This window comes from Coturnix japonica, chromosome 1, assembly GCF_054131305.1.
Source record: "Coturnix japonica strain WE chromosome 1, WE-NBRP24, whole genome shotgun sequence".
Lineage (NCBI taxonomy): Eukaryota > Metazoa > Chordata > Aves > Galliformes > Phasianidae > Coturnix > Coturnix japonica.
The window spans coordinates 127,610,040-127,663,113 of record NC_140663.1 but is presented as its reverse complement, the minus strand read 5'-3'; the positions used below and the strand labels follow the sequence as shown (position 1 = coordinate 127,663,113).

Genomic DNA, 53,074 nt, shown 5'->3' with positions numbered 1-53,074 from the left:
TTAAAAAAAAAAGCACCGTTAAGATAACAGTGCTCCTTTTGGCAGTTCTGCCTCTCTGAAAGAAACTGTTGCTCCATTGCCACCTGACAGAACTTTCCCTTTCTGGGTCTAACCAGAACAATGCCTCTAATTAGTCCTTCTCCCAAGAAACTCCATGCGTTCTCATAAGAAGACCAATAATGTAAAAGGTCTTTTTCTTAGTAAATTGCTAAAAAAAAACAAGGGACAAAAAACATTAAAAATGACAGTTTCTAGAAGCTCTCATCTAGTTCATCTTCCCTGGCAAATTAATCCATCTTGTTTGTATATTACCTTTCCCATTATGATGCTTTATTGAATTGCTAATTTACTCATAATTCTAGGCTGTTTGGATCCATTTTGGCTTGCCAAAGTTATACTTAGAGCCAAATAATATACCTATTAAACTTGGAAAAATACTCTTTTTCAAAGGTAACAACCCTTAGGCCAATTCAAATTGGTTTATCTACACTAGTGTGCATACACTCTGTATCCCTAAAGCAAAAGCAGAGGTGGAGCTTGCACACTAATTGTGTAATGGGATTTAGGACTTCTATACAGTCACATGATGTCCATTTGGTCCTGTTCTCAACACTGAATACTTAGAGGGATGAATGGTAGCATTTAAAGAGGTTACCACCTGCAGCTAATTGGTCCTCTGCCTTTTCTTTTTCCCTCGATCGAGATTATAACCTTCTCAGGAGAATGTCAGCCAAAAAAAAAAAAAAAAAAACCAAAAAAAACGTGAATGATCCGCAGATATTTTGTAGCAGTCAAATATCTTGCTGTAAATTTTTAATAGAGGTGAGATTAAAATAACCTGTCAGGTTTTGGACTTGATACACCAACATGTGGACTTGCATTTGATCCACACAACTCTTAGCTGGGAGGTGGGTTGTTTATTTTTTTGGCTGAGCAGTTGTAGCACAGGTCATCATACTGTTTATAATGGACCTTTTTTTGCAAAGAGTGTAATATTCTGATAATATCCAAGATTCTCAGAGACCTTTCAGGGGAGGTACCTGTCTGTTTTACCCCATTACCTCCTTTAATCTTTCTTAAATATAACTGGCTTAGTTGACATAACCTGCCAGTGCTTGGCTACAAATGATGGAAATATCTGATACCATGAACAAACCTGGAAGAAGATGGACTTCCACAGCATCTACTGAGGAGCAAGGGTGATCAACGCTGGTCAAGAACAGAGCATTTCCCAGTTGCAGTTCTCTGTTCCCATCTCACTGTGAATGATGTTGCCAATGGCTATAAATTAAAGACCCCGGTATCAGTGCTAGTTTATTCTGACAGGTCAAAAAACTTTGATTTTATGGCTGTTTTTCAAGAAATCTAGCTCTTTGCGCAGTGGACTTAGTAAACATGAAAGAGAGGAGAAAGCTGGACCAAAATAGTTGACTGGGAGCAGGAAAGATTACAGTCATGTCAGTTTAAGACACTCTTTCTCCTGAGTCAGAGTCCTGTGTGAGCCTAAGTCAAATCCCCTGATTGTGGCAGTGCTACCACATAAGATTTCTAGCTACATCCCCTTACTGGATCTGCTAAGCAAAGGTTAAAATAAAGAAAATAAACTGTAGTTAGAAATTAAACAGAAGCGTACTTTTACAAATCAAAGGTAAATCAGTTTAACATCTGAAATGTTCAGGTCTGCTTCAGTGAGAAGAACTCTCTGAACATGTGCTTAAAAACAGTCACTACCTCGTATGTAACTTTTCTACTTCCATGTGCTTCATGTTGCTGGAAGTTCTTTAAAAAAATGCTTCAGAACGTTCATGGATATTGGCTTGTCACTCAGTTATTTCAGACATATGCAGAGAATTGCATGTATAAAACCTGCTCAAGCTGGCGAGGTGAGGAGGAAACTGAAAAAGAGGTGTGAAAAGTGGGACAGAAGGATTGTAGTGACTTTAGTAAGCACTCACTCACTAACTATTTTCTATGAAGTACAAAGGGATAATGAGCTAATTTTTGGTGGCTAGGGGTCACCTAAACTTCAGTGGGTTTCCCATATTCACGTGATTCTGTCCTCCATATGCAAAACTGAGAGATCTTGAAATATTTGTAAATAAGTGTTATTTACAAAGACAGTCTGGCTGTAGATGTGATGAATCCAAGCCGATTTAGCCTTAGCTCAGTGCAGTGTTATTTTCCAAGCTCCTCTCTTCACATGCAAGAATCATGCATTTAGAGCAGGCTGCCTGAGGTCATAGACAGGATTTAACAAGTGCAAGCCTGCTTAAGGAGGCTGATTTGAACTGAGTGGATACAGAGCCTTATTTATGACACAAACATAATCTGAATGAAATTGGTTTATGTCTTGTTCATGTTTAAGAGTACTGTGCTACCCTTATGCAATATTTGCATTGGAAAATAAGAGATTTGCATGGGAGTGAATCACTAAAATTATTCACAAGGCATTACGAGGCTTTACAGAGGATCTTTCATAAGTGAATCAGGGATGGGTACTGTCACTGATTTCCAAATAAAATTCTGGTACTCTATGTGAAATATTCCTTTTAGTAAAAGGGCTGTGGTGTTGGACTAAATATATACAATATCTTGGCCTTTACATAATAACTTTTGCTCTAGAAATCTTGCAGCCTATCTCTCTACATCACAGCGTCAGTGCAGGCATTGAATGTGGGGAGACGATTTAAGCAGAATGAGAAAGCAGGATTCGGAGCACATAAGGTCATCTCCTGAATAGTAGGATTTTCTGCTAGCAGCTGGCACTGCTGAATCTGACCAGTGACTGGAAGGCACTGTGCCAGGAGCTGGGACTTGAAAAGATCTTCAGGCTGGAGAGCACAAAACTGAAATGGAGAGGAGACGATAGGCTTTTTTTCTAGTTTTAAAGATAGGTCAGGGAGGCGAGTAAGGCAATGCTTGATGGAGCTGGCACTTCTGTGTTTGTCTATGGGGGAAAGCTACACTGGGGTAAATATAATTAGTTTTGATGCCGATATAGTCACCATAGCACCTGTCTGTATTTTGTACCTTCCTGGTATAAGATGGCATTTTCATTTTTAACTTGTCATTAATATCTTAGAGATCAATAAAAAAATCATTTTTACACTGTCATAGATGTACTTATCAGATAGTGTGCCGTGGTTAAAAATTAGAGCCAAATCCACATCAAGAAGGATTTGCTAGTGTAGTCTGTCTGGTGAGTGGATGCCCTCATAAGATACAGAGAGCCTGTATCAGTGAGAAAAGTGCTACACTTATGCAATTACACCACAATAAAAGTGCAAAACAGCCTGTAAACATCCGTGCCATAAGTGGGTTTTCCCATTGGCTAGTATGGAAAAGATAAAAGAGAAAGCACCTCAGATGTCGCTTGTGTAACTGCCAGAGTTGCTTGTTGTGCTAGCCTCTGTCTCTTCAAAGTCACAATTCATACTGCTACTGTAAAGAGCAATTCTATATACAGCCACCAGCAGCCACACCACTGCCGTGTTATGTCCATACTGTGGCTACTAATCATATTCTAATGCATAGTTAGCACAAAGAAGAGCACAGGTAACATATGATTTTGCAGAGATAACCTAGTGAAACAGGGTCTGTTGATTTGGATTTCCATTCATCACTGAAAAGATTAACTAATTTCTTTTTTTCTTAACATCAGAGAAACCAATGTGCGTCAGCCCTCCTGTGGTAAAACCACAGTCCAGATAAGGTGCTTTAATTTTGCACTGAGGTGAATTTTCCAAGGTCAGTCCCAGGCCAGAGGACAGAGCTGACCTTGCTGAGCAAACCTGTGGTAAAATTAAAGTACCCAGCACTTGGTTGTGTTACTAGTTTGTCATATCTGACATCCATTTGTGACTTTAAAACAAAAGTATCATGTACTTTTTAGGAGCAAAGACTCAGCCTTTATCATCTGCTTTTACTCTTCAGAAGCAATTCTGCTGTCCATTCACCATGGAATACAGAGCACACAATTTATCAAAAGGACCTAAATTCTACATGCAGTTGAATTAACCCTGGACATCTGTATCTATGATAAGTCATGTGAAACAGGCAGCAATGTGTCCAGAGGGTTTCATTATCCTTGGGTGATGCAATCTGTGTTAGGGCTGATCATGTCTATACCAGGTTTTGGAATCACTGTGTCTTCACCACTATTACTAAACTGCTATTTTGTTGATTCTGCCACTTATTACTTTGCCTTCCTGTTGTTTTTGTGTTTTGTTTTGTTGTTTTGGTTTTTTTTGTTTTGTTTTGTTTTGTTTTGTTTTTTCCAATGCTGATTGTGAAAGATGCCACCAAAAGATAGTGGAGGATATCCCACATTTTCTTTCATTTCATCGTGATGATAGAAGGCATCTACATTTGAAAAGGTATGATTGGTACCAGGCAGAAACCACATGGAACTACTAGGCTGCTCCTAGTGCTATTTGTATATCTTTAGGGACAGGGACATGTATGTGGATGAAACTGAGCAGAGACATCTGACTAAACTAAAGCATGAAATGGTAAGGCTCAATAGTGATGCAGAGCAGGGACAGCCAGCAGAGTTTGGGGGTATTAACTTTCAGGAACCTTAAATGGAGAAACTGCCTTACAACTGTAAGAGTGGAATATGTCATAAGAATTTCTCCTGGCACAGTGAAATACCATCATCCATTTCCATCTGTAGTCTCACCATTCTCATTTGGTAACCATTTCTGAAGAGAGAAATTCACAGAAAAAGAAATGGTCTGGATTGTTGTGAAGGAGCCATGTGCAACAGCTAAGAAACTGTTTACCTTGTAAGTTGGGAATGCACAGGCATTTATTGATAAATCTAAATGTTTGGAGGTAGCTCATTATGTTTAGGTAATTAATGTGACCAGTATGGCTGTTCTCACTTCATATCATACCTATCAGAAGGCAGGATTCTTCTACAATGTAGTGAAGACAGATGATCACCACAGAAGACTTGCTAATATTAGAATAATGTGATAGATAGGTACAAGAAACCTACATTTTTAGAAACACTAGGGTACTTAATGCTTCTTCTCTTTTTTTCATTTAAGGGGAAATATAAAAGTTGATAGTGCTGTGATTATTCTTGTCCATCTGGAAAGATTTAGTACACACATAGTCCCATCTCTCCCCCATTAACGAAGCCTTTCACTGGATTCACTTTCAACTGAAGAAAGGGTCAGAAACACTTGATCCTGGGTTGGCACTGTTTGCCTCATATGAGAATTATTTCTTCCATATTATGCAGATTTGTTTTAGAGCAAAGTGAACAGGAGAACTCTGAGACATTTTGAGTAGTAGAGAAAGTAGCGATAGTGCACTTCTGCTGTCAGAAGCGCAACAGCCAGAGATGCACTACAACTGAAATACTAAATGAGAGCAGAATTTTGAACAAAATGAATCTCCTGTTAGGACAGGAGACAGAAAAAAAAAAAAAAAAAAAGAAAAAAAAAAAAGAAAATGTATACAGAAAAGATTTTAATAAATCACACAGGGAATTTATTGAATTCTGTAAAGGTTTATGTAGTAATGTTACAAAAATAATTGCAGAAATTATAAGGTATTTAGGGCAAGAAAGCAGGGATAAATATTCTATGGAACTATAGAAAGAATCCATCTCCGTGGGTAAAAGAATGAGCTTATATGGTCTCACATAAAATGTATTTTATCTGTTGCTTTGCAACATGGAATGAGAAAGGACAAACTTGTACCTGCAAATTGGTGTAAAAAGTCTCTACACAGATTTATGGGCTGCCTGGGTCCATAGCCAGGCAGCTTCTGGAGATCCCCTAGGAGGAGACCCCACAGCCGTTGAGCAGTCTGTGCTGGTGCTCCATCACTAAATAGTGCAGAACTTTTGGTGTTCAGAGGGAGCCTGAGTTTGTTTTTTTTTTTCTTGTCCTGACACTGAGCAACACTGAGAAGAGCCTTGATCCATTTTCTTTGCATTTTCCATTTGGGTATTTATAGACATTTATGACATTCTCCTCACTAGAGAGGTACTCCAATCCCAGACTATCTTGGTTATCCTTCTTTGGACCTTTTCTATTACATCCATGTCTCTCCCATACTGGGGACACAGGGCTGGACACATCGCTCCAGCCTTACAGAGGAAGGATTACTTCTCTTAACCTGCTGGCAATCCTTTGCCTAATGCAGCTCAGAATAACATTGGCCTTCTCAGAAGCAAGGGCATGCTGCTTACTCATGTCCAAAGTGGTGTCCCCACCTGGTGCCCCATGTCCTCTTCTGCAAAGCTGTTTTTTAGCTGGGTGGCCTCAGCATGTCCTGGTGCCTGGGCTTGTTTCTCCCTAATTGTGGGACTCTGCGCTTCCTCTTGTTGAACTTTGTAAAGTTGCTGTCAGCTCACTGTAGTAGATGCATTGTTACAAAAAGGCTGACAGACACAGAAAATGGTGTTCTGCCTTTGAAAAAAAATAAAAATAAAAATAAAATGTGTTTATATTTACCTTGTTTACCTTCTTCCCATCTCCTGCAAAAGCTCTTTCTGTAGGTCACAGACATTTTCTTCTACTCTCTCTTCTTAACCATGCTAAATTTAACTTTCTTTCCATTTCTCCTTTTTATCACTCTCCTGAGTTGTGTACACAATACCAGTGAGCACGACATCCCTTGATTTCCTTTCCTTCTTGCGTAGATTGGGCAGGTGTTCATCCAGTGTAGGCACCTGCGGCCACATTTGCTGCAATATGGCATGGGTGGGAAAGATAAAAAGGAACAGATAGCCATTGCCCAAGGAATAGCCTCTGTGCTAAGAATGATAAAATACCGTTCATTGCTTAATTGCTCAATATCCATTCCAAAATCGAGTATTATCTTTACCTGAAGATTTCTTTTCTAATACCCTTAGGTCAGTTTAAGGTCAACTGTTAAACAAACATGAATCCACAGTCACCAAAGGTGAAAATATGCTAAAAATCTCTGTAGTTATTTAAATGCTTGTGTAGTCAAGAGTTGGGTGATTTACCTTTTGAAGTTCAGTCCAAAGCTGAAGCATAATGAAAATGAGCCAGGAAAAATAATTCCATTATTTATTTGTTTGTTTATTTATTTATTTATTTATTTATTTTCTATCCTGTACTTGCCATTAAAATAAACTTGAGTACTAATCATGAGGCCATGCAGGATAGGTATGAATCTGAAGTAAATGGCAGAATGGGAGATAGAGGCATCAGTGATGAAGAACAGTTTGGCAGACTTCATGTGAGGGTTATTTTACATTTACAGGAAGTGAGACTGTGGTATTGCACACTGAAGTATGTTAGTTTTTGTATCCGAGGCTACAGGTGCTAGTGATGTTAGACACTAGCCATTCAAGGAAGATGATTTTTGTATGGAGGCAATATGTTTAACAGAATAAGAGGTGGATGGGCATCTTGAAATCCATCAGGATATGTAAATACAATAGCTGCTTTTAATTTGTGGTGAAGGCTACACACAGCCAACTCAGAAATACGTTATTTGGGTCAAAGAACCAGAATTGACCAGAAAACCATACTGCTTGTGATAACCCCTCAATTGTTCCTAAATAAAGTAGGAACACCAAGGCAAAGTTAATCCTGATAGTCACATAGCTGTGCAAACGTCTTTCTGGAGACTGCACGTAAAACGGACATACACATGCATTTGGAAACCTTTGACAATGCATCTATTGTGTCAGAATGCTGTGAATTACATATAGGGGAGCATCCTTATGAGAAATACTCTTGCATTAATTCTAAAATTAATTAGTTCTTGCCATACTCAGTAAAAGAGTCAGTGTGGCCATAAGCAAGTGAGGACAAGAAGACTGCAGTTTATCTAATATTAAAAGAACTGTGAGTCAGCTGCTAGCCATATACATGGAAGAATTCTGTATCCTATAACTGCCGCAACAAATTCAATTCCTCTTGAGATCTACAGGGCTCAGACAGGTGGGGAGGCCTTGGCGTAATGCCATGTGCTTCAGAGGTACTCAATCACTTGGCAAAATTGTGTAATTTGTAGCAAATGATACTCTTCTCATGGACTGTTGTTTCCTTCAAGTCCCTGGTTGGTAGAGACACACACGCAACAAGAGCCTTTGATGTTGTGCATGATAAAATCTTTGGGGGATTTGCTAAAGGCCCGTATGACAGGTTTTTCCATTCACAGTGATAGGTAGTGAGAAAGTATTAGCTAGTACACAGGCTTTGTTGTCATAGCTTATACAAGCAGAAGGGAACTGGTCAACACTGCAAATGTCTTCAATTAGCAAAGGAAACAAATAAATAACATCAACAATAGGAAAGGCATTTTCTAACATAAGATTCTTACTTACATAGACTTTATTTGCAATGTATTGTTATTTCTAGAGTTCTTCTACCTGATGAATCAGTAACTTTGTTCAAATTACAAGCTTAATGAGAATATTGATGATTATCAAAATCATGTTGGTGAGACCAGGAGTGAATTTTAAAACCTGGGTTACAAAATAAATGAAATCCAACAGTTTATTCCAAGGATTTCCTGCCTCTTTCATTACTAGAACAGAATTGTCAAATGCTAAAGTAATTCTTCACCCATTGGCCAAAGCCATTTAAAGTGATCTGTGCACCTATCTCACTATTTATACTTTATTCGGCATGCTGAAGTCTTTTGCTATATTGATTGATAGGCTAATAAAATAGATATTTGAAACCAGGTTCAACATGTACCTTCAGATAGATCTTTAACAAGTTAGACATAACCTGATCATTTACTTGTAAATGGGAAAAAAAACCAACAAACTACCTTAAACTTTAAATTTTGAATATACTTTAGAGCCTTAGAAACTTAAAAAAAAAAATAAAAAAATTTCAAGTGTAGTAAAAGTAACATTTGGGTAAAGAAAAGAAAAACAGAACAAATTTAAGTTAATTAATAGTTACTGGAATTTGAGAATGCTTTATTGACTGGATTAGTGTGACAGACAGTAACCTTAAAGTTTGGTAATATCTACTCCTATAATTATTACTTATTGCAAATTTTAAGCAAATTTTAAAATTTTAAGCTTTTTCATCTAACTTTCATTTTACTTTCATTTAACTTTCATTTAACTTTCATTTTAAGCTTTTTCATCTAATTTAACTAAAAATAATTAGGTACTCCTAGAGTCATGGTCTAGATTGTTATTTTTGTTAAGAGAAGCAATGACTTTTTTAAAAAAAAAAAAATCTTGAAAATTCTCAGGCTCAGATGCTTCTTTGCTTTTTCCTCATAATTGTATAACCATCACTTTTTGTTCAGTAGTATGAATTGACCAGGCATAGATCACTGCAGTGCAAAGAACTGGATTGGGACTAATCACTCTGGTCCCCCTTTATTTTCTATGGGGAAAAAAAAAAAAAAAAAAAAAAAAAAAAGGCACTGTAAGGCATGATTCATTCCATTATAATGTAAGCAGCTAAAATAGTTCAGATTCAAGGAGCTCTAAAATGTCTGGTTTTCACTATGGACAGAGGCATGGTCACCCTAGGGAATGGACAAGCTTAGATCTTGATATCTGTGTTACCAAGTAAGGTGAGATCATTTCCATTCCATCTAGTTTCTGTAAGCAAGATATCTATAAAGAAAGAAATACTGTCTCTAAAATACCATCTATTTTGATATATTTTTAGACGATGGTAAAGAGCATCTATTAAATTCTTTAATTGGCAGGAGTGGATAACTTATTTAAAGCTTCTAAAAGGAAGCTTGTACTGGTGCTTTCTGGCAAAAAGCCTTGGCATTCCGTGGAAACCAAAGGGGCCCGGAAATATCCAATGCTGCACTGATATTTCAAAAGTGTAAACAGGGTAATTGTAGATGAGCTAACTTGACCTTGGTTCTGTGCAGAAGAATGGAACAGCTGATACGGGACTCTGTCCATAAGGAAATAAGAAATGGAAACATAATTACTGTCAGTCAACATGATTTTATGCAAAACAGGTTAAGTTAAACAAATTGCATAGTATTTTTCTGAGATCAGAATTTCCATTGTTTGGTCTATTTTATAAAGTTAAGTATGCTGATAAAATAATGGCTTTCACTCACCTGTGCAACACTGATACCTCATTACATTTTGATTAAGTTATTAACATCAGAAGAAAATCAAGAAAATATTTATTAAATGAGATCAAACTGTATAACTTGGAAATTTAATATGTAATTGTTAACTAAAACCTACCAAGTTTCACCAGTGCAGTGTTAAGAGAACTTTTCTTCACAGAATCACAGAATCACAGAAATGTAGGGGTTGGAAGGGACCTCTAGAGATCATCGAGTCCAACCCCCCTGCCAAAGCAGGTTCCCTACACCACGTCACACAGGTTGGCGTCCAGGCCGATCTTGAATGTCTCCAGAGAAGGAGACTCCACCACCTCCGTGGGCAGCCTGTTCCAGTGCTCCGTCACCCTCATTGTAAAGAAGTTCTTCCGCACATTCACGTGGAACTTCCTACGCTGAAGTTTCAGCCCATTACCCCTAGTCCTGTCCCCACGCACTACTGAAAAGAGACCAGCCTTGCCACTATGGCCCCCACACCTCAGGTATTTATAAACCTGGATCAAATCCCCTCTCAGCCTTTTTTTCTCAAGGCTAAACAGATCCATCTTCTTGTCCAAGATTGTATCCAATGATTTTACCTATGGCATGGAGAGAAAGAAATATATATTACAAACAAACAAAATACAAAATAAAAAACTAACTCTAGAAATATTTCTAATTTATGCAAACAACAAAAAGGAAAAGAGAAATGTTGAGGATAGATGATGAGCAGGAAGTGATCCAGATGATTTCTGGCTAAGCAGAAACAATATGGACGTTAGTATTGCCAATTGAAGGCTACATATTTTGGGAGAAGGATATTTAGATGACACTTGCAGGCCTGAGGAGTGTAACTGCTCTAAGAAAATGGGAGACAATAGTTGATAGTTTTGTGGGGGTTTTTTTGGTAAAAAATGACACTAAGTTGGCTGATGTGATCCATTGCATTACTCTGGATGGGGTCAGAGATGGCCTTCTCATGGGATGACAAAAGCAAATTAAGGTCTCCATAGAGATAGGCATAAACAATGAAAGGCGTAAACAATGGAAGCTACCACTTAGCAAACACATTTTACTCCACTTTGTAGTATGCAGACAGAGTAATTCAGAGTATCAGTACTTCCTGATTTTACTCTTTGCCTGCCTGATATCACTCAAGAATTTGAACTTCACAATTGCGTGGTCACTACATCCCAGGCAGTCTCCAATCCTGATATCACCAATCAGTTAATTCATGGTGGTGAGCAACAGGTCCAGCACTGCATTCTCCCCCTGATGGGGCTGTCCATTACCTGGCTGAGGAAGTTATCCTTGTTATATTCCAGGAGTCTCCGGGATCACCTACAGTGCACTGTGCTACTTTTCCAGCAGATATCAATGTGGTTGAAGACCCCCAGTAAGATGACAGCCTGTGATCACAACGTCTCTGTACCTGGAGGAAGAAAGTTTTATCAACATGTTCTGCTTGATTGGATGGCCTATAGTAGATGTCAACCATAAAGCTCCCTTTGTTGCTTTGTTCTCTATCTCTCACCCACAGGCTTTTGACCTGCTTCTCAGGGACAGCTCTTCACACATTAATCCTTCCTTGATGTTGAAGGAAAGATGTCTCCTCCTGCCTTGCTTGTCTCTTCTGAGCAGCCTGTAGCCATCAACAATCACATTTTGGTCATAGGAATCACCCCACCAGGTTTCAGTGATGGCAACTACATCATGTTTTTCCTGTATCACAGTTGTTCCCCACTCTTCGTGCCTGTTTCCTCGAGTTGCATGCATTAGTGTAAAGACACTTAGCTGGGCAGCTGGTCTTGTCACCCCCTGAGAGGATAACTCCTTAATTCCTTTGAATTACCATTAGATTCACTGTTGCCTTCATCATCACAAGATGTAGCAGGTTGCAGGCCCCCACTAAGAGCTTGTTCCTCTAGCTTAGCTATACTATCCTGCACTGTCATGGACAGGCTCTATATCACCTTCTTCTCCTTTCAAACCTAGTTTAAGGTCCTGTCAATGAGCCTAGACAGCTCCTGAACCAGAATTCTTTTCCCCTTGTAACTGATGGCATCAGCCTCTCAGCCATGTCTTTATCAGATAAGTTTTCCTTGTCCTCTCAGTATCCCTCCCTTCCACTGAAGGGACAAAGGAAAATACCACCTGTATTCCCTCCTGCTCCATCTAACAACTGCCCCAGTCCCCTAAAGCCTCTTATGATAGCCCTCAAGCTTCTCTCATTAACTTCATTGCTGCAAGCCTGAACCATCAGTAAAGAGTCTTACCAAGTAATCTTTTTGTATTCCTCAGTGCCAGTGGATAACAGAGTAGTAATGTCAGCTAACATGATAGAAAATCAGACTGAGGCATCAGATCATGGTATGAGGCAATGACCCTCATGCTGACCTGCAATGGGAGCATATACCCCATATACCAGTGAATGCAAGGTATCTGGTCAGTCATTGCAATTAGGTTCTGCAGCTTTTCCTCTGTGAACTGACAAGTGATCCTATCTCTATCTAATCAGTAAAATAAGGTGTGGGGTTTTGTTTGTTTGTTTGTTTGTTTGTTTGTTTTAATCTGCTGCATCTAGTACATCAGCTCATGGAGCAGAGGAGCCTGCAGCAAAAATACGTGAGATGTGAACCAAATGGAGAGAAGGGTCAGGTGGGAGCAAGTGGATACCAGTGCTGGGAGACAGAATGAGTTAAAAATCACCTTAGCTAATAACCACTGATATTTGTATTGAATATGAAGATCCATATAGATGAAAATGGGTAAAAAAAAGGACAGAGTATCTCTGATTAAAGTGCTAATGAGCAGTAGCAGGTATACCATCCCTGCCCCTCAGCATCTTCACCGCCATACTAAGGATACTTTGGGCTTCTGTTTTTAATCCCCCATCCAAATATCTGTGGATACATCCAAAGTCTGTAATTCTGCCCTTTCTAAAAAAACAAAACAAAACAAAACAAAACAAAAAACAATGATCTAACAGCTGGTGTCTTCCTTCTCTACTATCAACAACAGACAGTCTGTGCGGGAGGAGAGGAAAAAATCAGATGTCTTAATTTGGCTCCCCTCTGACTTCCCTTGCTGGCTAAACATCTGCCCTACAGCTGACACACAGCACTCCAAGAGCAATGAGCAACTTTAAAGCACAGATGTCTTCCAGTTCTCAGATTCTCAGTGAAATTATTAAAATTTGTCCCCATAGTGTCTAAAACATTTCCTGAAGTTTTTAGTTTTGTTTCCAATAAATTCTAAAGGGGTCATATGTTATCCAGACAGGCAAGGAAATAAACACATATATTCATCTTAGCTATTGAAAATATCTGGGACATTAGTTCTCTAGAGTTCCTTTACAGAAAGTAGAGAGAGTTCTAACATCACTTCTGGAATCACAGAGTACAGCTGCAGCATTCGTGTCAAATACCCCAGGTCTATGTAAGTGCTAAAAATTGTATTTTCCTGTGCTTATTTATGATGAGGAGCAGATATTAATTTTCTGAAGCTAACTTGAGAGAAAATATTGTCAGTTCAGTGGGCTTGTTTTCCAAAAGAAGGGAATCATAGAATCATTAAGGTGGGAAAAGACCTCTCAGATCACCCAGTCCAACCACCAGCCCATTCCTATCATGCCCACTGACCACATCCCTCAGTGCCACATCTACATAGTTCTTGAACACCTCCAGGGATGGTGACTGCACCACTTCCCTGAGCAGCCTGTGCCACTGTAGCACCACCATCCCTTCTGAGAAGAAATTGTTCCTAATATCCAACCTGAACCTCCTCTGAAGCAATTGTTGAGTATTCCTGAGACTCACGGAAACAGTTCACAGTGAATACTCTGTAATATTTTTTAAATTATTGAAGTCGGGCTGGAGAAAATAACTTTGTTTAAAGTAACAGGTTAAGTTGATATAAGTGTGCAGAATGGTTACAAAGTTGAACCTGCAAATGGAAAGAGCAAATCAAAATTAACTATAAACAGACTTCAGAAGTGTGAAAATCAAGAAAGCCTTTTTAACCAGCTGAAAGTTAAAAAGTAGCTAAATCATCAAGCTATTAAATTGGGTTATTTCATTATTATCACTCTAAAGGATTAGTAATGTAAGGACGTTCGAGTGTGAATGTTTTGAGCTTCCTGATATTTCTTTAAATACATCCAAGGCAGAATGGTGGCAGACAAATGTTGTTTTTAAATTCCATTATCCTGCAGCAATATCTAGATCCCTTGCCATAGGCATTTTTCAGCAAATGTTCAATTAACAACCTGACAGCCATTCACTGACTTTAAAACTATCTGATCTTTGCACAATCAATACCGTATATCTGTGTAATTTATACCACTGTGATACAGTTACATGTTTTGCACATTTACTGTTCTTACGTGTTTCTAAGCAAAGTGAAAAAAAGGTCATATTGTTACAAAGGGGGACGCCATCCCAGGGAAGAGTTGCAGAGACTGTGGGGCAGATACATTTGCTGGGAAAGATAAAAGAAAGGCCGAGAAGGAGAGTCATCCAAGGATCTTTCGTCAGATGCGAGTCAGCTGGGACAAAAGCAGTTTTTGTTAGCAAACAACCCCAGAACACTTTGTACCAGAAAAGAAAGGCTCTTTCAGAGCGCTAGAAGGTGTAAGAAAAAGATACATAGGGGGCTGCACTTCCGAAGGTTCTGCCAGGTCTTTGCAATGCTCCAGCTGCAGGAAGAGATTGCTTTGATTTGCTAGCACTGAGCCTTTGCTACCTGATCCACATCCATTGCAGCTGCAGTTTATGCAACATCTGTGTTTGAAGTCATTCACCTTTTAACAATCTACTTTCATAGCCTCAAAAGGTTTTACAAGTCAACAACTCCTTAACCAAAAATGGCTGCAGTTTCCTTCAGAACTAAGTGAATTTTTGAGCTCAGATGTGTCCTGAACTTCAAATTTGCAGCCTACTTCTCCTTTTGAGATGATCTGAATGGACTAAAGTGTGGCCCAGTGGACATTTCCTATTCCTTGTGGGTTTGGAGGAAAAAAAGTCTTCTCTACATATCAGTGAGACAACAGGGAGAAAAACCGCTTGACTAACCTGATCTCCTTCTATGATCTAGTGACTTGTCTGGTGGATGAGGGAAAAGCTGTTGATGTAGTCTACCTAGACTTCAGCAAAGCCTTTGACACTGTCTCCCACAGTGTCTCCCCACTTCTCTTGCAGAAACTGGCAGCCCATGGCTTGGACAGGTTCACCCTTGGCTGGGTAAGGAACTGGCTGGAGGCCCAGGCTCAGAGAGTGGTGGTGAATGGAGCTAAATCCAACTGGTGACCGGTCATGAGTGGTTCCCCAAGGGTTGGTGCTGGGGTCTGTCCTCTTCAATATCTTTATTGATGACCTGGATGAGATCATTGAGTGCACCCTCAGTAAGTTTGCAGATGACACCAAGTTGGCTAGAAGTACTGATCTGCCTGGGGGTAGTGAGGTCCTACAGAGGGATATGGAAAGACTGGATAGCTGATCTGAAGCCAATGGGATGAGATTCAACAAGGCCAAATGTGGGGTGCTGCACTTTGGCCACAATGACCCCAGACAATGCTGCAGTCTTGGGGCAGAGTGGCTGTGTAGAGGAAATGGACCTGGGGGTATTGATTCATGATCAGCTGAACATGAGCCAGCAGTGTGCCCAGGTGGCCAAAAAGGCCAGTGGCATTCTTGTATCAGAAACAGTGTTGCCAGCAGGAACAGAGAGGTGATTGTCCCCCTGTGCTCAGCTCTGGTGAGGCCGCATCTCGAGTACTGTGTCCAGTTTTGGGACATTGAGTCCCTGGAGCATGTTCAAAGAAGGGCAACAAAGCTGGTGAGGGGTCTGGAGTACAGGCCTTATGAGGAGAGGCTGAGAGAGCTGGGATTGTTAAGTCTGGAGGAGGCTCAGGAGAGACCTCATTGCTCTCTATAACATCCTGAAGGGAGGTTGTTCTGAGCTGGGGGTCAGCCTCTTCTCTAGTATAAATGGTGATAGGACTAGAGAGAATGGCTTCAAGCTATGCCAGGGGAGGTTCAGGCTGGACATTAGGAAATACCACTTCTCTGGAAGAGTGGTCATGCAGTGGAAAGGGCTGCCCAGGGAGATGGTGGAGTCACTAACCCTGGAGATGTTCAAGAAACATTTGGACGTTGTGTTGAGGGACATGGTTTAGTGAGAACTATTGGTGATGGATGGATGGTTGGAATGGATGATTTTGTAGGTCTTTTCTAACCTTGGTGATTCTGTGATTCTGTGAAAATAACAAAGTGGGGAAAAAGGCAAGAAACAGAAGTGAATGGGAATGGAGTACCTAGAAATATTCTCTTGTTGTATGATTAAATACAAGACATGAAATTAAAAACACGTCCATTTGCCATGATTACCTCATGCTCTACTGTTATTAATGCCATCTAATGTTCCTTTGCAAAATCAGCAGTTTAACTGAAAGCACACTCTTTGCTTGTATTTGATTTTGTGGTCTCCCACATCAGTAATGAAAACGTAATGCTCGCATGAATATTTTATTATCATTAAGTGACCGTTTTGTTCTGTGTCTACGAATAGCAGACCACGTGTGGCATCCTCTTTTCCTATTTTTTTTTTTCCTTTTTGTCTTTTTGTGGAAATTACTTGATCGTAATTATCCTGGCAAGTCACTATTATTTAGATACATGAACATGGTGGTGCTTGTTAAGAGTGATCTTGGCAATGCGCCCTCCGCTTCTTCTGCCCCACCAACCAGTCCATAGTGAGTGTAGTAGCCATACCACCAAGCCCACTGACTGTGGGAAGGCTTTATTCAGCTTCTAGTGTAGATGCAGGAAACTGGATAAATACCAAACGTCACCAGTTCTCTATTTCTTTTGTCTGTATGCTTTATCGTTCTGAAGTGAATAGTTACATCTAAACTGCACAGCTGAAAAAATACGGAACAGCATGTTAAAGAAGACATTCCACCTCTTCCTTCAGCATACGTACTGCCTTGCCTGCCTTCCCCATATGGCCATAAATGTGTGAAGCTGGCATTTTTGGGTTCTTCTTTAAACCCTGAAAATACCTGCAGTGTCCCCCTGTGAGGCCATTGACAGGCTGAAGCCTCTCTGCCAGCCAGACTGTATACGAGGCTGCAGAACTGCCTTTCCCATTTGACTCCCCACATCGGCAACCTTCCTCAACTCATTGTATACGTACAATATATACATTAAGCAAAACAGAAGGAGGCCCACCATTAATTACTCATCTACACAATGTCTAACACAATGGGAGCCTGAGGCTCCAGCAAGTTTCCCAGACGCTGTCTAAATAATGCAGATAGATGATAACCCTCTCTGAAAGCAATCAGTCCATCCTGAGAGAAAGCTTTCCTCATATTATTCACATAAAACTCCCATTGAAGGAGCATGCTAAAAAAAGTGCCAAGGTTTTCCTCTGTAGTGCCCATATTTCTGGGGCTTGTATGTGCATGGGTTGAGTGAATGTTTTGCATGGGTAAGAATTGCACTGATGGCATATTCCAAACACTAAGGGACAATTAATAGTTGTGATAATTAATAGTTTTACATTCCTTGTTACGCTTTATCAAATAGGTAGGCAGAACAAGTAGAGACACACAAAAAGACAGAGTGAAGGTTGTTTTTCCCCTTTCATCAGTAACAATCCCGGGGCTATTTATAAGGTGTATATATCATAGAAATCCAATAAAACAGGACTGGAAGTAAACATGAGATCATGCAGGTATCACACTGCCCTGAGTCAGGACGACTGTACTTGTGTCAGTCCTGATAAATATTTGCCTAGCTTCAAATGCTCCAGTGATGGGGCCTCTATAAAAATCCCTTGACACTCTGCCCCAGGACTGCATAACCCCTGCTGTTAGAATTATCCCAGCATCAAGATAAAAAACTGAGGATGCTGGGCTCCCTTCTGAAGTTCAAACAAACAAACAAAATAACAAAATATGTTTTTTATGAGGAGGGGGGATAAAAATAAAAGAGGAAAAAAGAATTACTACCTAAAGCAGAGCTGAAACAAAGAGAGACAGTCAATGGAGCAGTAGGGTAGAGGGAAGCGCTGAATGCTGGGGATTGTTTGGCTGAGGAACAGCTTCCAAAGGCAGTAAGAGGCAAACAGATGGATGCTGGAGGGACCTGCTGGGGAAGGGGGCAAGCAAATGGGCTTTCACACAGGAGCCGCTTGGGAAGAAATAGACTGAAAAAGCAGATCAGGAAAAAAAAAAAAAAAAAAAAAAAAAAAAGAAAAGAGAAAGAAAAAGCAATAAAAGAGAGAAAGAAAACAAACCCCAATTTCTGCTGGAATCCTGTTGTGCTTGGGCGAAAAGGCCTTGGTGAAATTTCACTGTAAATATTGCATCAAAGAAATCCTGAATTCTAACATCAGCATCTTTTTTTGAAGAGAAAGGCCCTGGCAGACCCTAGACCTCGGGTATCCCTACAGCTCAGAGCAGGACGGAACAAAATCTCTTCAAAAATGAAAATGTAAAAGGGCACCGTTTCCAAGGAGCGCTACGTATTTGTTTACGTGCTGCCTCGTCTAACAGCAGCACAGGCTCCAACCACCGCCGGATGGGGGCAGCACCGGCGCGCCACCGTAGGGAGCACGCTTAGGGATGCGGGAGCGCGCCTCAGCCCGTTTCGCATGCGCGCTCCCGGGCAGCGGGACCGCGCCCGAGGCCCCGTCCTGCTCCGGGATGAGCAGCCTCCCCAGGTGTGTGCCCGCAGCAGTGTCTTGGTGTACCTGAGTGCATCACCTCTGTGCTCAGACTGCATGGGCTTGACCTGCTGCTGTCCCCAGAACGCTCTCTCCCAACGGGTCCCGGTGTGTTGCGTTCTGAACGCCCCACTGGGAGCATAAATTGTGAGCTAGATAGGAAAATACCCAACTCTGTGATCGCATGAACTGGGAACTGAGCGTGTGCCAGATTTCCCTGTGCATTTCCCCGGTCCGAGCAAACATCACTTTTGTTGTGTTTGTGGCAGTCTGGGGAATGAGAAGATCATACCCCTTTGAGCTGCTCCCACTACAAAGGCATAACACACACCTGCAGCAGACACTAGCCAAGAAGCAGTATCAACAAGCAGGTCCCTAAAACTATATGAAGGATGGATGCTCATTCCCCACCCTAGTACCACAGACCCTGCTTCTGGGCAGGAGCTGTCACGGCCCATTAGCGCTCAAAGGAGCTGAGAAAGGTTAGGGAGGAAGACGCTGCCGAGAGTTCATGTCCTCATACAGTAAGGTTATGAAATGTATAACCAGAATGACACTGTATCGCAAGTATGCAAACAAATGTACAAGGGAATAAACTGACTTCACCTGTTTATGTGGAAGTTCAAGGACATCAAAATATAAATCACTCTATTTTGTTGGAACAGATAAGTGCACTCCTGATAGTACAAGAAAGTGTTGCTGACGCACATAATCTTTCTCTGTGCTTTTCCCATGGCTTGACTACCATCAGCTCTGTGATCCTGGCAGCAGGTAGAAGGCAACGGCCAAGCCAAACATCAGGCACATCCCTTTCAACTCTTACTCCTTATCCTCAGATTGAAACAGCATTTCAAAATTAGATTTAGGCTAAGAACAAACAAAACCGTATTTCTGAAGCACACGGCAAATCCTGAAATCCAGCTGACTCATGCACTCAGCCTCTTTGATCGCATTGGATAACCTGCCTGTGATTTGGGGCAATACCTGCGATATATCCCTAGCACCTGGAGCTCCAATCCCCCCCAGCATGAGAAAAAATTAAAGATGGAACCTGCGTGTGCTGGGCTTGTAGATTCAAGCTTCCACATGCACCTGAAAACAGTTGCATGTCCCCAGAGGTGATATTTTTATCTGACCAGGTGCAGGTAATGCTGAACATTTTGGCAGTCTTCCCAAGCAAGACTTATTTGAGAGGTTCACGGCTTGCAGATCACGGCGTTGCTGATCGCTGTTTGTTATCCATCCATACAGTTCAGTAACACGAGTCTAAGTACATTTGTAAATATATGAAAAGATCACATGCATTCTTTTGGCATGTAGGACCTCCAAATAGTTGAAGAGTGGCAGCACGAAATCAGTAAGGCTCTGTGCTGGCAAAACTCTGTTTGCTGTATCTAAACTGAACTTCAGCCTTTCCACAAGCAAAGGCTGCTCTTCCCTTGCTGTGTCTCTGCCAGCTTGGGGTGAAAGGAGGCAACACTTGATGGCTGATGTAACTGTAGGCAAAGGCCCCTATCATGGATAGTCTGTTCTGATGTCTGACCATTACCCAGCACAGCTTATTATTCTTGGACGAAAAAGGAGATGGCTGGAACACGGTATGCTGGCAAAAGCAAAGTTTAGCAGTTGAAAGATGTGAATCTGAGCACTATTTTGTTGGTGTACTTCTTATATTGGCAAAGAATTCCCAGCAGAGACCTCAAGCTACAAGATAAATGTGGTGAAATAGAGATGGGGCAGGGAGATATGACAGGCAAAAAGGAACGGGAGAGGTAAAACGATCTTTTTCTTTTCTTTTTTTTCCCTTTGATCACGATGGAATTATCCCTTGGAGATGATTTGAGCAAATATCCTCCTGCAAAATCTATTGTGATTATACTTGAAGATGCCACTGTCCCTATTTGTCCACCCCTGTGTTCTGCCCAACTTGGTGGCACAGGAGAACATGTGGTAATCTCTGGCCATTCGGACTCTCATCCTGCCTCTCTGAAAGCCCACAGAAATCAAAGCCAGTCTGCTAACACTGCAATAGAGGAAGCATAAGACAAGCCAGCTTGTAGAAATAGTGAACTGCAGCAGAGAGGTGGGGTGGAGTAGTGGCGTTAGTCCATGTATTTTAATTAAAGATGCCGTAATTACACTGAAAGGACTGGGTAATTTTTCTCCAGAAATCTTGAATTCGGGTGCCTTAATGCCTGTCATACAAATAGGGCGCTTAGTTCTGCTGCGAAATGTTATCAAAATGTTTATTGACTGCACAGTAACGAGCGCCATGTATGAAAATATCACTTAGCCGAATGAATATTCATCTCCTCTAATATGTCAGACCCAGGAATGTGTGCTCAAGGTCACCGAACGTATTTCATAAACTCCGGGGGAAATCTTTCCATATTTGTGAGGGGTTTTCAGACAGATGACTCCTATCAGTGTGTGCGCCTGCATTGCTCGGAGGGGCAGCAGTTGCTCACCTAACTTCACTCCCCTTAAGGCTTCAATAGACCGAATGCAGCTGTAGGTAGAAAAGCGACAATTCCCGATTTTTTCCTTTTTTTTTTTTTTTTTTTTTTTCATGCGGAACTTGAGATCTGTTATGCAATCAGAACGTATCACCCGCATTTATTCCCTATGCCTCTCATTTTCCCAACGCGGAGCCCAGCGAGAGGCTGCGAGGACAGCAGAGGGGCAAGCAGGGCCGGCACTGGGGAGCTGCCCTACGGGTACAGCCCCTCCTCGTTCCGAGGGACAGCTCACAGCCTCCGCTTTCCACCGGTTGCTTTTTTTTTCTCCCTTTCTTAAAGAAAACCAACAATAGAAGCAGGTGACTACCAGCTCATACGTAAATGCCAGCGCTCCCCATATGACGAAGGCAGAGGTCCTCCTCCTCCCGGAGCCGCTTTCCCTCAGCCCGCCGGTATTGCGGTCACAGTGGTCTTCCCCAACCGCCCCCTCCCTGTTCTGCTGTTGATTTCTAACCGGGTTACGATGACCCTGGAGGGAATACGGGGATCACCTCCCAAGCAGCACTTTCCTCTTTCCCTTTCCTTTCCCTTCCTTTCCTCTTTCCTCTTTCCTTTCCTCTTTTCCTTTCCTTTCCTTTCCTTTCCTTTCCTTTCCTTTCCTTTCCTTTCCCTTCCTTTTCCCTTTCCTTTCCCTTTCCCTTCCCTTTCCCTTTCCCTTTATTCTCGCCTTTTTCTCGCGACCCCCATTCACGTCCCTTCTCCCCCCGGGCAGCCCCCGCTTCGTAGCCCCCTCAGGGCCCCACCATGCCCGGATCCCCCTCTCATAGGAGTTTCACCGCGCCCCTCCTTCGGGAGGAGAAAGGAGCCCATTGATCGCGGCGCACCAACGGGAGGCCCCAGGGGGCTGCGTGGAGTAGGGGAGGCGGTGGTAGCGGTGGCGATGGGGGGATGAACTGATGAGTGCAGATAGCGGTGGGGGTGTGATGCTCACCCGCCAGGTGGAGGGGCTGAGAGCGTGGGCGCTGCGTGCGTGCGTGGGGAGGGCTGACGCACGCACACACGCCCGCGTGTGATGGATGGGGGACCGCGCACACACGCCCGGAAGCTCCCCTGCCGGGGCGGGGGGGGTGAGGGCTACGCCGAGAGAGGCTCAGCCTCCTCCCAACCTCAGCCTCAGCCTCCCCCCGCCGCAGCCACGACCCCCGCAGTCGCTACGAGCCGCCGCCGCCCCACAAGCGGCCCCACCGCCCGCCTGACGCGCGGGCTCGCCGGGCGCGTTTGTTCTCGCGCCGCAGGCACGCTCTGAGGGGGCGGTGCCTGAGGGGAGCCGGGGGGCCGTGGGCGGGGGTAGGCGAGGCGCCCAACGACCAATGGTAGCTCGCCGTCTCGCGCCTTAGAGCCCGCCCCGCTATCCGATTGGCGAATCGAGCCGTCCTTCGGGCGAAGCGGCGACCAATGCGGGGCGAGAGCGGCGGCGGCGTTGTCCCGCCCCGTCTCGGTGTGCGAGCGCCTCGGTAACTCGGCGGTCACGTGTTGTTTTGCTCTTTAGTTGGGGCACTCGGTGCGCGATGCGTTACTCACTGCCACGCTCCCGCCGGCACAGGCAGCACCCGCCGCGGCAGCAGCAGCACCGGCCGGGCGCCGCCGCCGGGAGCCGAGGCGGGCAGGACGTCGGGCGGCCGCCGGCAGCACCCGCCGCTTAGAGCCGGCCCCGGCGCGGCTGAGGAGCCCGGGCGGCCGCGCTCTCCCCGCGGCTGAGCCGCTCGGCGTCGGCAGCGCACGGCCGGGGGATGGCGAGCCCCGCAGCGCCGGGGCTGCCGCCCGGCCCCAACCTGAACAACAACAACAACAACCGCGGCGTGAGGAAGTGCGGCTACCTGCGCAAACAGAAGCACGGCCACAAGCGCTTCTTCGTACTGCGCGGCCCCGGAGGCGGCGGGGAGGAGGCGGGGGGAGCCCGGCTGGAGTACTACGAGAGCGAGAAGAAATGGAGGAACAAGTCCGGGGCGCCCAAGCGGGTGATCGCGCTGGACTCGTGCCTCAACATCAACAAGCGGGCGGACGCCAAGCACAAGTACCTCATCGCCCTCTACACCAAGGACGAGTACTTTGCCGTGGCGGCCGAGAACGAGCAGGAGCAAGAGGGCTGGTACCGCGCCCTCACCGACCTGCTGAGCGAGGGCAAGGCGGCCGCCGGCTCCCCGCACCGCCCCCTGCCCTCGCCCTTCGCCGCGCTGGCCGCCGGCGAGGAGCCCGACTACGGGCTGGTGACGCCGGCCACCGCCGCCTACCGGGAGGTCTGGCAGGTGACGCTGAAGCCCAAGGGCTTGGGGCAGAGCAAGAACCTCACCGGCGTGCACCGCCTGTGCCTGTCGGCCCGCACCATCGGCTTCGTGCGCCTCAACTGCGAGCTGCCCTCGGTCACGCTGCAGCTGATGAACATCCGCCGCTGCGGTCACTCGGACAGCTTCTTCTTCATAGAGGTGGGCCGTTCGGCCGCCACCGGGCCCGGCGAGCTGTGGATGCAGGCGGACGACTCGGTGGTGGCGCAGAACATCCATGAGACGATCCTGGAGGCTATGAAGGCTCTAAAGGAGCTGTCCGAGTTCCGGCCCCGCAGCAAGAGCCAGTCGTCGTCCTCCTCTTCCTCCGGGGGGGCGGCCGGAGGCGGCGGCCCCTCTGCTACGCACCCCATCACCGTGCCGGGCCGCCGGCACCACCACCTGGTCAACCTGCCGCCCAGCCAGACCGGCCTGCTCCGCCGCTCCCGCACCGACAGCCTGGCCGCCGGCAGCAGGGCCGCGCCGTGCCGGGTGCGGACGGCCAGCGAGGGCGACGGCTGCCGGGTGGGCTCGGCCGCCGGCAGCCCCATGAGCCCCGGCCCCGTGAGGACCCCGCTCAGCCGCTCGCACACGCTGAGCGGCGGTGGAGGGCGACCGGCGGGGAAGCTGCTGCCGGTGCTGGCCGGGGGCGGGCTGCAAAGCAGCCGCTCCATGTCCATGCCCGCCTCTCACTCACCCCCCTCCGCCACTAGTCCCGTCAGTCTCTCCTCCAGCAGCGGTTTGGGCTCCGAGCCGGCCCACCCGCATCACCCGCAGCGCCCGTCCAGCGGCAGCGCCTCGGTGTCCGGCTCGCCCAGCGACGCGGGCTTCATGTCCTTCGACGAGTACGGTTCCAGCCCGGGCGGCGACCCGCGGCCCTTCTCCTCCTCCTCCACCGCCAGCAACCGCAGCATCACGCCCGAATCGGTGGCCGAGACCCCCCCGGTGCGGGACTCCGGCGGCGGCACCGATCTGTATGGCTACATGGCGATGGAGCGGCCCCCGAGCGGTCGTCTCTGCTACCGGCCTTGCCCCGAGGCTGACCGGGGCCACCGCAAGCGGACCTACTCGCTGACCACCCCGTGCCGACAGCGGCCCGCCCCGCCGCAGGTCTCCTCCGCCTCCCTGGACGAGTACACTCTAATGCGGGCCACCTTTGCCGGCAGTGCCGGCCGCCTCTTCCCCTCCTGCCCGGCCGGGGCTTCCCCCAAAGTCACCTACACCCCCTACCCCGAGGACTACGGGGACATCGAGATCGGCTCTCACCGCAGCTCCGGCAGCAGCAGCACCAACCTGGGGCCGCCGGCAGGGGGGGGAGGAGGAGGCGGGGGCGGAGATGATGATGGCTACATGCCTATGACCCCCGGCGTGGCCGCAGCCCTGGGTCGGGGGGGGCGTGGTGGCGATGACTACATGCCCATGAGCCCCACCAGCGTGTCGGCCCCCAAGCAGATCCTGCAGCCCCGGGCCGGGGTGGGAGGCGGCTCCCCCGGCAACGGGAGCAGCTACAAGACCAGCTCGCCAGGGGAAAGCTCCCCCGACGACAGCGGCTACATGAGGATGTGGTGCGGCTCCAAGCTGTCCGTGGAGAGTTCGGACGGGAGGTTGAGCAACGGCGACTACATCAACATGTCCCCTCGGGACCCCCAGCACGGGTCCCAGGCTCCCTCCCTCACCCCCCCGGACTTCTTCTTCGCCCCCGTAGCGCACGGGGCTGGCGAGCCCCTCAAACCCGGCTGCTACTCTTACAGCTCCTTGCCCCGCTCTTACAAGAGCCAGGGCCCGGCTAAGGACAGCGATCAGTACGTGTTCATGAACTCTCCGGGCAGGATGATCCCGGAGGAGGCGGTGTGCGGAGCGGCTCCGTCCCCGGCCGGCACCTTCGCCCCCTCTAGCCACACGGTGCCTTCGCCCCTGCGGCACAGCCGGACCGAGGGCTTCCTCAGCCAGCGGTGCCAGCGGGCCATCCGGCCCAGCCGCCTCTCTCTGGAGACCTTGCGGACGATGCTGCCCAGCATGAATGAACACCCCTTGCCTCCCGAGCCCAAGAGCCCCGGGGAATACATCAACATTGACTTCGGGGACACCGCTGTCTATTCTCCCCCCTCACTGCCCACTGACAGCCCAGCCTCCTCCCTGGGCTCGGGCACGGGGCAGAGGCGATCCCCTCTCTCCGACTACATGAACATCGACTTCAGCTCACAGTCACCCTCCCAGTCAGGCACGGTCTCGGTGGGCTCTTTGGAAGCTCTCTCGCCTGGCTCCTCCTCCAGCACCAGCCAGCCCGATGGGCGCTACATGAAGGCAGCTGGAGGGGTGGCATGTCTGTCCAGCCCGTCTGACAGCGGGGATTACACTGAGATGACCTTTGGCATGGCCACTACCCCACCCCAACCCATCGTTCAGAAGCCAGAAAGTGCCCGGGTCACCAGCCCCACGGCCGGGGTGAAGAGGCTCACCCTCTCTGGAGTGGAGGCCTTCATCCTTTCTAGCCCACCCCCAGACCCCAACCGTGGGGCCAAGGTCATTCGGGCTGATCCCCAGGGGCGCAGGAGGCACAGCTCGGAAACTTTCTCCTCCACCACCACTGTGACCCCCGTGTCCCCCTCCTTTGCACACAACCCCAAAAGGCACAACTCAGCCTCAGTGGAGAACGTGTCCCTCAGGAAAAGCGAAGGCCTGGAGGAGGAGCAGGGCAGCAGCCCCATGTGCCGGGAGACTTCAGCTGGCTTCCAAAACGGCCTCAACTACATTGCCATTGACTTAGTGGATGGCAGCCTGGCAGGCTGTGACAAAGCCAGGTCAAAAGCTAGGCATGTTCTGAACGGAGGTGTCAACGGAGTGGAGATGAGCGCCTACGCCAGCATAGACTTTCTGTCTCACAACCTGAAAGAAGCAAGCGCTGTGAAAGGTGAGTAGCTACACCGGATGGTGCTTGGCTGGAGTGGGTTTGTTCCTCACGGGGGGGTCTGGGTTTTGTTGCAGAGAGCGCTCTCCCATCGCTCTTTCTTCAAAATCTCCTTTCCTAAACACATGCTGTAATCGCCAGTCTTGAAAGAGCTCGCTGCCTCTTTGTATGAGGGAAAAGTTTACTTTGGGGATATTCCTTTGTGTTTAAATTCTTCTGGGCTGCTATGAGTGTTTACTTCGGGATACCCCGAAGAAGCCGATGTTTACGTTGTTGCCATGGTTGGGTTATACTTCAGAGTTTTCTCATGTAAGATTTCAGAAAGTGTTTGGAAAACGTGGCCAAAATAATTCATGTTAATACAGCTTCTAAATATTATTTAACAATGTGAAACGATCGAGTTGGGGTGAGGACACGGGATTACAGGAAAAAAAAAAATCCCTGGCACTCAAGCTAAGAAGGTCAACCGTAACAAAATTAGAAGGGTTATTTCAATATCTCAATTTTGAAATCTCTTATCTCTTGCAAAAGTTTAACAGTAAATCATGGCGAGTGTGGAATGTGAAATTAAAAAACAAACAAACAAAAAAACCTCCCCCCGTATGTCCAGCAGTTGCTGTGCACCCAGGCTGCCCCATGTGGCACTGTGCATCTTGCTTGGAGCACAACCCCACGGCAGCTGGGCTCATATCCGGGGGGTGACGGGAGGGTGTTGGGGCACCAGCACTCTGTGTTCAATGACAAAAGCAAGCCAGTGAAATCTGAAACAAGGACTGAGGGAGAATGTATGTTTTAATTCTGTAGCTGTTCCTTTGTTGAGGTGCTGGTTTTCCTGTTCTTTTTTTTTTTTTTTTTTCTTAAAAGGGGAAGAACAAAGAACACCCTTCCCCCCGGCCCTTCTCCCTCCTCCCCCCACCCCCCCCCCAAATAGCAACCCGCCTCTTCCTAACAAGCGGGAATTCGTATACAAGTGAATGCTGGCTGGGGAGGACCCAGAACAGCCAATCTGTCAAGGATTAAAAGTTAATGATGAGGCACCGTAGGGATCCTCTTTGCTGTTGCATTTATGCAAGACATGGTACTTTAAACCTGTATGCATATAGAGCTGTAATAGATGTTTATGGGGCTGGCTGGGTGAAACAACATAGTGCACAGAAGCGGTTGCTTGGAGGTAAATACGTGTTGCTTCTGCATCCGTGCTGTTGATAGAGGTTGTCAATTATGTGCAAAAAGTGGCAGTCTTTAAGAGCCACGCTCGCAATGTTTTTCCTTCTGTTTTCTTCCTAGCCAGTCGATTTTGAAGAAGAAAATATTTTCTCTTTTGATAGGGAGTAAAGGAAGATGGAAAAGATGAGAGCTCCAGCGTTGGCAGAGCAAGCTTTGAACCTAATTAACGCGAGAGGATTGTTGAATGAGATGGCAAAGTTTTAAAGGATGCACGCTTATTCTGAGTGACTTGAAGGGCCGAGGGCAGAGTGTTATTTGGTGGTTGCTTTTGTTTTCGCTGGGGTCATTTTTGGGATTCGTATGTCGTGACCTGAAGCGGGTGCAGATGCTGTGCATATGGGTTGTGTTGCCCTATACAAGACCAGCTTTGAATTTACAGCCTAGGCCACTAGCAAGCTATTGTGTGTGTTTCTTTGCAAACCGATTTTTCACAGAAATAACAGGTTTTCTAGAGCCACCTATGGCCCTAAGTGAAAACCAAGCTGTTGTTGGGAAATAACTATTTCCACAACAGTCTCCAAACTGCTGACCCCAAGGCAGAGGGGGAAGTCAGGGGGAGGGCAGAGGGAGGCAGTGACAGAGAAAACTTGGCATGTATGGCAGCGCTCCCATCAGCCGGGCTGGGAGCAGGAGTGGGGCAGCCGAGCTGGGGACTGACTGCTGTCCTCCTGCAAAGTAAACAAAGGGGTAACGCCAGAAACGTGGCCACGTTAATTTGGTACATAACGTACTGAGGAGAGGATTTAATTCTATTGTATATTTATCAAAGCGTGGTTTATAGACAGGTTTTAATGTTTAATCTGTATGTGTATTTATTTTCCCTATTTCCTTTAAGCTCATAAACGTAGACCTCATCCAGAAGTGCTCTGGGTAAACTCACTGAGGTTTAATCTCCACGTAGGAGGCAAAGCTCTCCTTCCACCCTCCTGTTTCCCTGGAAAATGTGTCTGCCTGCTGCGCAGTTGCTCTACTCGGGGATTGCTGTAGCCAATATGAAGCGAGGGCGGTAAGAAAAAAGCTGCACAAGCATCAGTCGGAGTGCTCTGGGTTGTATGTCAAACTCAGGGCTTCTCGTGAGCTGCGTTTGTGGCAGGCGAGCAGGAAAAGCTGTAGCAGGGGGTAGCAGAAATACATCAGGAAGGAACTTGTTAGGATATGTGGGATGCACTTGTGCAAATTTCCAGGTTTCTCTTTTGGTTTTCATTAGGATTTCACACTGAAGTTTGTTTACAGAGCTGCTTCTGCCACTGCTAAAATGATCACTTAGCATCGTGTATTTGAATTCCGAAAGCTGTGGCTTGGGAGATTTTTAAGACTTATATATTCTTCAGAGAAATATAGAGACAATTTAAAGGAAACTATATGTGAGCAAAAGCAAGTTATTTTAACTCACTGTTATTTTAACACAGCGGTAATTCAGGTAGATTTGAGAGAGTCTGTTTTAGTAAAATAATGGTTTGCATGAGAGATCTCTTACATCACGTGTAATCAGCATTGATTACTGAGCTGTTTGCACTATTTTCAGATCTTGTTTTTCTGTATATATCAAAGTGGCAGGCTTTGCCTCTTCCAACAGAAGAGGGATTTTTCTATGCAGTTCATAAGACAATGGAGGATCCACGTGCGCTTAACAATTGGAGCAGGAGAACAAGTCAGATACAGGATATACAAACAAGCTCCTTGTAATTGCTTTAATAGTAAATTAGTGTAAAATACATGGAAAAAATCAATTTGAATTCTTCCTTAAGCTCTGTAGCGATCAATGTATTTTCACGTGGATAAATGCTTTGTGGGAAATAATCTTTGTCATTTGAAGGTGGTTGGTTTTCACATGTAGATTTTTCCTGCTGCCAGTACCTGTCCTCTGCTGTAGCAGTGCTGTATTTGTGGGATCTTCTTCCATGTTGTCATCTCAAGACAAGAGTGAGCTTGTGCCACCACAATGGCTGTGACAACAGAGAAATCAAAAGGTTGCTTGAAATCATCAACATGTTTGATTTTACTGTACGCTGAAAGCATGTGCATATTGAAGAATCTGAGAAATCCTTGCTTCCATCCAATCTGTAAATAAAATAATGGTTTTACTGGTCAATTAAAGCTCTTATTGGATACGGATAATTAGCTAGCCTTTTGTTCTGACTTTCTGACCACTTTTGGGTTGGCTTTTTTTTTTGCTTAAAGAAATGTGTGTTCTGTGTATGGTTTTATTTATAGAGGCATTTGCAGATTTTTCTTGTACAGTGTCAGTTATTTATTCCAGTGTATTTATGGCAGGTAACACTCAACAGTGAGGTGACTTTTTATGGTGAATCTTAACTCTGTTGAAGTAAAGTGGGGGGGGGTTTGTCTCAGTTTCAGTGGGGTAAAGGTTTTACCTTTTGTATGTAATCCTGGGATTCATAAGTAAAATTCCCATTAAGGTTAGTGACTGTGTAATTGGGAGTTCTGCTTAATTGAAAACACCAGGCTTGTCTTCTCTTAACATCATGCTCTGTAACTTTTCAGTGCTTAAAGTAGTTGGTCTAATTTTCCAAAGCTGGAAAGATATTATGTATAGTGGTACAAAAAAAACAACAAGAAAACAAAAAAACAAAAAACAAAACCTGCAACAGCAACTGAGGATTGTGTTCTTCCTGTGTTAGTTTTGTTGCCTTTATTTAAAGTAATCATCTGTAACGCATCTACTGAAGATCGTAATAATGTGATTTTTGATAGTAATAAACTTCCCCCTTGTTAATTAGTTCTTACTTTTGTGAGGGTTTTGTGAATGTGCCTAAAACAAATAAAAAGCATATCTTAAGAACTCTCTCCCTGTGTCTTTCTGATGGCATTTCAGATTATTTCAAACACAACCCTTGTTTCCTTTTTCATTCGGATTGCTTTGCACAATGAATTATTAAAATTCTTTCCATTCTAGTATGCCAACAGCCCTAAAGTTTTGATTCTGAGAGCAGCGTGAGAATGCTTAATTGTCTCATTTCCAAAACTTATATTCATTTTTTAAGTGACTTCTTAAAAGGATTGAAAGAACTGTATGTTGTATTAGAAGTCATTTTAAAGTCATCTTTGAGTAAGGTAGTTGTAAGCGTAGTATATTCCCTTGCTGATAAGCTCCTTAAGAACATCACAATTAACACCCGAAAGAACTGAACTGCTTTTAACAACTCTCATAGTTGGATTTTACCTCTTAGAATTAAACATCTGAGGTTGTCTTTTACTGCCTCTATGAATGCACTTCTTGTCTCTCAGATTGCATTTTACAGGTAACCACACCAAAATGGCTAAGCCTGAACCCAGCAGCACCATTTGTGGAACAAAATGTAAACTGAAGCTATCTGAGATTAAATGGAGCCTTTGATATTTTAAATTCTGTTGATTATGTGGATGCCAGCTTTTTACAAGCAGATAGAAGTCTCATACATGTTACAAGTTTTAATATTCTGTTTTGCTTTATATACTAAATTACGTTTAGCTATACTGTTCTTGTTAGGAATGTCATGGTTGCTTTGAGTCATTTAAGATAAATTGTTATAGACAGAGTTGAATGGAGGGTTTGTTCTAAAATGCACCGGTACAGTCATTGCTCAAGGCAGAGGAAATGCTTAGGTTGATGATTGCTTCTGATTACTTGATTTCTTTCAAGATAGCTACAGAGACTAACGTTCCCTTGTAACTAAAATGCATAAAGGAGTGTTTGAACAGAAAGAGCATTAGGACTTGTTTTATAATGGTGGTCTTTGGTTTGGTTGTTGTTGTTGTTGTGTATTGGTTGTGTTTTCTCTAATAAGGAGGGAATAACATGGGATTCTTTACACTTGATTTACTGTCATTTTTAAATAGCAGTAATTATACCGGAATGCTGAAGTGGTTTGAAAGTTGAAACACAGCAAGCATCTACACACACACAGAAATGCTATTATTAGTGTATGTAACGCAACTTTCCTGCCTATTCACCAGTTCAGTGGCAACATAGACACATTCAGGCGTTCTTCTCTATCAGATTTTCAGTAAAGCGCTTAGAAATCACAGTAAATATGTTTATTTTCAAAGTAATAAATATAAATGGCCATAGCTTGTTTTCTCTCTCTCTCTCTTTTTTTTTTTTTTTTTTTTTTTTAACTTGTTAAGGGTGTAGTATGTTGTTACAGTAGTTGTCTGCTTGTTTTCTTTGTTGTCTATGTGTTATGTATTAGTTGTGTTGTACTGTAGCAGTTTGTGGGAGTTTTAACATGACGTTAGCAAAGTGTGTATAGTAACAGTAAAACATGAGTATTGTGACTAATTTGATCAATAAGGTTGTGTAATGTTGAGGGTTTCACAGTTCTTTTTGTTATTTCTTTGAATGCTTGCTTAAAAGTGAGCTGTATGCATGTGGTAATGAGAAGCATCCATTCATTTTTAGAGATAGTGCACTGACCCCAAAGTTCAGATGCATTTTGCTTGTGTGCGTGTTGTCTGGAGCGCAGCTGTTTTTAAAGTTTCCATGTGTATACATGGAGGGGGTCAAGAGTGGCAGTCCTGAAAAGCCAAGTTCAGCGGAGTAGTTCCTTGCTGCCAATTGCTGAAAAGACTGCTTTTCCTCCTGGAGCTTGTCCAAAGGACAGTTTCTTTTTGTTTTCACCCTGGTGTTTGTCTCTGCAGCCTGACTGTGTGTGTATCCTGGTAATCCTCTAGAATCAGCAGAAGTAAACAGAACTCCTCTAGAGGAGCTCATCCTCCCACCTAATGTTGACACCTACTAGAAAGCAGGGTGAATTTTCCCTCCACTTTGCTGCACCTCTGTGAGCTGTAGAAGAAGCCTGGGTTACTGGTTTAGATCACATCTATTGTTTCCACGCTCCTTTACATTGGATGAATCCCGTAATTTCAGGGTTTTATTTATATTTTAGGGTTAGGCATTGTTAGTTGGAATGAAAACTTAGATGAAAACTAGAAGAAACACCGTAAAGGTTACTTGCACCTTTACAGAGGGTAATGTAAAACAGAGCACTTCAGTGTTAGAGCGCTAAGACAGACAGTAACACCTGAAGCTTCCTAAAGGAAAACAGAGGAGTGTCATCTCTGTTAGGTGCTATCGGCAGCTCTCCTGAAGAACAGGCATTATTTCCGGGACTCCTCTGGTAAGTTTTGTGCCTTGGAAGTGTGCTGCTGTCTGACAACTGCAGTGAAGCACAGATCTCCAACACCAGTCAAAGCAAAACTAGCACTGTTCAGCATAAATATTTGCTCTAAAATATGAGGGATTCAGTTGAAAGTCTATTTTTTAAAAAGCAAAGACAATATTTAAAGTTCTGTTATCCACACAGTTTTCATTATTTACAGATTATGTGCTTTTCTTTTCAAATGATTATTTATCAGCAGTGACACCCCCAAGTTATGCATAGGTATAGGGAAATAATAACAATAAGCAATGTTTTGCTCACACAGTGGAGGACAATGTGTTTTCTGAAGAAACACACTAGAAGCTGCAAGTGGAGAAGTAATGCATCTTTTCGGCACTGAGTTTTGTTTTCTGTCAAGCCTGGATTTGCTTGTCTTGGTTAAACTCAAATAAATAAATAAATAAATAAACAGTTCTAGAGTGCATTATTATCTGAACTATTTCTGTCATTGGTTTGCTGACAGAAAAACCCAAGCGCCAGACCTAAGCCCCTCCTCCTAATCATAACATGCACGTTGCGGAAGAGGGACGTAGTAGCCTGATTCCATAGATTAGTAGTGATTCAGTGTTTTGTTTACATTTTGTCAATCTCTTCAGCATCCTAGAGGAGAACACTTCCTTCCTGGCAGATGGCAGCCCCAGGGCCATGCACCTGCCACGACAGGCTCTGCGCTCGTAATCTACCCCAGCATCGCTGTTGACAAAAGGCTAATGACGGGAGACTGTCTGCCTGACAGCCTCAACAAAACAGGAGCACATTTGTCCTTCAGCCAGGCTCTGAAAGATCTTAGGAAGGACATTTGGGTGTATACACAAGAATTATCGTGGCATTTAATTTAGCCTTCTTCTGAAGCTCTTGTGGTGCGAGATGCTTCTGAGATAATTACGTTGTAGGTGGTAGGGTAGGGTGTCTCAAAGAAGGGATTTTCTGTTTCTCTGCTGGAGTGACACCCGACTTCCTATTTTGCAGCTCAGTGCAGATGGTAGGAGCACGTGTGTGATTTAACATCAGAGCTGTGGGGTGCTGGCGAGGGGCACGGCCCTGTGCTGCTCAGAGGGTCCACGGCTGCTGTTAGCTGCTTATGAATGGTGTGTGCTGCTGTTGCATAATGCGTTCATTTTTCCATTGTCTGCCTTCTAGTGTTAAATGTTGTTATTATGTCACTAGGCCAGGATCTCTCAATTTGTCTTTCTTTCACTTGTGTGTTTACATTTGGTTGCCGTTCTGATTTGAAATTCACATGGGTGACGTCCCTCGTGGATGCTACCCATGGCGAGGGTGTCTTTGAAGTAGGCCAGGATGTTCTTTGCTAAATTTAAAAACTACCCAAATATTACCCAGAGTTTGTAGAGTATTAAGCGGGATTACATGACGCACGGATTAGACATTGTTGAGCAGCTTGTTTTTGTTTGAAGGGGTCAGAAATGGAGGCACTGGGGCTTGAGTGCAATGCCAAGCCAGGGAACTTACCAGTACCACAAACAGCAGAAGTTTATTAGAAACAACAGAACACAGTGGAAAGTCTTCTAAGCTTTTTTAAGTCATGCTTTAAAAAACATGTTTGAAACATGCTCTGGTGATGAGTGCAAGGTATGAAACTCACTGTTCAGTCTGGCTGAGTTTCACAGGCAGTTTCAAGAGACTTGAGGTGAGGACTCAGCTTCTCTGAAGTCAAAGGCAAATCACTAAGTCTTTCCAGTAGCAGTGGGAAAATCCTGTCAGTAAAGTTAGATCTAAGCAATGTTAGATTTACCTATTGTCTCGTGTCTTCCCTGGCAGCATGTTATTTTAAAATGATATTAAAGAGGGTTCTCTATGTCCAGTTTAAGCCCTCATTACATTGGTAAACACTGTCAAGCTAATGTATGGAATGAGGAATTGGAAGATTTTTTTGTTGGATCTGGGCTTTAGCTCCCTGCAAGTTACAAACTTGATCAAACAAGACATTCCTGTGAACATCTTTTGGGGTAAAGTTAGGCTTGGCTTTTGTGTGGGAAGTGAGATACCCGGCACAGCAGGAAGGGTCCCTGAGGAAGGGAAAGTAGTAGTGAGGCTGGCTTAGTTTGCCTTCAGGGATGGAGTAACTGACACTATACAAAGTTATTGCTACCAACTACAAGTGCTACATTTTAGCATTATATTTAAGAAGTAGGAGTATAATTGATACAAACCCCCATAGGTCACACCCGGAAAAGGATTTATTGGCAAGGGTTTTCTGAGATTTGGTTCTGAAAGGTGGATGTGAAATTCATCTGTGTGGTAGTTTCTCTCAACTGTGTTATTGTATCATTTGGAAAAGTTTATAAGAGGCTGGACTTGCATCTTCTACAATAAAGTTTTAATTCCTGAGCAATTGTTTCTGCCAAAATCAATGAAGCATTAACTGTAGTAATATTGTCTCTTTAACATAACAAGAAGAAAAGTTATGCTTCTGTTGTAATAACCAAGAGCTATTCATTAAAAACTTGTGATAATGATAAATATTCAAATTGTTTGTGAACTGCAAAAATTGCTTTATTATGAGCATTATTTACAGCTAATTAGTCTTGATTTAATAAAACTCTGAATGTTTATATTTAGAATTGGAATCAAACTTGTAAAGCAGTGTAGGGGTATGTAATTCATTCCATAGTGGTCACAGAATTAATGTTCATGACTTTAACAGTATTTACAGGAAATGAGTACGTGAAGAGGCATAAGGGATAAACGTATGATCCTGAAGCACATAATGCTTCAGGGAGTTGGCTGTAAACATAAAATGGGAGTGCTAATGACCTTATAAACCCAATATTCCAGCAGTTCCACTCACAACTATCAGAGAGATATTCTTGCTTGCACAAATAAGTGCTAGGATGGTGTTGCTTTCTTTTGGAGTTCTACAAAAATATAATTCATCATACTTCTCTGTTTTAATCTGTAAATGTCAAACAAACATCTTGTCAAGATAAACCTTTTACGTTAACTGGTGTAATCTAAATAAATAGTAGATTGTATGGGTCTTAAATAAATATTTTGGTATTAATCAGTTGCTGAATGTTAGCCAATAGGATGATTTCCAGATGTAAATGCACCAATAAGTTTCAGCACTGTAAATAATTAAATGATTTCTAGACCAGGTCTATAGGTGTTTCCTTCCCCCCCCCCCAGTTAATGTGAACATCCAAGTGACAGTAAACTTAATGCAGTGTAAGAGCTGGTAACATTAGAATAGTGTATCTGTTGTTTTTTGTTGTTTGTTTGTTATCAGGGCTACAAGGATGATGATGAAGGAGCTGGAATATCTCCCTAATTAAGAATGGCTGAGAGACTTAGGAGAAGAGAAAGTTGAGGAGAGGGGAGAACTTATCAGTGATTTAAAATATCTAAAGAGCAGGTGCCAAGTGGGTAGGGCCAGGCTGTTTTTGGTGGTGCCCAGCAACAGGTCTGGTAGCAATGGGTACTAACAGAAACACAGGAAGTTCTATCTGAACATGAGAGATATCTTCCCTTTAAGAGTGACAGAGCACTGGAGCAGGCTGCACAGAGAGGCTGTGGAGTCCTCTTCTCTGGAGATACTCAGAACCTACCTGGATGCTGTCCTGTGCAAACTGCTTTAGGTAACCTACTTTAGCAAGGGGTTGTGGGCTAAACCATCTCCAGAGGTCCCTCTCAGCCTCTGTGTTTCTATATTCTTGGCTATGATAGAAAGTATAAACAATGACCTTAGACATGGGGCTTGAATGAGCACAACTTAACTAGTGTGTTTTATGGCAGAAGGAGCTGGTCTATGTTCTGTGAGGGAAGTTATCCCCACGTCTGCTGTATCCATCAAGAACCTGGCAAGCTTTGACTTGCCTTCCTGGCTCCATGGATCCTTTGTCACCATAGTAAGAGGAAGTAATGCAACACTTCATACTCTTCACACTCCTCAGCGAGTATTTTTCTTTGTACTCACAGATCATCTCTTATAGCTTTATAAGATGATAACACCACAGCCATACAATTTTACGTGAAATTACGTACCCCTACACTGCTTTAAAAGTTTGATTCCAATTCTAATTAATTAAATTAAACAGCAGCTTGCTGTTTCTTTAAATTAGGTAAGATATTAAGGTATGTTCCTAGGACTTAGACTCCCAGAAGATGGGAGTCGTGGGTCTTAGTCATTTCTGTTAGACAGAGAAATGCCATTCTTTCTACAGTTCCCTACCAGCCTAAGTTAAAAGGAAAACACTGAGCTTTTCAGAGGCTTGATGTGTAGGATGAAAGTTTAGACTCTCTGTCCCAGGTGGAATGATGTGTACACATCTTGTCCTTAGGTATCTTAGCTCTGATGATGTGAGTATTAAGAAACGTTTCTTTTTTCAGCACTTCCTGTTCATTTGGTTTCAATCCCATTCTCTTTACCAAGCACTGATTTTCAACTGGTCTTTTGGAGGCGTTTTCCCAAGCACTGTGCTGACAGCTACCTGAGCAGCCAACTCTTATTCATTGCACTCTGTATGCAAGCTTCCAGTAAGCTCTGCTGAAGGTGGCAGAGCAGTAGGCAAATAAGTCCTTTATAAAAACCTGTTACATTCTTTGTAATCCTTTATTACTGTTTTTTAATTATGTAAAACCATTGTTTTGTTCAATGGTGAAGTGGCTTTGTCATCCTCAAATTAGCATAGCAGCCTGTGTGCACCTGAGTAAAGCTTTCATTTTTTTCCTGTACTCTAAGAAACAACTTGCATTTTAATATGTGTCAAAGAAGGTGTTAACTCATTAATTACATAAAGTACAAGCAAAGCAAGTTCTTGCTAGGGAGCAAGAAATGCAGTGTGTTTGATACACAGAAAACTGTTCCTTGTCAGTTTAAAAACCAAAAGCTAGCACAGTGATGAAAACAATTATGCTTGATTTTCAGTTAATCCAGGAGCAGGGAACGCTTGTCCAAATTCTGTGATTTTGTTAAGAAAAAAACAATGGGAATAAATGGTACCCAGAATGGTACTTGAGGTAACTGTTTGGGGCTATGACATTGGGACCTTTGATACAGAGTAAGCTGCCAGCTTTGAAGTAGTTCATGGACTGTAATTTGTTAGGCTGTGTGGAAGAACCACTCATTTAAAGGCTGTTCATGCTGGGTTTATCTTATAGTTGCTTTATGGAAGTATTTTTCTCACCTGAGTAAACATGTCCAAGTCTTGTATCTACTGTATGGGGAAGTGTTCCTGTGGTCTTTTATCTTAAACATTGATTGAATCTGGCTTTTTGGTTTAGGGACTTTTCTGTTGACTACTGTGGAGGCTGAAAATCAAACTGGGAAACAGTGGTGGAGTTGTGCCTCAGGTTGGTTGGTTGGCTTTTCTGTTTGTAAACAGACATCTTGTGTTTGCTACGGAAAAGCTGCAGTTGGATTGTTTAGCATAGGATGGGTGGGACTATTTGCAAGGCAAAGGAGCTTATTCCAGAGAAGGCAATTTAGTCCTTCTTTTCCTAATGTGTTTTGTGGGATTTAGTATTTCTGGACTCCTGATGGATGCAAAAGTGTTGTTAATAGGCAGAAATATCTTTGTCTGAGGCAACAAGGTGATCACATTACCTCAAATTCTTTGCTGTGGGGGTGGTGAGGTGCTGGCACAGCTGCCCAGAGAAGCTGTGGAGCCCCATCCCTTGAGGCAGTCAAGGCTAGGTTGGATGGTGCCCTGGGCAGCTGGTGGGGGAGCAGCCTTGCCCACAGTACGGAGTGGGGCTGGGTGAGCTGTAAAAGGTCTCTTCTAACCCAAACAGTTCTGTGATTCTGTGGTAAAATTTTAGGGGTCTTAATACATGTGTTCAGAATGAAGCTGTTTAGTGTTGAAGGTTTCCAGCGCAAATGTCTCCAGTAGGCACCAAGTGTCAGTATTCTTGTTTTATGCTTCTCCATGTATGGTGCTTTCTTAATCTAAACAGTGTTTTTTCACTACATGTAGATCTAAGGAGTAGACATCTCATTAGCAAGTTGTTAGGAGCATAATTAAAAAGTCCTCTTAAAATAATGTTCAAACTCCCATTAGTAATCAGGAAAGATTCAGACTGGAAAGATAGATATATGAACCTTTAAGGTATATTGAAGGGGATGGTCAAGGACAGTCTTCATTATTGATACAAACCTTTTGCCTTCCCTGACTATAGAGGGAGCCTACACACTTAGCATAAAAGAGACATGTAACTTCTGGAGGGCTGTGGTTTCGTGTCATCAAATTTGCTATTTAAAACAAAAGGGCTTGAAAACAAGACTGATGCTCATATGTGTATACACTGGTGTAGCTAAGCAGTCCTGCCTGGCCTGGCCTTACTCTCTATGATAGTTTATGATGCATTGTGTGTGTTCAGTAAATGTGAAATTGAAAGGGATTTGTGTTTTCTCTAGCTATGCAGCTGCTGCACTGTTGACTGAACACTTTTCAATGCATTTCCTAGTCTCAATCACAATACATTAAATATGCAATGATATCACCTCCTTAGAACTTGGAAACAAACTTGTGCTTTAAAGCTACAGGCATGTTTGGGAAAATACTTGTTTTGCAAACTGTTTCTTTTGCAATCTCCTTTCTAAAGCAGCATCTTAGCTTTTACAAAGTCTCATCTACTTCATGGTATTCTCCAGGAGGTTCCAGATCATGAATTTAACATCCTGAAATGCTCACAGCACATACTTGAGATGTCCTAAAGGGGTTTAGAAAGTTAGCTTGCTGTCAATGGGAGAAAATATATGCAGTTTTCTGTGCTGGAAACATCCACTGAAGTCTAGGGAGATGTACTCTGATGAGCACTGTTAGGTCTAGAGCCAAACTTTCAAGTGTCATTCATGAAGTGACAAAGATGGGTTTCAGTCTTCTTGCTGTATAGAAACAATCCTGACAATTTCAGAAAGACTGGTCTCAGTTACATGGTCATATGGTCAGATTCACTGCTCTAAGCATTTCAAAATGCTCCACGAGATACTGGCAAACCTTAAAAAGAAAAAAATTAAGCATTGATGGTTGCTTATAAGTGTATTTACACAGCAGCATATCAGTGAAACATTAAACAAAAGGAGGCAAAGATGCATGTGTGAGAGCACCTGTGAGATAAGGAAAAAACAGAGCTCCTGAGACAGCCAAGTACAGCTTTATGCAAATATGTTCTGAGTGCTCTCGTAATTACAGGAGAAAGAGCCTCGTGCTCTGCAGTCAGCTGTACTGGACATGATTGATACCTATTTTTTGTCTCTCTTTCAGTCTCTGAAGTTTGGATAAGAGTGCTGGGAAAGCACACTGTGCTTTGAGAACATAATATTTCTTATATTTAAACAAATGTTCTTTTCTTGGGAAAAGTAACATTTTGTACTGCAGGTCTCACTATGGAGAAACAACACAAGTACATGCTGTTTCTGAAGCTGAGATTCATTGTCTGTATCACTCTTACTTGTTCCTTGGGGTAGGTGAAACTTGGCATTCTGCATTTCTTTAGCTACCTTTCAAAAAAGTGAAACTTTAGCATCTGTTGTTTGGTCCTGCAGAACAAATGAATCTAGGCTTGCTTCACGTTATTTCTGCAGGAAAGTTAGGGAGGATTCAAGGTGCATGTAGAGGAGCTGGGAACAGTCTCATTCTGTACAATCTGTGCTTTTTGAGTGAGAAAGAAAGCAAAATATGAGTAGGACTGAGGAGGCTGTTCTATGTAGCTGTTGCTTTCACAAGTTATTTTATGGCCGACTTCCAGTTTTTAAACTGGTCTTCTCAGGAGATAAATTTTAAACAAAAAGTACTTTTCTAAACAGTTTACTGAGCTTTTTGTCTTTTCTATCAAACAAAGTAGCAGTTATCCTGCAAATGTGATATGCAGATGATGGTTATGATGCCCATGTGATAAATATACATTCTTTCCTTTTATATCCTAACATATACTTGCTTCTATGTGCATTACAATCCATATCAGCTTCAGAAATAAATGCCAATTCATCTAGAGATTATCTTCAGAGCACCACATTGTAAAAGAAGCTACAAGTACCCTTGTTTGTTTTAAAAGCCAGCTTTATAAATGCAAAATAGAGATGCTTTTAATTTTTCTAGCATTTCTCAGAACTGTTAATACACAATACAATGTTATAAATCTAGTCTGTTAATAAGGAATCTGAAGGGTGAGGGTGTTGAAATCAGTGGGGACTAAGCACCTCGCTATGTTTGTGAGTCTCAGTGTGAGACAGTAAGCAGTATGCCAAGTGTGTGTGTTGGCTACAAGCCTACAGTCTAAGGATGTTAGGGAGAGCTCAGCTTGTTGTCTCTAATGAGATCGCTAGAACTACTTTGATAAACGATATTTTGAAAGATGGTTATGGCCTATGTGTACCTGAGAAAAGGGTAAGGTGCTTTGATCATTCTCTGTGGAGGTATTATGAAGTATTTGCTTAACTTGGGTTCTGTTGGTTCTGGGCAGGAGCTGTGTCCCAAATCCCACATAATTTGTCAAAAAAAAAAAAAAAGAAAAAAGAAAAAAGAAAAAGGAAAAGTTCTTGACCCACAATAAAATAAGCATGCATTTCATTGTTAAGGCAGGATGTAATTCCTTTGTGTCTGTGTTGTTGTGTGACCCTGACAACATACTGGACCGGACTATCACTTGTGGCTGGGTGCCACAAGCAAATTGTTGAGGTCTGTTATGAGCGATATTTACCTTGTATTAGATTTCACTTTTTTAGAATGCTTTGTTTTCAGTGAGTAGAAAAAGATACCGTGCTTGTGTGTGTGTACAGTGCCTTAGCACGACGGAAATGCAGAAGCCATAAAGTTTACATGAAGTAGCCTTTAAATAAGGAGACTTTGGCTTTATTAATAGACATAACTTTAATATGTACCCTTTTGTATATGGATACTTTAATTACAGTTCAGATGGAGCTAAAAGTGAAAAATGGTTAATGGCTTAACCCAATTTGTCCTGCTGCATTAAGAGCTAGTAGAGACATAGTTTCAAAAAAGCAGGAGTGACATTATATGCAACAAGATTAATAGCTGAATTAAAATTACTAGTTATGAAATGGTACTCATAATGATACTTTGGAAGATACGAAATTGAGAAAGCAAACTGTTCTTACATTATACCGTTCACCAAAACACATTGGCTTACTTTTCTTTCAATGTGAAAGAATTTTCCGTGATCTCATGGGGAAAAAAGTACAATTCTTTCAACATATGGACAGAACAAATGTCATTTAAAAAACAAATCTAGAAAAAAAGTAATATAAAACTTCTGAGAAAGAATTGGTTAGCAAACAAATTAGAGACACTGTCTGTGTGTCAAATACTGAAAGCCCCCTAGGAAACTGTGTTAAAAAGGAATACTTCTTTTGCTCCAGGCTTATTTATTTATTTATTCATTTATGTATTGTCCTAAAAAGTGGACTTGAATTAAATGGGCAAAATAAAGTAGTGAGCTTTGTTGAGAAGCACTGGACACCCGTGGATGTTTTTTTTCTCACTGGGGATTTCCTTGAGATTGTTAAATCTGCAGCTTCTTGCCTGGCTTTATTTTCCTCTTGTTTGATTATTATGAACTAATTCACAATGACAACAATGAGAACACTGAAGGTTTCTGAAAGATTTCTGGAAAAACATTGTCAATACTTGAAAACTATCTCTTAAAATGTTTTCCTATTCCTATCAGATTCTCAAAAGTTGTTAAATGAGATTATGACAGAAAGGGGAAAAGATAGGGGCAAGGCTGTCATACCATGCATGCACTGTTGTTCCTGTTAGCATTTTCCTGCTTTCTTTTTCTTCATTTCTTTCCTTCCAAACTATCTCTTAGTGAGGAGCATCATCTCCCTCAGCACGTGAAGATCTCAGAGCTGCAGCAGCTAGTTTTAGTGTATAACCATCCAGAGAATTTAAAGTCCAGGTGATGTGCCCAAACATGTTTGTCTCCTTGGTAAACAGTCCTAAGTCAGTTTGCAATGCAGGCAGATAGCTGACTGTGAAAACTGAAAGCATGCCACCCTCTGAAAGATAAATGTGTTCCTCTAGGATGGAAGAAATCTCCATACTGACTTGGTTCATTAGAAATCTCTTGATGCTAGATGCCTAATCCCTTTCCTCGCAATGAGGAGAAGTCCTAGACAAAGTATTTCTGTTCCCCTAGCTATAACATTTAAGTGGCTAGAGCACTGTTCCACCATTGACCTGCATCCTGTACTTTTCTGGCAGAAAAAAATCACATTTCTCTTTCCCCACTCCCGTAGTCCTTAGCACATCTTAGCCTTATATTCTTCAGTAGAGTGCTCTCATTCTTTCTTACTGAAGCTGTTTTCATAGAATAATTAGATATCTGTTGTAGCGGAAAGAGAGAGTGAACACAATTTTCCACAATTTTTGCAATTCCTTATCCCTGTTCCCATGAATATTTAAATATTTAATATGAATAATTCTTTGATTTAATCACTGGAAAAGATTGCCTTTCTCCCAGGCGAGAGAGAAAAGGCATACTTTTCTGTCTTTGAGAGCATTTTACCACTGTCTATTTAGTCATGGATATAACCCAGTGGCTTAGAAGAAGCCGTCAGACTTTGGTGTTGTCTGTTGGTGTCTGAAATGTCAGTCAGGTTCTTGCTAGTGGCTCTCTCCTGAAGTCCAGTTCATCTTTCTTTTCTCACTGTTCCTTGCATGAGTAAGGTCCACCTTACACATTTTGATGTGTTAGAATATCAGTCTCTAGTTAGGAAGGATCTTTCCTGTAAGACGTTGTTGACCTTGCTAATGAGTACTGATCAACGTCTAAGAGGATTTGGTCTTTGCTCTTAAAAGGAATACAAAATCATTCACCTCACAGACTTGGAAATTTTTTGGTAACTGTTATTCATCTGATCTTAGTGTGGAATAAACTAGAATATCATCTAGTGTCCTCTGTAAGAAGTAGACATGCATATATACCTGTTGCATCTCTTAAGGTGAATAGGATGATAGTAGGTAGTCTAGTGCGTTAGTCACCAATCCATTCCTCCCTTGTCCTTCAACTCTTTTAAGGTGCTGAGCATGTTGTTTTGCAAAAATCATCTCCTCTCCTGTGAAGCAAGGTCGAGGGAACCAGGCTTGTTTAGCCTGGAGGAGAGAAGGCTCCAGGGAGACTTCATTGTGGCCTTCCAATACTTGAAGGGAGCATATAAACAGGAGAGGAAATGGCTGTTTATGGGCATGGGTAGTGACAGGTCAGGGGGGAATGGTTTTAAACTGAGGCAGGAGAGGTTTAGGTTAGATATTAGGAGGAAGTGTTTTTCACGCAGAGGGTGGTGACGCACTGGAACAGGTTGCTTAAGGAGGCTGTGGATGCCCGATCCTTGGAGGCATTCAAGGCCAGGCTGGATGTGGCTCTGGGCAGCCTGGTCTGCTGGTTGGTGACCCTGCACATAGCAGGGGGGTTGAAACTAAATGATCATTATGGTCATTTTCAACTCAGGCCATTCCATGATTCTATGATCAAACAAGAACATTGCTCCTTTTTCCATTATGGCTAAATCCTCTACTAGTGAACTGCAGAGTAGCTCTTTGACTAACCACTACCAACTGTTCTTTTTAGTAGCAAATTTCTTATGTAGTTTATACATCTGCTTCTTTCTATCTGAGTCCCACTTACTGCCAATGGAAGGTGAAAAGGACTAAACATTTTTCTAATGTTTTGTTTGCTCGGAGAAGCTTGTTTTTTATTTATTTATTTATTTTAAAATTCTTTTAATATATTTAAGCAGTTGCATACCCTGCTTGCAAGAAAGAGGATAACTGAACAAATTTCGAACATTACTATGTTGAGTTGTTTTTTTGTTGGTTTTTTTTTTGCCTAATTAATTTTATTCTTAATCACGGGATTAAATCACAAATATACGAACTTGTTTAATGCTACACAATGTCTGTAGCTCTGAAATTAAGAGGTATGATTGCAAATGTATTAAATTTATCCTGGAAAAATGAGCATGTCTACTCCCTTAATTTTAAATGTGAAGTGCCTATTTTTATTATAATTTATGTGGGAAATGTATTTCTGGACCAGCACTTTAGCTATAAATTCATTATAATGACATTTGTAAGTTTAATCCTTTATTTTCCACGTAATTACATTTTAATGTTTTAGTTATTCATATTACAAAATCTATAAGAACCTTGACAAAATGATATGAACTACAAATTATATCAAATTCTGAAATCAACTAAGTGTAATCCTCACTGTCATCTGCACTTCAACTTTACACTCAGCTGCTAGTGAAATTACAAGTGAAGTAATTGCTATTCATGTAACTAGATGGTATCAAATACAAACGACTTTGGTTTTGTTAGTAGCTTTGGATACAAGTTGACAGTAAAAATTGTATGGATTTCTGCATAGGTCAGATGAACATTTCAGCCTCTTGTGTCTATGCTAGGGGAACAAAAACAGTATTGCTACTGCTGGCATGCAGCATCTTTTTCCAATCTAGTGTTTTGTTTCCTACTTTAAAATATAACCTCTTTCTCCATGTTAATCATAGTAGAACTCAATATGTTATGGTTTTTAGCTGTATCACTCAAGAAAGTGCCATAAAGCTTATGTTATTAGAGAAAACTGTGGCCACAACATCCTCACTTTGCGACTTTAATGAAATCTGGTAATTTTAATAATCGGTCATGGATAGTCCGCGTTGACCCAGTGCTTTTTTTTCTAAATTCATAAAACAACTAAAACATATCCAAATAACATTGTGTGCTGTTCCTTTGTGGACTTAAGTACCAAAAGGGCGTAGATAAATATGATCAACCATGACTTGTTTAAATGAAATAATTATTACATAGCTTTTTGATTTCATGGCTTCACTTGTGTTGTATTTTTTTTTCTAATCGACTGTGGAAGCCCTTCACTTTGGATTGCTGTTATCCACGGACTTCGTAAACTGTTAGAGCGTGCTGCTTTATGTTTTCCTGTGAAATGTTATTGTGGCAAATGTTTAAGCTCTGACTGAAAGCTTTACTTGTGGTGATGATCAAGCTCTGCTTTATTTGGTTGGACCAGTCTCACTGAATTCCCTGGAAGTACCGGTGGAGGCAGATAAGCTGTTCTGTTGTCTTAGCAAGGCTGCTTTTGAGCTTTTTATTACATATATTACTCATTAATTGCTTAATGAGAGTCAGAGCTAGGTAAGGAGTGGCTCATCCTGTGTGCTTTTCAGGTGGGATCTGTGTCCTTGGGCTGTGCCATCTAATGGCTTGGCCCAAAGCCTACAAACACTCCTGCTGTTAACCTTGGGATTCAGTTATATCAACAGGATTGCTTTTCTAGGAAAAAATAGCAGGATCAGAGCCTTAATCAATTTGGTAGGCTGAGTGTGTAGGGGGGTGGGGGGTGGAACAAAGGGATAAAACCAGGGATCTGTTTACCTCAAGTCATGGTTTGGGTCTGTGGCAGTGCCATGGGCTCCCCGCCCCACACTCTACCCACTTGGATGGTTGTGCTACCACTTGAATAAATTGACAGGTGATGAATAGCCTGCACTATGTTGAGCCATCAGCCATGTGAATAGCTCTGCTCTTGTGCTTGCCAGCAGAAGAGAATCATTTTCAGGAATTTAGAAGAATTTTATTCATTGCTTACTGGCTTTGAAAATAAATAAGCAAAAGAGATATTTAATGGATTAGTTAGTATATTCTCTTCACAGTTTACTATGCAAATCTTCGAGCATTTGGTTGTTTCCTAGCAATCTGTGTGTGTTTTGTTATCTGATTTATTATCTAGAAAGCACTGATGGAATTATATGGTGTGAAATAGGTCTGGAAATTTCAGCAGCAATCAGGGAGGTTTTTTGTTTTGTGCTTTTTTTTTTTTTTAATAAAGCTCAGAACCAAGAGGGAACTTCAACACTGAAACAGTACTGCACTTTGTGTTGTGATTTGTGTGTGCCCAGGGGAATGAGGTTATCAAATAATATATTTGTATCCTTTAGGATTTTTAGTTAGTCCCTGGATACAGGCAATGTGTACAGGTTTAACTTGCAGTGATAGATTTAAGTGCAATGTTGATCTGGGACTTCAAAAAAAGTAGGAGATATTAATGACTGAATTTAACAAAATACAAACAACGGTGATATCGATGTATTTAAAAACATCAACAAACAAACAAAAGGATGGAAGCATGGAAGTCAGAATTTTCTGCTTGTTAGTAGGCTTCCTCTGAAGCTGACACTTGTTATTGTGTGTGTTGCAGGGTTGCACTAGTTATTGTTTCATTAGAGGGGAGGTTTGGCTTAGATATTGGGGGAGAATTCTTTACTCAGAGAGTGGTGAGGCACTGAAACAGGTTGCCCAGAGAAGCTGTGGGTGCCCTATTCCTTGGAGGCATTGGGTTTGGGGAACAGGGTGGATGGGGCCCTGGGCAGAGTGGTTGGAATTGCGTGGTACTTGATATCCTTTCCAATACAGGCCATTTGTGATTACTGAAGATGACTCTGGGGTTGATTCTGAGGTTATAGACTAGTGTTAAAGTGTCTTTGGGTGATGTGTTGATTGAATTCTGGGCTTTAAAGCTTAGGCCCACAATCCCTGTTGTCCTCTTACAAAACCCCAAGAACCAGGTTTGGGGAACATTTGAAGCACAGGCTACCTCATCCACTCCAGTTTATGTCTGGAAAGTACTTGTGCTGCAAGAACAGGGTCAGACATACTCAGTAACTAACAATCCTCCTCAGTGACCACCATAGTTGGACATACATCTTTAAACATATTTGCTTATCATCTTTTCATGTACAAAGACCTTGTCCTCTGCTTTCCCTTTTAAACAAATTATTTACTTCATTTGGCTTTAGCTGTTACTCTAATGCAGTGGTTGGGTTGGTTTTCAGTTGGAGGAGGAAAGCAATGACACAGAAGCAAAGTGTATCTCAAAATCACAGAACTATTAAGTTTGGAAAGACCAGTAAGCTCATCTTAGTGGAACTATCAGCCCATGCCTGTGACCTCTCTCAGTGTGACATCTGCCTTGTCCTTGAACACTTCCAAGGACACTGACTCCACCAGTTCTCTGAGCAGCCTGTGCATTCAATCAGTATCTTCAGTTCTGCTGGCAGTTTTGAAGCTCCTTTGGTTGCATCATAAATTTGATGCCAATTTGAGAGAGCCAAAAAAAAAAAAAAAAAAAAAGGCTCTTTTTATGATGTTAGAATGGCTAGATTTACTTGGTGTTAGATGGGGATAGTGGCACCAGAGAAATGCTAATAGATATGGACAGTGAGATACTTTCTTTTTGTTCCTGGCAAGCTATTAATTCATCTCACTGTGCATCACTAAACTAAATCCTAAGTAACATCCTAAGTAACTGATCATAGAGCAGCTCCAATTGACTTAGACAGGACTTATTTCATAAGTAAACCTTAGCTCTGGAAGATTCAATAGCAATTTAGCAGTTTTCACATATATGCCAAGGTACGTCAACCTGTGTTTTTTGTATAGACTTGAAAAGGAGACTTTGTATTGGTTTATCTGAAACTCACTTGGGATAAACTTGCATAGACAAGTACTATGCCTACTTTAACTTCCAGGTCTTATATAGCATTCACAGCCATCCCAAAGCAAATACTTGTATCTGTACAGTTGAAATTAAAGTATTACGGCTTTTCTAAGTAGCAATGTTAGTACCCAAAGTATTCCAAATCATTTCAGTTTCTAGGAAAACTTTTGTAACACATATACAAACTAAAGTTTTTACTTAACTTGTAAACTTGGGACAGCAACATACAAATGTCAGAATTGCTGTAAATTACTAGATAAACTAGACACTATTAATAGCAAGTATGAGGAATGCAATGTTGCAGCTTGGAATTCTATGGGGCTATGGCACAGTTAGCACCTTTCAAAACAAAGTGTCAGTATTTTGCTATGTAAAATGTGAGTTTTGTTTTTTGATCACAACTATTTTTGCGTTGCTGCTTTCCAAATGTTATACCAAATTAGCAAATCTATGTAATAAACAAGATATTGAAAAAAATTGATTATTTATGACCATGTTAACAAAGCACCTTGATGCTGTTATGACAGCATCTCTCTGGCAGTGGCGCATCCTGTCTATTCCTTTTTTTGCAGTTAAAAAAAAAAGTCACCTGGGTTCTTTAAGATGGGATTGGCCAATTCATAAATCAGCTTCTGTGGTACAGTGTAATTCACCTTTAGATGTTTAAAGAAGCTTTGTAAACAGTAATCTGAAGAGGATTCCTTCCATTTTCCAGCATGCTCGCTTTTTTAGTTGCGGAATAATAATTGTTTAGTAAACCAAACAACTGGATTAGAAGATAGATCTCTCTTTGCTTATGTTTTTTGGAAGACTCTTTCCCTTAAGTCAATATGGTCTCAAGAATCTCCTTTAATATCTGTAAATTGATAGCTTTCAATAACAACCATACAGCTAAAAAACTACTTTAGTTAGTATCTGCTTTCTACAACACCTTTTTCTTACCAAACGTACAAAACAGTGGGGATCACAACTTGAACTAGGAGGGATTTCATACTTGGTTTTCTAACTGGTTGTGTTGGGGCTTGCTGGATTGAAGAGCCACAACAGAGAAGTTTGGTACTAAGAACTCAGTGAGGGATTGGAAAGAGCTCTATTTGTTGCCTCTGTAATGCCTTATAATATATTCAAATAGAAAAGCAGTTATTACAGAGCTTTCTTTCCACCCAAGCCCATTCTGAATAATCTCTGTAAGGTATTTTTTTGTGCTGTTTTAATCGTTTATGTGATTTTTGTTGCAGCTGTTACTGACTCTCTTTCATTTTCCTTTTCAGAGTGAAGGACTTAGTTTTATCACCATGACCTCAAAGAGTACAACATTCAAAGAAGCTGCTCGGCATATTTGGTTTTCTGTTGTTTTGTTTTGTTTGTTTTTTAATTGAAGCTGCTTAAGGTTTACTTTTTGTTGTTGTCATTGTTGGTCTGGACAGTTACTTAACTTTCAAACTGTTGAGGACTAAACCTTACAGCAAATCAGCGAGGAAGGGAAAGCAACCTGCCCAACTCATGTCCTGTCAATGGCATCTACATTATCACTTTGCTGCTGTTTTGACAGAAGTTGAAGATGTTCTTTAGACAGTAGGAACTTTTCTGCCGGCCTCTTTAATTAATGGCCAATGCCTTCATTTCCTTTTTCTGCAAAGACAAACTGTATTTATCCTTCGACATATTGGGGGATTCTGTGGCACCTGCTGAAGCAGTCAGATCTGGTATTTACTGGCATAGTTTCAAGCCTATCACAGTACTACCTACCTCAGTTCAAAGTAAAGCCGGATTTGCGGTGTTGGTGTACAACAGGACCTCCTTTATCTTTATGCTGAGTCTCTCAAGAGCGGTCGCCAGCCTTACTGAACTCGTAACGCATGCAGCTGCTACCTGCTCCTCCATCACAAGCTGCGGTGTCTGATTCTGGGATGGAGCCTGGAGAGGGCACTGGGAAATCTAACATGGGACGGAACTCTGTGGATTGGACTGGGACAGAGAATTCAGAGGGGTCAAAAACGTAAAAATAAAAACATGTAACTGAAACGACGTAAGTTAAAAGCATCAAACTGTATTGGGGTTATCTCTCTTTACCTTTGACACACTTGTTTAATTCTCTCTATGTAGGTATTGATGTAGGTACTTCAGATTGCAAAAGCCTTTTCTCCTATCTACAAGCTCACTTTTGTCAGCTAACCCTGTTCTTAGCTGCGTTTCTTGTAACCAAAAATCTAGGTAGGCATACTAGGAATGCAGGGATGATAGTGGGTACTGGCCAGGTTCAAACACTAATATTAACACAGTATTATCTTGCCATCTACAAAGTCCTGAAATCTGCCTTCTACTGAAAGAGCATTGTTGCAGCTACAGGCATTATTACAGGGAAAGAAGAAGCACTGCAGTTGCTTATCCAGAGGTTTTTCAAGACTACGTGTGCATCACATTTTCAGTAGTCTGAAAACACAAGCGATGTGGCGGCTGTGGTCACAAACATTTTATACAACTGATGTACCAGACTAGCAGAATGTCATGCCACCTTGTTTCTCCTTTGATAAATTTGTTGAAGAGTTTGTATACATTTTAATGGTACCTCCCCAGTGCCTGCTCTGATAGACATGTAAGTATTACTAAGTTATTTGAGTTATGTGAGACATTATTTTTTTTAATCATTGTGCTAGGTGGGACCTGTACGTCATTATTAATAATGCATTATCTTTTGGAATTAATCTTTTTTTCTGAGGAAGATAAGAGTCAATGTCTTACAAGTGTAACAAATGACAACGCGATCTTCCTGCTTACATGGTGACTTTTTAGAACTGAGGATTGTATTACAAGACAAAGATGAATGTAAACAAATTACTTCTCTACCCCATGACATTATTTACATTGTAGTTTTGGGGGATTTAAAATCACAACAATGCATAGGCTAATACAACATTAGAACTAAAATCAATTTAAATATCTAATCTGAGTGTTGTTGGGTTTTTTGTTTTTTTAAATAATAATAATAATAATAATAATAATGATAAAAATGGTTCTAAAATATTCTAAAAATGCTGCTCGTTCAATTCTGGAACTTAAAATACAAATAATATTGTTGACATTTTCTGTCTGAACCTCCCCATAGCACTGAGCGTGGTACCTGCTGAATACAATATTCTGATCTTCTGTTTTGAAGTAGCCCCCTGTACCAATTAGAAAATCATGCCACTAAAGTAAATGGCTAAAATACATACATCAACTTCAAAACAAAAACTTGACAATGTAGTCAGTTCTTCTCTATCCTGTAGATTTCACAAAGGCATATGCAATACTTACATTCTTAATTTAGTTTACAGAACGGAACCAAAATGTATAAATGTTATGTTTGCTAAACTTCACAATGTATATTGGGTCTTTGTACATTTTGCCTGACTTACCTTAAATTTAAAATATTTTTTGCTATATAACCTTAACAGTTATTAAGCAGTGTTTTCTTTTTGGGTACGTATTGTTTCTGGATATCAAGATGTTAAATATATTTCTTGCTATTGTGATATGACAAGAGACTTAACTTATCTTGCTGTGTCTTCCAATGTACACGCTGTATATAAGGATAAATGTGATGCTGCTGGAGACCAGAATAAATGGAACTAGAGTAGTGTATTGTATTTAGTCTGTATTGATCATGGATGCTCTCCTTAATAGCCATATGCAATAAAATACATTATTTATGAAAAGAGTAAAGTATTTCTGTACCTTTTTTTCTCTAGAGGTGGGGGGCTTGGGCGTTGTTTATGTGAAAGTCATTCTATCTCTTTTAAGTGAACCATGCTTTTATTCTAGGTAAATCTGCTATGCCCATACTTACTTTCTTTTGTTTTAACACATAGAATGTCCCTGAAAATCCATGAAACTATTTTAAATATTTTCTTATTAATAAAGAAATTTGTATTATAAAGGGGAAGGAAACAACCAGGAATGGAATATGGCCTTAATTTTTAATTTCAGCTTATAAAGCTCTCATCCCGGCAGCAGGTGAATGACTATGCAAGTCCCTCATTTAATGTTAATTGGGGTAAAATTCAGTCAATGTGTTGTGTTCTCCTGGTAACATCTATTACTAAGTGGGCTTATATTTTCATAGTTACCTTGTGTTTGGGGCACAGTTGGAGAAGTATATTAATACAACCTTTTCTAAAAGGACAGAACCCCATCTCACTGCAGCAAACTCAGATTCTTTCTCTGAAAGTCGCTGTAATTGTCTGTCACTACAGTAGGATCATCTTGTTGCCTCTGAAGTGTTCATATAAGCCACAGAATCATAGAATGGTTTGCATTGGAAGAGACCGTTAATGACAATATAGTCCAACCTACCTGCCAGTCCTCCTTTATGAGGCAGAGCAGGAGTGCTTTCCGTCTTACAAATAATCCTTTGATTTTAAGCATTCGTATCTATATACTTTTCTGCAACCCTATGCCACGGTGGCTAAGCCTCACTTCATGAAATCCCACACAGATTTCATTTCCTTTCTGTTCGGGAGCTCTTCATCTTGGAGCAGAAGAATATAAATCCTATTTCTGTTCCATCTCTTCTACTTGACTCAAAAATGGTTTTCATTATATGCCCACCCTGTGAGGTACTGCAGCGCCTCTCACCCTATCTGACTAAAGGTGTAATAAGCATATTTTCTTAAAGAAAGCATTAGTGGAAAAATACTGTAGAACACCATGTTATTACCCATCCAGCCAACAATACTTTTC

General features: G+C 42.3%; 1 protein-coding gene and 1 long non-coding RNA gene across 4 annotated transcripts; one reads left to right on the top strand and one right to left on the bottom strand.

The window, feature by feature from the left end:
• Nucleotides 1-9,612: 9,612 nt before the first annotated feature.
• LOC107307935 (uncharacterized) lies at nucleotides 9,613-18,555 on the bottom strand. Its single transcript, XR_014941716.1, has 3 exons — nucleotides 18,349-18,555; nucleotides 11,340-11,479; nucleotides 9,613-10,646 (listed from the first exon to the last, which is right to left on the bottom strand). It is a non-coding gene; the product is annotated as an uncharacterized LOC107307935 (long non-coding RNA).
• A 4,248-nt stretch (nucleotides 18,556-22,803) lies between these two features.
• Nucleotides 22,804-52,052, top strand: IRS2 (insulin receptor substrate 2). 3 transcript variants are annotated; one of them, XM_015851426.3, is made up of 2 exons: nucleotides 22,804-26,468; nucleotides 49,624-52,052. In XM_015851426.3, exons 1-2 carry the CDS (start codon nucleotides 23,027-23,029, stop codon nucleotides 49,626-49,628), a joined length of 3,447 nt encoding a protein of 1,148 aa, XP_015706912.2. In that variant the 5' UTR covers nucleotides 22,804-23,026; the 3' UTR covers nucleotides 49,629-52,052. The 3 variants fall into 3 exon arrangements, with proteins under 3 accessions (XP_015706912.2, XP_015706909.2, XP_015706911.2); XM_015851423.3 differs by lacking the exon at nucleotides 49,624-52,052 and adding an exon at nucleotides 27,794-30,495; XM_015851425.3 differs by lacking the exon at nucleotides 49,624-52,052 and adding an exon at nucleotides 27,753-27,818.
• Nucleotides 52,053-53,074: the final 1,022 nt, after the last annotated feature.

Excerpts from the sequence above, each read along its gene's own strand:
- IRS2 (XM_015851423.3), top strand. The coding sequence starts at position 23,027 with ATGGCGAGCCCCGCAGCGCCGGGGCTGCCGCCCGGCCCCAACCTGAAC. Across the intron at positions 26,469-27,793 it reads AGAAGCAAGCGCTGTGAAAG|GGAGTAAAGGAAGATGGAAA; the intron begins GTGAGTAGCTAC and ends CTCTTTTGATAG.